We start from the raw sequence: 72,089 nt of genomic DNA, 5'->3' as shown, positions 1-72,089 counted from the left end.
AGCTTTGGTTGTGAATCAGATCAAAGGTGAATTAGAGACGAATCAACCCGGTTTGATACCATATAGAGATTATGTGAGGAGGATTTCAACTTTCTTTACAAAGGTTGAGTTTCATCATATCCCTCGAGATGAAAACCGGATGGCAGATGCTCTTGCAACGTTGGCTTCAATGATTGTAGTGAAGTATTGGAATGAGGTTCCCAATTTGACTGTGATGCATCTTGATAGGCCAGCTCATGTGTTTGCTGTTGAAGAAGTCAAAGACGAAAAGCCATGGTATTTTGATATCAAATGTTTCCTCCAAATTCACCTTTACCCGTTTGGGGCATCTTTGAAAGATAAGAAGACTTTGAGAATATTAGCCGGCAACTTCTACCTGAATGGTGATGTATTATATAAGAGAAACTTCAATATGGTTATGCTCAGATGTGTGGATAGACACGAAGCAAACCTATTGATTACTGAAGTCCATGAAGGTTCCTTTGGTACTCATTCCAATGGACATGCTATGGCAAAGAAGATGTTACGAGCAGGTTACTATTGGCTGACAATGGAATTTGATTATTGCAAGTTTGTGAAGAAATGCCACAAGTGTCAAATTTATGCGGATAAAATTCATGTTCCTCTGACATTGTTGAATGTCATTTCCTCTCCATGGCACTTCTCCATGTGGGGAATTGATATGATTGGCATGATTGAGCCCAAAGCTTCGAACGAACATTGTTTCATTTTGGTGGCTATTTACTACTTCACAAAATGGGTTGAAGCGACATCATTTGCAAATGTAACCAAGCAAATTGTTGTGAGGTTTATCAAGAATCAGATCATATTCCATTATGGTGTGCCAAGTAAGATCATTATTGATAGTGGACCGAACTTGAATAACAATATGGTGGAAGCCCTTTGCAAAGACTTCAAGATTGCACACCATAATTCTTCTCCCTACAGGCCTAAGATGAATGGGGTTATTGAAGTTGCAGATAAGAACATCAAAAAGATCATTCAGAAGATGGTTGTAACGAAGAAGGATTGGCATGAGATGCTCTCATTTGCTTTGCACGGGTATCGTACATCCATCTGCACTTCAACAGGGGCAACCCCTTTCTCTCTTGTATACGGTATGGAGGTTATGCTCCCCATAGAGGTTGAGATCACATCACTGTGTGTTTTGATGGAAGCCAAGTTGACCGAGGCTTAATGGTGTCAGACTAGGTATGATCACTTGAATTTAATTGAAGAGAAGAGGTTGACTGCCATGTGTCATGGTCAGTTATACCAGTAGAGAATGAAGAAAGATTTTGATAAGAAGGTTAGACCTCACGTGTTTAGAGAAGGTGACCTTGTGCTCAAGAAGATTCTATGTTTCAAACCAGATTCTAGGGGCCAATGGACTCCTAATTATGAAGGCCCATATGTTGTTAAGAGGGCCTTTTCAGGAGGTGCTTTGATTCTTACAACTATGGATGGTGAAAAGTTCACTCGAACTGTGAACGCAAATGCAGTCAAGAAATACTCCGCCTAAAAAAGAAAAGAACAACTCGCTAAGTTGAAAGCCATAAAGGGCGGCTTAGGCAAAAATGAGCGTCTTGGTGGATTGAAAACCTGAAAGGGCGATCCAGGTAAAAGTTAGAGACATAAGAACAAAAAGAATCATCCCGATAAATTGAGTACCCCACCTTGGGGAAATTTATACAATAATTAGGGATTATGGCAAGTAACTGCATCCTGCTGATCTTCAGTTCTGAAGACTTTCTTGAGCACATTGTCGAATTCTGATCCCTAGTAGCGGCCAAGAGCACATCGGATATCAAGAGTTGGTAGAAGGATTAGTGATCATTGTATTCAATGAAGCCATTTTCCATGTAAATTACCATTTTTCAACTTTTGTAAATATCTATGGAGTCTTGTCATTTACAGACTACCATTCTATTAAATAAAGTTGAGCTTTTATCCAATTGTTTCTACTCTTATTTAATTTATCCAATTAGATTTAAATTTTATTATGATCATTTTTGAAATTAAAATTTTAATCAAAATCATATTTTCTTAAACATATAAAAGCATTAATTTTAAGCAATCGATTTCAAAAAAGAAAAGAATATCAACACTGGTTTGAAAGCAGTAAACCATAAATGCGGAGCATTATTGGTTCTCCCCAAGCAGTAGGCGTGATTCCTCTTTCATCCCCGACAACATGTTTAACACCCGGTGTTCGTTGATTTCCCCGACCGTTTAGTTCGTCGTTATTCCCAGTTGAGTTTGTGTTTGTTCCTCAGCTGAGTATATGCATTTCATGACAGCAGTTTGCATGTTTTTGAAAGAACTTTGGTTCCCCACCAGTCGCCATCAGATTCATTTCCAGTCAGAGTTTCCTCCTGGTTTCTAAACGTTATTTGCATTTATTCCCTTGTAGGGTTGTCTCCCATTTGATATGGTGTTGACCTAAAATTCCCCGCAGAGGTGATAACAGTTTCCTCAGCGGATCTCCTCAGTTAGGGTTAAGCCTTTGAGATGTTTGATCTTTTCTCCAACAACTGTTTCCCTCTTTAGTGGATTGGCTGAGAATTGTATTGATGATTCAAACCAGCGACATTTTGTATCCTTTGCGATTGTTTTGTCAGCATAATCATCATATATACATATACATATACATATACATATACATATACATATACATATACATATACATATACATATACATATACATATACATATACATATACACTCATATAACTTCATCATTACATCATTACACTTGTTGATTCATGTCGCATCCGCGAAAAACAACCGGCGGGCTAAAACAAAACAACACAGAGCCGTCACCGTGCGTTATTTATCCCAAAAGAGGGAAAGGAAACGCTCGAAGTAAACCTGGGAAAAGCATGGTCTCGCGACCAAAGAGAATAGGATCGGGAGTCGGTTATGCGTAGGGAAGGTATTAGCACCCCTACGCATCCGTCGTACTCGACGGGATCCACGCTCTAAAAATAGGTTAAGGTTGCTAAAACAAACATCACACACACACACACACACTGAAGACAACACAGGTGGGGGAAAAGAGGAGAGGGCTCGCTAGGACATCGCATCCTATGCCTACGTATCTCGTCTGGAACGAGAATCGGAGCTGTCGTAGTTCGGCTCACGCACGCCAAACAAGACACACACAAACACAGGCAAACCTGGAACCCGAACGCCAATCGCTGGACTTACATCGGCTTCCGAACCAAACAAACACACTCAGGATACGGACAGCCAATCGCTGGTCTTACATCCATATCCTGGCACACAAGAGGGAACAAACAACAACAAGTTACTAAGGAGTCAGGCACTCGAGCCTAGCAACTGCCGAGCAAACACACGCAAAAAGAAAAAAGTGCCCGGAGAGACCACGCACGGTCTCCTGCCTACGTACCTCATCTGGTATGAGGATCAGGGCGACGTAGTTCCCCTGAACGGGAAAGAAATTCTAACCAGATACAAAGGGAGACACACTACTAGGGAGCTGGACTCGAGCCTAGATGTTATCATGCATCATTGCCCTATGTTATGGTTTCTATCCTAACTTGCACAGGCAGCAAGCTAATCCTAAACAGGCAAACCAAAGCATGCAAGCATAATCAAAACAAAGCAAACATTCGCAATTAGCACACACTATATCCAGACAAGGTGGGCTCAATCAAGGGTTAAGTTGCAAAAGCAACACAACTGTGTCAGGTGATGTTAGCTCTTAACCCTGACATTGAGAGTCAGGGTGAAGCCAGATGAAGTGGAAGTGAGGGGTGTGCCTCACAGCTCTTATCCCTGGCCAGGGAGAGCTTCAGACAAAGAAGTGTGGGTCCAGAAAGTGGGAACCCTTCTACACTTATGACACTGACTCAACTGATCTTGGGTTAATGTCCACAAGGCATCAACATGTGATGTGAGCCAAGGGACGACTCAACAGATTAGCAGGAGGTGGACTACACACCTCTTGTGTCTACCAATTGCCTTAACAAAGGTCTTTTCCTGCTTGGGGACAAAAATAAACAAGCACAATCATTGCCTCTTAAGGAGGACTTCAGACAGGTGCCTGGCCAAGTAACAGGTCAGGTCTTCCAGACTACATGGAGAAAAGAAATTCTACCTCAATTGGTTAACACAACCAAGCAACAGCACAAGCAAGTTCTCAAGGAACTATTAGCAACTAATGTACCTGAAATCAATCAAATATAATCAGTATACCAATCACAAAGTCAAAACAGACAAGATAAGAATCAACAGACAATGTATAATCAGACAATGCACTATGCAAAGCACAATCAACTCAAGTGAGCCAAGCATCCTACAAAATAAACCAAGTTAGTTCATAACAAGCATATAAACCAAACTCAATCAACTTGAATTAATCTCCTTAAAGCATTTGCTTCTTCAACCTGAAAATCACATTCAAACATGAGAAACAAGACCACTAGGACAAGCCTAGGGTCCAAAGGAGATGAAAAATTTAAAACAGCAAGTGAAACTCAACAAGAATCAAGATAAATCACTCCAGAATAAAGTCCAATTGGTCTCACATCGAAACTATGCACCAAATTCATTTCATACACAAATCATGTCAAAGTGTGCAAGTGTGAATCACAATGGAGCAAACAGAATGATCACAATCATATCAATACCAAAATGGCTCAATAAATTCCACAAAAAAACATGCCTAAACAGAACACATTCAATGAGCAGCATACCAAAAATCATGGTAATTGGATAAGTGGAAGTATGGAAATTAAAATGATCAAATCATGGTATGCAAAAGCAAGCCCAACCAAGGCCACAAAACATGCATCAACTTCAAATGATCATAAAACAGTGAAGACACATGATAACTGAACCACACCAAAGCCAAAATGAAGTTAAACATGTCTATATCACTCATGCCAAATTTCAAGTCCATCCAATACATATCCAGAATTTCACAAAACATGGAAGTTGAACACTCAAGAAAAGTTCACAAATGACTAAACAGCAAAGAAAATGTCAATCAAATAGGAAATGGATCAAAAAAATCCACAAAACATCATGCTTAAACTAGACATTCAGAAGCATCAACATACAAAAATCCAGGGCAATTGGCAGAGCACAAGCATAGAAATAAAATTCAAGAAGTTGAACAAACATTAGCGTGACACACATTGTCACACTCAACTTGATCAAATCATATCTCTCAAACCAGGAACTCAAAAATAGCAAATCATATACCAAACTGACCAGGAATAAGTCTAGATCATGCATACAAAATTTCAGGCATTTCCAATTACGCATCAAGATTTCATGCATGAAAAGGTGAGCAAGGTGCAAGGCATGGTATACACAAACAAACCCTAGGCATTTTAAAAATCTAACCGTGCACAAATTTATTAAAAATCATCAAAAAAACAAGCACATCACAAGGAGCATTCCGCAAAAAATCTCACATTATTTGGACAAAAATTGAATGAGATATGAATTTTTGAATGTCATGAAAAAATAAAAAAAATGTGAAATGGAGGATGTGAAACATGGATAACATATGAAAATAAATGGTAAGGCAATATGAGAAAATGACTCCACACGGAATCGAATCCGGTCCCCATTCAAACAGGTAGCGCGCGCTCAAACACGTTAATGCATGTAGAGTAGCGAAAATAAAGATCAAAATGCCATTTCTGGAAATTTTTAACATGTTCTTCGCGCGTTCATCACCAAATTCCAACATGAACAAATTTTAACCAAATCACACAAACTTTATATCAACAGAATCCTTGTTCAATGTACATCATGGATCCATAAATAATTAAACCTAATTCCTCATGATTAAAAAGAATCAAAGCAAAACATGTTCATGTATGAAACTTGAAATTCACATATCTTCCTCAAATCTCAATGAAAATTCATGATTCAAGTTGCAACATGCTCTACAATAGGAGATCTATCAAAGCCATATCATAATTTTAAGAATTAGCTCGGTCGAGTTCTAACCTCTTGGATGAGGCAGGTCTTGATTCGTGCGTTTCAAGCCTCCAATTATGAAAACAGATGAACTATGAGGATATAGGAGATGAATGAAGGCAAGAATCCAGCTCAGCAACGCTTGAATCCAATGAAATTCTCAACTGCCATGTGAATGCATCAACTTCAACAGCCACGATTTAGCAAGATTCTTCCACAATTCTTCTTCAACAGTTCTTCAATAGCACCTACAGATGATGATTAACATAAGAGAAAGCACGAAGAACAGTGAAATTTGATGAATCAAAGTGAAAAAAGTGTGAGAGAAATTGAGAGAATTTTGGAGATTTTTGATTTGGATCTGAGATTGTGATTGTGGATCCCAATTTTCTGTTATGATTAAGCTCTTATAGTACCTGCTAATCCAACTGTTAAACATGATTAGGCAAATTGGAAATGGATTAGTGAAATGCTCATGTTATGTCATTTGGCCAAAATGCCCTTTTTCAAGTAGAACCAATGGAACAGTGGAATCTTGCTTGAAGCAAGTCACAAATCATGTTTAGAAACAATTCCAATTGGTTTGGCATGATAATTGTGCATACTTTTCAAATTCACTATTTTTCCCACCAAAATTTAAAATGGTTCACTTGAAAAATGACCTTTTGATGTGATGATTTTTGACGAAATGTAATGATGCATTATGATAAAGCATGTCAAATGGAGTTTGCTCAAAAAAGAACCACATGAATTGGCCTTGTGAATCAAAAGTTATGCCACTTTGAAATTCAACTTTTTTGGACAATGATCAATCCATATCTTGCCAACCACAAATGAGAAATTCATGTTCTTGGACTTTTTGGAAAGGTGAGAGCAAGATCTTAAACTTTCATGTTGGACAAAATTTCATTTGAAGCATTTTTGGACACGTAATTTTGAGGTGAAAAACTTTCCATTTTTGGCAATTTTCAATTACAAGCCACTTTCTATTTTTGGAAAGTTTCCATCTGACTTTATTTTCTTCATTCTTGATGTTTGAAATGTCAAATGAAACTTTTTTGGACATGAATGAAGTGTATCTAACCCTCTCCCACCTCCAAATCCATGAATTCAGGCACAGTTGACCACAGTTGACTTTTCTGACTGATAGATGAATTTCAGCTTGACTGATGAACTTGAGCTTCAAACTCCTGATGAAATGGCTCAATGATGAAACCCTAGCTTCCATAAGCTCAATATAATCATATGATGATCCCCATATCCATTGAGAACCCCATCTCCTTGCTAAGTCCTGATTGGCCCAATACAACTGATTAGGGTTTACCAGAGGTCAAAACCCTAATCTCAAGGTATCTGATCAATCTCTTGGTGATGACAAGACCATGATGATGATGATGTACCATTTCAACCAAAATAAAGCTTAACCCTCCTTGAGGAACCATGAAACCCTGATTTGAATCACCAACCCTCAGATGATTAGTGATCAGTTCAATGAAACCCTAGCTTGCCCCTTAACCTCTTTATCTTCTGATCAAGACCTAAGAGGATGACTTGCTCAATATAGCCATATGATATGCAACATGCTAATGACTAATGACTTAAGAAATGCAATGCAATATGTTAAGCTAGTCCCAAGAGAGAAGGGCAAATTTTGAGGTGTTACAGCTGCCCCTATTCAATCCACTGTGAACCTGTCGATATGAATAGCCTCGGCTTTCAGATGATCAGGATGAAGAGTGATTGAATACCAAGAACAGACGAACAATTTGCACTCTGATGGGAAAATAACTAATAATGCCTGTCAGAATCGGCAAAGAACAATCTTGAAGAAAAATCCGCCTGGTACGGAGAAAGTCGGCCTGATCACCGAAACAGAAATGTCGACCTGTATACCAAAATAAATGGTAATGCAGGGATAACCATGGCACGAACACCACATATCCGCTGGGGATTATCTATTTTTTTTTACCGTTTCTTGAACCCCGAAAATTTTCTCTTTTTTCGTTTTCTTGAACCCCGAAATTTTCCTTTCGCGCAAATGATCCCGGATCATTGCATTTGAACCCCGACATCTTGTTTGCCAAAATAATGAACACCATTCTCCATTTGAACCCCAGTCGCCTGACGATAGCTCGCGATCGCCATTGTGAACCCCGTTCTCCAGAAAATGCCGCAACATTTCCCTTTCTCCATTTGGACCCCGCTCTCCAGAAAATGCCTCAACATTTCCCTTTCTCCATTTGAACCCCGTTCTCCAGAAAACACCTCGTGTCTCCTTTTCTCCATTTGAACCCCGTTCTCCTCTTTCTTGTGATAATTCCGCTGGCAACATCGGAAATAACACCAAACACCACTCTGATGGCGACATATCAGAGGGTATACCTTCATAAAAGGAAGGTAACATGTGCATCTCTTCCTCAGAAGATACCCATAACGACCTCCATTGGCCTCAGCCAAAGTCTAAGGTGACACATGAACAGAAGATAATCCTGAGGACCTCATCCCGGATTTAATCTTCAACTCCAATCTCCATTTGGACCCCGATCTCCAGAAAATGTCTCAACATTTCCTTTTCTCCATTTGAACCCCGATCTCCAGAAAATGCCTCAACACTTCCTTTTCTCCGATTGAAATGCATGTTTGCGCTGATCGCGTAACGTTCCCATCTCTGTCCGACGGAAAAGTTTCCTCCAGTATCGCACTACTGGGGAAGTACTGCTGATAAAAAACAGTGCCAAACTCCTCGGAGCAACACCTTCACCCTCAGGCAACCACTTCTCAAACGGTAACCACGGTCTGAGACTAGCTCATGCTTGCAATATGATGCATGATTGATTTTTCTGCGTAATGCTCCATAGTTATGGAAATGCTACGCGATTCATTATACAATATGTTATGCCTATCTACATGATGAATGTATAAAAAGTATCCCCCTCAAGGGACTCTTCTGGGGAGCTCGAGACACTCTGCTGAGGAACTCGCCACCACTCCAATTTCCGCCCTGCTGGGGAATAGCACTGCTGCTGGGAAAAAGGCAACCCTTGCTGGGGATAACCTCCTTTGCACCCGATCCGCTTGGGGATACCGCTGGGGAAGAAATCACCAACGCACTCTGTGGGGATACAACAGTCTTTGACTTGCTGGGGATACAACACTCCAGACTCTGCTCGAGGAACCACCGCACACAGATACTTCCGCTGGGGAAATTGCAACCTTCAGGCCTGGTGACTGGGGAAGTATTGATCTGAAACCTGCTGGGGATAACCATCCTGACCCTGCTAGGGAATCCACAGACCTTGAATCTGCTGGGGAATTAGTCATTCCGACTCTGCCTGGGGAGATGAGGAAAGTCTGGTACCGAACACCCGTCGACTCGTCGAACCACGACATTCACCGTCCAACTTCAATGTCAGCTTTCCAATTTTGAGAACTCCCAGACTCATCTGGACTTTTCTGCTCCATCATCTTGTATTCCAAACCGCTCCGCACTCGACAGAGAACGAACTCCTGGGATTTATACAGACTTTTCAATCTTCCGACTTTGAAGAGTCTTCTTGATTAATTCCAAGGATCATCGTACGTCTCTCGCCGTCTTTTCACCGTTCTTCCATTCATTCGCTCGTCCCTGATCGGACTCCATGGGGATTTGTTTTGTCAAAAGCTTCCACATCACAACCTGCAAGTGAGTGAAAAATACCTAACAGCACCTGCAAAAGAGATCGTTAGATAAAACCGTGCCCCAGGCGTGTCAAGATTTCAACACTTGGGTCGCTCAACCTTCCGAATAAGATTTCAAATTTTCAATCTTATAAGCATGCATTGGAAGGGACCTGTATGTCTTAAAATGCAAGATTCTTTATCACAATAATCGGATGTTTTTGCAATCAAAGCGGTAATGAAAAACAAAAACAAAATTATTTGACTGAATATGCATTTTATTGATTGAAAAAGTGTGGCTCAAATGAGCAATACAAAGGATGCAATTCCTGAAAAGAGGTAATTGCGCACAAAAGGAAAAATCTATCCTAATGGCAATGTGAAACCCGTGATCTCATCGAGTTCCAACTCGGTTACACCCCATATGTCCTCAGACTTTCCGTGCTTTCTGCCTTCTGAACAAGACGCTTCCGACTGACCCCTACCGGGTATTATCCATGTGCTCTAACCAAAGCAAACGATCATGCTAGACGCAGTTGTTCGTTTCAATCCCTCTTTTGCCTGAACCGCCCCTTCGGGTTTTCAGTCCACCGGGATACCCTTTTTTGCCCAAGCCGCCTTTTCAGGTTTTCGACTTGCCGGGTGTACAATTTTTCCTTTTTATATCCCTAATTTTTGCCCGAACCTTTTCTTTCTGCTTTTTTTGGTTCGCCGGGATGCCCCTTTTTGCTTGGACTATTTTGTTCTTTTCGTCCAGCGGGTCTTTTTATACGAAGTATTTTTTAACTGCGTCCGCATTCACAGGGGATGGAAAATCTTCGCCATCCATGGTCGTTAACAACAAGGCTCCTCCAGAGAAAACCTTCTTAACCACGAATGGACCTTCATAATTGGGTGTCCATTTGCCCCTACGGTCGTTTTGAGGAGGAAGGATCCTTTTCAGCATCACTCACGTGATACACACGAAGTCGCACCTTTCAATTATCAGCACGCTTCATTCGCTGCTGGTATAACTGCCCATGACAAATGGCTGCCAGCCTCTTTTCCTCAATCAGGCTTAACTCTTCATACCGAGTCCTTACCCATTCAGCCTCTTGCAACTTTACGTCCATCAGGACTCTCAATGAGGGAATCTGAACCTCAACCGGTAGCACGGCTTCCATCCCATACACAGCTAGAAAGGCTTTTGCCCCAATAGATGCACGTACCGACGTACAATACCTAGGATACCAGCTTCATACTCAATCACACCGTCGGTGCATTCAAATGCTAGTCAGGCAGCACAAGGAATACGGGATTTTTTTGGCGTAACCAAAGCAGCACCAACTCCGTTTCCATTCATGTTAATGGCCCCATCAGACATCAAAATCCGTTCGGATTCGGGGTCAGGCCCCTCCTCCGGGATCGGTTACTCTCAATCTTTCGATTTGAGCACCTCGAGATGTCCTCATCAGGGAACTCAAACTTCCTCGGTTGATAATCCTCCACGGGTTGTTGGGCGAGGTAATCAGACAATACACTCCCCTTTATTGCTTTTTGAGAGTATCACAAATCATTCAGCATTCTTTTGCTCTTTCACAGCCCGTCCGGTCAATGCTGGCTTCTCATGCACATACTTGATCGGATCCGTCTCGGAAATCCACAAAGTGGTATGAACCAGCATATACTGTCTCAATCGGCGAGCAGCCTATGCCAAAGTACATCAAGTTTTCTCGAACAGTGAATGTATTGTTTCACAGTCGGTAAACTTTTTGCTTAGGTAAATTGCATGCTCTTTTCAACAAGACTCGTCATGCTGACCTAATGCACCTCGTAGACCCCTCGAAGGCCCTCAAGTACAGACTTACCATTGCTCCTTCCACAAGAGGTATCAGAATCAGAGGTTCCTGCAACTTATTCTTTTATTCTTTCAATGCCCCTTGGCAATCATTATTTCACCTGACCGTTTGATCTTTTCTCATACGGGTTCATACGTGGATATTAGAGGAGATGTGAACCATGACATGTAGTTCAATCTACCTAAGAAACCACGAACCTCTCTTTTGTTCTCGGTTCAGGCACTTCTTGTTTTTCTTTTCTTTTCTTTTTTTATTTTTTTTAAAAGCAGGATCAACCTCGATTCCTTTCTTATAATGAACCCCAACATCTTACCGGACCGCACTCTGATAGTGCACTTATTTGAATTCAACCTCAGTTTGAATTGTCTCAACTAGTCCACTCAGCTTGGCCAGATCTACCAGATGCCCCTCTTCTGTTTGGGGACTTTGCTATCATGTCATCAACATAGCATTCAATTTCATGATGAATCATATCATGAAACAAAGTCACCATGGCTCTCTGATACGTGGTATCGGCGTTCTGCTTCTCTAGAGGACAGTCTTCTCTCTATGGTAACTTGTGCACAACGACACCGGTATCCGACCCTGGCATATCCTGACACGACCAGGTGAAGGTATCCACATGCTCTTTCAACAAGGCTACCATTCTGCTTTCGACTCGCCTCTGAAGCGGCCCCAATTTTCATTTCCTTTCTGACCTCGGCGGTGCTTGGACTAACACTCTTAATCCGCTCCTCATGCGGCTGAATCACCTTCTCCTCTTGTTTCAACAACCTGGCTAATCCCAGCAGATCACAATCTTCTTCACCTTCTTCTTCGGCATGATAGATCGGATTGTCAAAGTCATACAGAGGTGTAACCGAATTGTTATCAATGAGATCCGGAGAATTATTTTTTTTGAAGTCGGAACGAGACAAATCAAAAGGAAAAAAAATGAAAACAAACATTGCCATTTTTATTTGTTTTTATTTTTAAACTGCAAAAATAAATGAAAAACAGGGAGCACCGCTTTTAATTTGAAAAACATCCATTTATTTATGATGCAAAATGTTGCAAAATGAAACATGAGGCGGCCCTTACAATGAACCATTACGTGTCGGGCAACACGTATGGCTTTCATGCAAATAGTATTGAGAAACAAGAAATATTACTCTTCCGGATGAGTGACAGTGCTGATCTTTTTAGGCCTTCCAGCTTCCTGGTACGCACGATTTTATCCACGACTTCAGCTTGCGGTCACTGTCAATCTCTTCACTCACCGCATCGGCGTGAACTGAATCTAGCATTCCAGCACTAATAAATGCGAACGGTGGACGACGTCCTCTGTTTCGCTCAGACGAATCTTGGCCTTCCTGATAGCCAATCCAAAACATATCTGCCTTTACCACGATGCCTATGATCCTTCCCCATCCTGGGATCCCTCCATTTCTCACCACTTCTACTGCCTGTTTGTAAGAGGAAATGGACGGCTTTTTCTCTTTCCCAGCAATAATGACATTCTCCACCTGGACAGTTTCAACTGCCAGCCTGGGTGCTTTACATCTTACATCGTCCATTTCTACTTCAATTATTCCTTGAATTGTTTCCCTCATCATTGCACGCCCCTTTGTGGCGACAGCCGCACGACAGTTATCAACACCAGGGAAATCCCCACTCTTCGTCAGACGCTTCTGAACCACAGACATTGGAATCTTCAACTGGTCCCCGTTCGTTTCATCCATTTTCCTCTTGTCTTTGAACATCACATTCACCCCCATGGGGCCATGCATCGGCATGGGGTTAGTATTAACATCTGACATCAGCGCAAAATTGATGGCTTTAGAATCCACCAAATCTTGGACCACATGCTTAAAAGCTTTGCAATCCTCAATGTGATGTCCAGGTGCACCAGCATGGAACTTGCACCTGACATTCTCATCATAACTTGCAAGCCTCTGATCCGGCTTCCCTGGAACCAATGTCCTTGGCTGCACCAACCCGAGATCCATCAACCTTTTAAACAGAGAGGCATAAGTCACGGGCGGCTTATCGAAATGACGATCTGACGTCCTTCTTCTCACTTGGTACCCAGCTCTCTGTGTTCTTTGTGGAGGTGGCTGATGTTGCTGCTGTACTGATTGATTACCAGCAGGAATAGTCAATGTGGCAGCATACGGGTGATAACGATCTTTACCCCCTTTGGCATGCACATCCCTTGATTCAATCTCCTTCTTGTGCTGACTACTGCCAGAGCGCGTCGTTACTCCAGACGACAGAGCATCTCCCTGGATTTCCCCCATTCTCAGCCAGTTTTCAATCCTTTCCAACCTCTCAGCGATTGCTCTCTGCCCCACGGCGAGCCCTTTCACAACATTGGACAACTCCTTTATCATCTCCTTTAATTCGAGAAGGTCGGCGTTGGGAAGATTCATTATTCCTGTGTCAATCAAACAGGTCAGAAACTGACACCTGCAAAACAGAATACAAGTTATTATGCTTCATGCATGAATGCAATGTCTATCCATACGAGGAACATTCTGTCTTTCGATCCTGGTTTCATCGAGACAGATAATATTTCGACAATAACATTCTGACATCAGGATGTCTCTCAACTAGAATCTTAATCGAGAATGTACCTTGAGTATGGATAGACATGAGTTAGATGCAGGTAAATGCAAAATGTGATGATGCTGATGAATGAATGCAATGCACTGTGCCATCCTCCAAGTCATCTAATCATCTGTTGCACTGAGTTACGGCCTCTGACTGATCACAACCATCTGAGGTACTGATTAACCAGAAGTCCGACTCGGGAGTTCCGAAATAAACAGAACTGAAAGATACATCACCATCATCATCACACAATCTCTGAACAGATATCCACAACAATCTCTGAATCGGCCCGGGCAATCCTGAAATAAATGAATCCCCACTGATAAATAGCACGGACAGTACTTCGGCGTCTCAGAAAGAAATGTCCATAAATCCGACTTATAAATATGACTCTGATCAACGGAACCAAAAGTCACCAACAAAGTCACCATCTGAACATGCATCTGTAAGAATCAACCCTCCCCTCACAGGTGAATTCTAATCAGGTTATCCTAAGGCGGATAATAGTCTCGACAATCAGGCAAAGATACTCAACGGGTTTGCCCTTTCGGGTCTGCCGCTGCAGCTCTCTTAAGATTGTCTAAACCAAAGATCCGGGAAATGATCGGTCACCGAAGTCAATAGTTCAAATGAAGTGACTCAACCAGAGTGGAGTACCCCACAAAGGAAGAGCACTATCAAATGAACCTCGTCCGGCTTGTGGTACATCACATTGCCAAGCACATGTTGACCTAACATGAAGGAGGCAACATGAGACCACACTACTCCTAGGTGTATACTGGGGCCTGGGTTTTAGCCCCACTCAGAACACCCACCCCAAAACAACGGAACCACCTGTACAGAGGACATCAACATGGTAGTATGATGCATGCAAGTATTTATGCAAATATATACACAATCAGAATAATAAATGCAATAAATAAAGCGGCACAAGCAACCTAAACTATTCTAGAACACTAGGAGAGACTCGCTTAGGGAAGATGGACCAGCAATAGGTCAACTTCTGTAGTCCCCAGCAGAGTCGCCAACTGTCGCATCCGCGAAAAAAAACCGGCGGGCTAAAACAAAACAACACAGAGCCGCCACCGTGCGTTATTTATCCCAAAAGAGGGAAAGGAAACGCTCGAAGTAAACCTGGGAAAAGCATGGTCTCGCGACCAAAGAGAATGGGATCGGGAGTCGGTTATGCGTAGGGAAGGTATTAGCACCCCTACGCATCCGTCGTACTCGACGGGATCCACGCTCTAAAAATAGGTTAAGGTTGCTAAAACAAATATCACACACACACACACTGAAGACAACACAGGTGGGGGAAAAGAGGAGAGGGCTCGCTAGGACATCGCATCCTATGCCTACGTATCTCGTCTGGAACGAGAATCAGAGCTGTCGTAGTTCGGCTCACGCACGCCAAACAAGACACACACAAACACAGGCAAACCTGGAACCCGAACGCCAATCGCTGGACTTACATCGCTTCCGAACCAAACAAACACACTCAGGATACGGACAGCCAATCGCTGGTCTTACATCCATATCCTGGCACACAAGAGGGAACAAACAACAACAAGTTACTAAGGAGTCAGGCACTCGAGCCTAGCAACTGCCGAGCAAACACACGCAAAAAGAAAAAAGTGCCCGGAGAGACCACGCACGGTCTCCTGCCTACGTACCTCATCTGGTATGAGGATCAGGGCGACGTAGTTCCCCTGAACGGGAAAGAAATTCTAACCAGATACAAAGGGAGACACACTACTAGGGAGCTGGACTCGAGCCTAGATGTTATCATGCATCATTGCCCTATGTTATGGTTTCTATCCTAACTTGCACAGGCAGCAAGCTAATCCTAAACAGGCAAACCAAAGCATGCAAGCATAATCAAAACAAAGCAAACATTCACAATTAGCACACACTATATCCAGACAAGGTGGGCTCAATCAAGGGTTAAGTTGCAAAAGCAACACAACTGTGTCAGGTGATGTTAGCTCTTAACCCTGACATTGAGAGTCAGGGTGAAGCCAGATGAAGTGGAAGTGAGGGGTGTGCCTCACAGCTCTTATCCCTGGCCAGGGAGAGCTTCAGACAAAGAAGTGTGGGTCCAGAAAGTGGGAACCCTTCTACACTTATGACACTGACTCAACTGATCTTGGGTTAATGTCCACAAGGCATCAACATGTGATGTGAGCCAAGGGACGACTCAACAGATTAGCAGGAGGTGGACTACACACCTCTTGTGTCTGCCAATTGCCTTAACAAAGGTCTTTTCCTGCTTGGGGACAAAAATAAACAAGCACAATCATTGCCTCTTAAGGAGGACTTCAGACAGGTGCCTGGCCAAGTAACAGGCCAGGTCTTCCAGACTACATGGAGAAAAGAAATTCTACCTCAATTGGTTAACACAACCAAGCAACAGCACAAGCAAGTTCTCAAGGAACTATTAGCAACTAATGTACCTGAAATCAATCAAATATAATCAGTATACCAATCACAAAGTCAAAACAGACAAGATAAGAATCAACAGACAATGTATAATCAGACAATGCACTATGCAAAGCACAATCAACTCAAGTGAGCCAAGCATCCTACAAAATAAACCAAGTTAGTTCATAACAAGCATATAAACCAAACTCAATCAACTTGAATTAATCTCCTTAAAGCATTTGCTTCTTCAACCTGAAAATCACATTCAAACATGAGAAACAAGACCACTAGGACAAGCCTAGGGTCCAAAGGAGATGAAAAACTTAAAACAGCAAGTGAAACTCAACAAGAATCAAGATAAATCACTCCAGAATAAAGTCCAATTGGTCTCACATCAAAACTATGCACCAAATTCATTTCATACACAAATCATGTCAAAGTGTGCAAGTGTGAATCACAATGGAGCAAACAGAATGATCACAATCATATCAATACCAAAATGGATCAATAAATTCCACAAAAAAACATGCCTAAACAGAACACATTCAATGAGCAGCATACCAAAAATCATGGTAATTGGATAAGTGGAAGTATGGAAATTAAAATGATCAAATCATGGTATGCAAAAGCAAGCCCAACCAAGGCCACAAAACATGCATCAACTTCAAATGATCATAAAACAGTGAAGACACATGATAACTGAACCACACCAAAGCCAAAATGAAGTTAAACATGTCTATATCACTCATGCCAAATTTCAAGTCCATCCAATACATATCCAGAATTTCACAAAACATGGAAGTTGAACACTCAAGAAAAGTTCACAAATGACTAAACAGCAAAGAAAATGTCAATCAAATAGGAAATGGATCAAAAAAATCCACAAAAAATCATGCTTAAACTAGACATTCAGAAGCATCAACATGCAAAAATCCAGGGCAATTGGCATAGCACAAGCATAGATACAAAATTCAAGAAGTTGAACAAAAATTAGCGTGACACACATTGTCACACTCAACTTGATCACATCATATCTCTCAAACCAGGAACTAAAAAATAACAAATCATATACCAAACTGACCAGGAATAAGTCTAGATCATGCATACAAAATTTCAGGCATTTCCAATTAAGCATCAAGATTTCATGCATGAAAAGGTGAGCAAGGTGCAAGGCATGGTATACACAAACAAACCCTAGGCATTTTAAAAATCTAACCGTGCACAAATTTATTAAAAATCATCAAAAAAACAAGCACATCACAAGGAGCATTCCACAAAAAATCTCACATTATTTGGACAAAAATTGAATGAGATATGAATTTTTGAATGTCATGAAAAAATAAAAAAAAATGTGAAATGGAGGATGTGAAACATGGATAACATATGAAAATAAATGGTAAGGCAATATGAGAAAATGACTCCACACGGAATCGAATCCGGTCCCCATTCAAACAGGTAGCGCGCGCTCAAACACGTTAATGCATGTACAGTAGCGAAAATAAAGATCAAAATGCCATTTCTGGAAATTTTTAACATGTTCTTCGCGCATTCATCACCAAACTCCAGCATGAACAAATTTTAACCAAATCACACAAACTTTATATCAACAGAATCCTTGTTCAATGTACATCATGGATCCATAAATAATTAAGCCTAATTCCTCATGATTAAAAAGAATCGAAGCAAAACATGTTCATGTATGAAACTTCAAATTCACATATCTTCCTCAAATCTCAATGAAAATTCATGATTCAAGTTGCAGCATGCTCTACAATAGGAGATCTATCAAAGCCATATCATAATTTTAAGAATTAGCTCGGTCGAGTTCTAACCTCTTGGATGAGGCAGGTCTTGATTCGTGCGTTTCAAGCCTCCAATTATGAAAACAGATGAACTATGAGGATATAGGAGATGAATGAAGGCAAGAATCCAGCTCAACAATGCTTGAATCCAATGAAATTCTCAACTGCCATGTGAATGCATCAACTTCAACAGCCACGATTTAGCAAGATTCTTCCACAATTCTTCTTCAACAGTTCTTCAATAGCACCTACAGATGATGATTAACACAAGAGAAAGCACGAAGAACAGTGAAATTTGATGAATCAAAGTGAAAAAAGTGTGAGAGAAATTGAGAGAATTTTGGAGATTTTTGATTTGGATCTGAGATTGTGATTGTGGATTCCAATTTTCTGTTATGATTAAGCTCTTATAGTACCTGCTAATCCAACTGTTAAACATGATTAGGCAAATTGGAAATGGATTAGCGAAATGCTCATGTTATGTCATTTGGCCAAAATGCCCTTTTTCAAGTAGAACCAATGGAACATTGGAATTTTGCTTGAAGCAAGTCACAAATCATGTTTAGAAACAATTCCAATTGGTTTGGCATGATAATTGTGCATACTTTTCAAATTCACTATTTTTCCCACCAAAATTTAAAATGGTTCACTTGAAAAATGACCTTTTGATGTGATGATTTTTGACGAAATGTAATGATGCATTATGATAAAGCATGTCAAATGGAGTTTGCTCAAAAAAGAACCACATGAATTGGCCTTGTGAATCAAAAGTTATGCCACTTTGAAATTCAACTTTTTTGGACAATGATCAATCCATATCTTGCCAACCACAAATGAGAAATTCATGTTCTTGGACTTTTTGGAAAGGTGAGAGCAAGATCTTCAACTTTCATGTTGGACAAAATTTCATTTGAAGCATTTTTGGACATGTAATTTTGAGGTGAAAAACTTTCCATTTTTGGCAATTTTCAATTACAAGCCACTTTCTATTTTTGGAAAGTTTCCATCTGACTTTATTTTCTTCATTCTTGATGTTTGAAATGTCAAATGAAACTTTTTTGGACATGAATGAAGTGTATCTAACCCTCTCCCACCTCCAAATCCATGAATTCAGGCACAGTTGACCACAATTGACTTTTCTGACTAATAGATGAATTTCAGCTTGACTGATGAACTTGAGCTTCAAACTCCTGATGAAATGGCTCAATGATGAAACCCTAGCTTCCATAAGCTCAATATAATCATATGATGATCCCCATATCCATTGAGAACCCCATCTCCTTGCTAAGTCCTGATTGGCCCAATACAACTGATTAGGGTTGACCAGAGGTCAAAACCCTAATCTCAAGGTATCTGATCAATCTCTTGGTGATGACAAGACCATGATGATGATGATGTACCATTTCAACCAAGATAAAGCTCAACCCTCCTTGAGGAACCATGAAACCCTGATTTGAATCACCAACCCTCAGATGATTAGTGATCAGTTCAATGAAACCCTAGCTTGCCCCTTAACCTCTTTATCTTCTGATCAAGACCTAAGAGGATGACTTGCTCAATGTAGCCATATGATATGCAACATGCTAATGACTTAAGAAATGCAATGCAATATGTTAAGCTAGTCCCAAGAGAGGAGGGCAAATTTTGAGGTGTTACAATTCATTCTTGTGATTTTTATCCTCTGTCATGGTGGTACTTTATTCCCATACAAATTTGGTGTGTATGTCCTCTTTCAATTGTAGAGTGTTATCCCCTTTAAGCAGAAAGACTTTAACCTTTCTCCTTTCCCTACTGAGTTATTTCCTCGTGGATGATTATCATTTCAGCTTCCTCCCTAGTTGATTATTTGGATGGAACCACTCCCCTTGAGTTATATCCTCATTGGGTTGAGTCTTAATTGATTGTTTCTTTCTAGATCTTACCTAGATAGATGCTTTTGGTCCCCTAAGAGTCTATTACCCAATAACTGGTAATATTCTTCTTAGTTTGCAGTTTGTTACTTCTTGCCCAATACCCGGTAAAAGTAACTCCTTTTCTCCCCAGCAAATTCGTTTTCACGTTTCCCAGGAAGTATATCCTTGATATGTTCATCCTAACCGATGACGGATATTTTCTTCCCCTGCTTTGAGTTTATCCTTGATATGTTCATCCTAACCGATGACGAATATTCTCATCCGTGGAAAGGTAGTTGTAATCCCTATTTGTTTCCCAAAGAGTTAATCCTTGATATGTTCATCCTAACTGATGATAGGTTTCCTTCTCTTTGCGGTTTTCTGCCCAGTAACCGATAGTTGTAAATCCTGTTTTTTCTCCCCTTTGCAGAGTCTATCCTTGATATGTTCATCCTAACCGGTGATGGATATTCTCTTTGTGGTATTCTATCCAGCATTCAATAGATGTAATTCCTACTTTTTATTCAGGCAGTTTATCCTTGATATATTCATCTTAACCGATGACGGATATCCTCCTTAACATCCCCAGGCAAGTCTATCCTTGATATGTTCATCTTAATTGATGACATATTTTCTTTCCTTTGAGTCTATCCTTGATATGTTCACTTTAACCAGTGACAAATATTCTCTCCTTTTGGTCTTCTGCCCAGTAACCGATAGTTGCAAATCCTATTTTCGGCTTTTCCCCAGCAAGTCTATTCTTACCCAATAATAGGTAATGAATGCGTCTCTTGGAAGACCTCAACGAGTCATCCTTGATATGTTTACCCTAACCGGTAACGGATGTCCTCCCTGTCAGATTTCGTTATCCCCGTACCCAGTAACCGGTAGTGGATAATATATTTCTTCTCCTCCTGTGTTGAAGTTTTTTCTTCCCCAGTTAAGTTTGAGTGCGTATTTCCTTAGTGAAATTGTTGTTCCTGCATGGTTCGAGTATTTCAGCTTTGTTCTGATCTACCCGTTTCCCCTGCAGATGTTCCTTTCTCCCCGACTGAGTCTTTCCATTTTTCATGGAATCCCTCGTGTTCCCCTAACAATTTTTAAGTTGTAGCTTGGCCTACGCATAACCATTTACTCCTCTGAGAGTCTCTATCTCCTCAGTGAGTCTTCCTTACGGAATGCATTACGCTCTTGCAGATCTTCGGTCTTTCTGAATTCGTTTCCTTTGTGGCAAATTTTCCCCCACAAAGACTATTTTTTACATTCATATCATATGCATCATGAGGTCTCTTAGGGACCAAAATTTGTTTCTATATATTTTTATTTAAGCCCATTTTACGGAGTCGACACGAAGATTTTAACCTTCACCTTCTCAGTTAGAATGTCCTTAAATAGGGGCAGCTGTAAGACCCCAATTTTGACCCTAAGATCCCTCATGCCATCTCATCATATGCATTAGCATTGGGATCATACTTTGGCATCCTCCTTACCCCTCACTCATTGGGTTTGCATTGGGAGAGATCACCAAGCACCATTTGATTGTATCATATCTAGGGTTTAAGACCTCATGGCTAAGACCTTTGATCCATCAAGCTCATATCTAGGGTTTAAGACCTCATGGCTAAGAGCTCAATCAATAATTGGTCTACAATGGCTTTAGACATCATATATGAGTCCCTATGATCTTTACATGTTATTTTGGTCAAGAAAGCATCAAGAGTTTGGAATTGGTTTGCCTTGGAAACCCTAATTCATCTGGGTATCTTCTGTAACTTCTTCACCAAGCTTCTTCAACATTTGATCAAATACTTCAAGGGATACTTCAAACTTCATCATCTTATGCATATATGATCTCCCATGAATCCCAAAAGTCAAGATAATTGCAAGCTAGCAAGTTGGTTGATGGTGGTTGACTAGAGGATTTCATCTAATCGAAACGGGGGTCCCCTAGACCCTATCTCCTACAATTTTTATCATATGAAAATGATTCCAAGAGAAAAGTTACCCTAAATGATATTCCAAACGACTTTCATGTTTAGGTCTAGAGCTAGTTTTTCTTGGAAAGTCATTTTTTATGTTGAAAGATTATAGGTCATTTTGCCTAAACCCTAATTTAGTGGTCAACTTCCCAAGGTCATAACTTGCTCAATTTTCATGATATGAAATATTTCCAAGTTTCACAATCAAACTCAAGGTGTATACTTCAACTTTTATGTTTGGAGGAAGAGCTAATTCAACTTTTATGAGTATGTGATATGAGGATACATTATAGGTCATTTTGGACCAATACCATTGAACAAGTGATTTTCCTCAACTTCAAAAATGCATAAATCATTCACATTAAATTCAAATGAGGTCAAATTTGTTACCATTTTTAATGACTTTGAAATATCTACAACTTTTATGAAGACATATTTCTCATTTGAAGCTCACATAAAAAGTTAGCCAAGGTGGAATAAGTGAACATATGACTTGACACTTAGAAATTTTTTTAATATGTTAAAATTTCAAAACTTCCACCTCAAAATTCACCATGATACAAGCTTCAAATGGAAAAATGGTCAACATAAGAGTTGTTCCTCTTGATCTAACCTTTCCAGAAAGTCCAATTTCATTCATTTTGGACAAGATTTGAATAGTCTATGCATGGCTTGAACACGACATCATCATTTGGCAAAATCAAAACTTCAAACAGCTGTGTACAATTGCCTTGCATTCCAAGTTGATTTCAGACTCATTCACACTTGATTATGAATCTAAAGGGGTGACTTCATGGGCCTGTACACGCCCATGCAAGCATGGATCATCCATTGCCAAATTTGGAAATTCAATTTGAAGGTGCAAATAACATGTGATTCAGCTATAAATAGGAGCCTCTAGGTTCAGAATTGAGGATCCCTTCGCGCCAGCTTTGTTCCAAGACCCCAAACTCCACCATTTGAAAGGATAATCCTGAGAATTTTCTTTAAAAATTGAGTTTGAATCTCACTGTTTTGAGATTCAAAACTCCAGGGATCCAAAGCCTTTGGTTGATTCTAATCTACTTCTGTAAGCTTCCTGAGTGAGATCAAGCACGAATCAAAGCAAAAGCAAGTGAGTTTTGACCTGCATTGAAGGTATTTTTCAGAAATTTTCATCTCTTAAATTCTCACTAAATTCTCCATAATTCTCTTGGTTCCTTGGTTGTCCGAAGTCTTACCAATGTAGGCAAGAAGATTGAGTTACTTTGAGGTCAAATCAAAGCAACTCAGATCATGTACCTCAAATTTCAACTCCATGTATCTCTCAATATACTTGGAGTTATGATGAATTGAGGCCAAATTCGTGATCAGTGCCATTTTTACTTTAAAATCATGTCCTTCTTCTTTATTTTGGTGATGGTTATGATTGGACCAGTCCGGCGAGGCTCGCCTGAGAAGGTGACCGAAGATTTGCTCTGGTGGTGAGTTGGCAAGGTCCAGAGCCACATGATCTAATCAAATTGTTTTAATAACGAGCGTTGGTTTTGATTACTTGTTTTGTGGTGCACTGACTCAAGTCCACCATGGAACGCGCGCTTGTGGCCACTTGATATGCTACCTCAATTAATGAGGGAGATCAAGTGGTCCATATTTTTTCTGATTATTTGAATTTCATTTTAATTGTGTTATTTTCATTAATTCATATTAATTTTAATATTGATCCCAAAAATATGAGAATTTCACCAATTTTTTAAAAATAAAATCCTCTTTCATTTTCTAAATTAAAATTATTTTTTGATCATTATTAATATTTTTCATGATTTAATTGATTTTTGTGAATTTTTTTAATTTTTTAAAAATAGTTTTAAGTTTCCAAAAATTATGAAATTTTTTCTCCAAGGTCCTTTGACCTTGTTTGACCTATGATAAATCTCATGGCCATTTATTTGGTGTTTTGATGAGGTTTTAGGAAATTGACCAACCATAATTTAATTTAATGCATATTTTAATTGTTTTTAATTGATTAAATGTCAAATAAATTGTGTATAGCCATTTTAATTGACTTGTTGAGTTTGACTTGTGTTGTTGGGCTTATGTCAATGTTGATTTGACTTTGTTAGGTAAAGATCATTGGATTTAGGGGATTGATGAAATGTATATTTCATCTCTCAAAATGAATGAATGATCTTAATTTGGTAAAAGTCCTCCTTTGACCAATTTGTGTTGATTCCATTCCCCCTCCATCTTCATCTCATTCCCATTCTTTATTCATTCATGTCATGGACATATGATATCTCTATATCCTAAGGCTAGTTAATTGCAAAATCAACATGAGTATGGATGAGATTAGGTCCACCACTTTGCATATTCTTTTTGTGTCTGGTATGTTTCATGAGCATAGTCCATTATACTATGTCCCTAACATGCATTAACACCAAAATTATATTGCCCGACATCAAATAGTTGTGACTTCTACATAAGTCCAATTACGATTGCTTAACATAACGCTAAATTTGTGACACAAAAAGGCATAATATTCTAGTAAGTGAGATTGTAAGTCTCCCCTCTTTCATGGTATTGTGTGGAAACTTGGCCTTTTTTCCTTCCTTTGGAAGATGTCTTGACTCAAGGATCCATGCTTGTAATAAGTGAGTTGAGTGTTCTCCAAAGAATGACTTAAACAAAACAAAGCAAAAGCAATACTAACTTCTAATCAACTAACAACTAACGTTTAATTTCAAGTCATTTATTTTTATGCACTTTAAATTTTAAGCTTTTATTCATTTGCCATTATTCATATCGTTCAATTTGTTTACTTTAATGCCATTTTCACTTTGCCCACTTGGGCCATATTTTATGATATTGTGTTTGTATATACTTGTTTGTTTGTGTGGTCTTTTGACCTTAATGTACATAATAAGAACAAAAACCCTAAAAAACATTTTTTGTGGACTGTTGGTTTGATCTGAGACTATTGGACTTAGAATCTAGGCAACACTCCCTATGCAAAGGACTTGGCCAATGCCAACTTTTATGAAACCAAGTGCTTGTGAAGTGAACATTCATCTGATACAATGTTGAAGATCCATTTGAGTTCATCTACAACATGATCATATTGAAGCTGTTATTTTAAACATGTGTCTTATGTCATCTTTGAAGCCATCTGATACATGGAAATTTTGAAGAAGATTATGGAGTTACTAAGCTTGGATGTGGCTATCTTTATTTGATGCCTTTCTCTTCATCTTTCTATTTTTGTATTGACATTGCTTGATTCTAAAGTCCAAGGGAAATTTGGGTTTCTATATGACATTCTTATCTATTGGATTGCAGCCCATTATCAGATCTTTTAAACTCTCAACTTTTAAATTTGTGCTTAGGATTAGTCTCTTCATCTCTTTCCCACTTCTTTAATTTCAAAATCTCTCCCTCCTTTTAAAATCTTCTTTGCTTGTGTTTTCAAACTTATACCATATTGCAAACTAGAAACTTTGGCCCTATGTCATTGCATTTTCAAACTTATTTTCTTAATCAAACTTGTAACTAAACTTAACTATACTTGACTTAAAATTTCAAAAGCCAAAAAGAACTAACATCCATTCAAAAAAATTTAGACCTTTTGTGCCTTTGTTAAACTTAAAATTTTGTTAAAAGCAATGCACTCACTTTGAAATTGATACCACGAACTACGAGGTTTTGATCCTTCATTTTATGTTGGTACGTAGGCACAAGTCTGAAGGTCTTGTCAAATAAAAATATAATTAATGAATTCTTTTCTCATCTCCCTATTCTATTTATTGCAAACATCATTTATACAAACGCACATATGCACATAAGAAAGGGCTCCCTAGGAGTGCCTAGGACACTTTGGGTGCTAATACCTTCCCTCTGTGTAACTAACCCCCTTACCTGTAATCTCTGGCATTTTATTAGTTTTGATTTGAAAACTTCTTATCTTTTGAATTTTGTTCGTACTTTTCCCTTTTCCCTTGGAAACAATAAAAGCGCGGTGACGACTCTGATTTTATTGACGTCTAGCTTATCCATAGCTTGATGGTCATGAATTTACCGCTACAGACTTGACTTCACATATTCAGATTTGGTTCTTCTCTAAGAACAACAACGACGATGATGAATCATGTTTGTCAAAAAATTGTACTTATAGATTGAAACCAAAATAATGTAATATAAGAAATTTTGTATTTTAATAAATAAAACAAATAGTTGTAAATAATATAATTTAATATTTTGTGTAAACAAAGTAATAATTATTTAAAAAAATATATTTTCCCCTTGATTTTTGACAGAAACCAAGAGATGTGTAACCCTAGTTTTGAAAATATAAAAATGTTGTTGCTGGTGAAATCAATGACCACTTCAACTATTCCCCCGGTTAATCAGAAATCGGGGGATAAAGTGACAAGTTTCTATGCCTCCCTTCATTACCTCGTTTGTGTAGCCGAGGTAAAATCCCCTTCTTGTCCGATGTAAAATGTATTTTTTTAGTAATGACACCATGTTAGTTTTTTTTTTCTTTTTTAGTTTTACGCATAGAATGAAGTGCTTATTGTAGGATAATTGCATTATCAATTGTCCCTTTGTCAGGAAAAAAACTATTATGTAAGACTCTTACTATCTGATTTAGATAAGGATGCAATCTGTTAACCTTAATTTTTGCAATAAGCTTGTAAATAGTGTTGTACAAACTAATGAGTCTGAATTCTTTAAAATTTTGGTGGCAATCTACCTTAGGAATTAGTTTGATAAGAGTCTTAGAAAATAGAGGAGTGAAAATTACATGTCATAAAAACATCTGATATAAATTGGACAACATCATCTTCAACTATATGTCAAAACTGGTTAAAGAAAATGTTCTGGACTGGGCCATGACCCTTGGCACGGCACGGCCCAATGCTCGCCAAGCCCACGTCCAAACGGCCATGCCCACACGACCACGAGGACACGTCAGGTGGACAACCGTCCGCCCGACGAACGTCTCCCCGGCCTCTTAAACACGTGTCGGGCAACGAGCGGGCCCTCCTCATACGACCTCCATCCACTCCCCGTCAACCACGTCGCGGACACCTGAGTTGTGTCGGGCAGAGCCATAACGGCATCTCACTCACCACGTCACCCAACTCCCCTATATTGTCTCCTTAGGGATAGGGGCAGTTGGACCAGGGGGCAGACCTTGGTCTAGGTCTTAACGCTTCTTACGCGTCCCCTGGCAGCTCCTCCTTGGGCCTAGCTAATCCAGCCCATTAGGAGCCTTGGCCCAGCGCTGGGGGCTCACTATAAATACCCCTTTCATGGCAAAGGGGCAGGTATTCTAACTCACACCCTGATAACCTCATTCTGTACCTTTTCTGACTTAAGCGTTGGAGCACCTTGCAGGTACACCCCCCTCTCATTCCATTCTCCGGCCCATTCACCAAGACCTTGGAAGGCCCTCCTGATCAGGTGAGATCAGTGGCGCCGTCTGTGGGAACTAGCTATCCCCATCTTCATCAAACGAGGATCAAAAGCTCATTTATTTCTGTCCTTCCAACATGGCCGGAGAACAACATAGCGATCACAGCCGTCCCCTCGTCAACTACAATATGGACGACGGCCCGCCATCCCATGAAGCGGACGTTCGGGACGGTCATCCATCCACCCCGTCTCCAGAGCCCCAAAACAACGGAGATGCCTCTCACGCCCACAATTTAGGGGCAGAGACATTTCATCCCATTCCCGTTCCCGTTGAAGGAGACGCCGTAATGATTGCCATGGTGAATGCCCTCAATCAGGCCGGTTCTATGCTCCGCCAGCAGCACGAACGAATCATGGCCCTCGAAGCCGAACGACAAGAGGCCCGGCCCCAGCCGGTGAGTAGGATACAACAACGTTCGGAGCCAACGAAGAAGCGAGGACGTCGCTCTCCCGAACCCCACGCCAGCAGGGCACGCGCCCGTCGTGACGGTGGTCGAGCGAGAACATCACCAAGGCGCGGGCACAGCCCCGACAACAACGAACTGTCTCCCTTAAGGAGCGACGAGGAAGATTTGCATTGCCCCCTATCTCGGGCAATAATGGAAGCCCCGCTCCCCAAAGGCATGGAGAAACCGCCAAACCTAGCTGTGTACGACGGGACTACAGATCCCGACGATCACGTCGACAACGTCAACGCGATGCTCGACTACCGCAATGATATAACCGGGCACCTCAAATGCCGACTGTTCTCAACGACCCTCAGGAAAGGGGCCATGGCCTGGTACAAAAGCTTGGCCCCTGAGTCCATTACGTCATGGAGAGTCATGAGGTCCATGTTCACCCGGCACTTTACAGCTTCCCGTCGTCACCTCAAGACTGAGGCGACCCTTGAAGCCATAGTGCAGAAGAAGAATGAAACACTGCGCTCATACATCGAGCGATTCAACCAGGAAGCTGTCGAGGTAGATACCACCGAGCACATGAAGAAGTATCTCCTCGAGAGAGGTCTCTTACCCGGCAGTGAACTTAGCAGAGCCGTAGGGATCGAGCCTCCCCGCACCTTAAACGAGCTCCTGCATAAAGCCCAGGCCTACATCAGATACGAGGAAAAGCAGGTGGCACACAATGCCCGCAGCGGACGTAACGCTGGGGAGACCGAGCACTCAAAACGCGAGGACACGAGCATTTCCCGTCGCAACGGAGACAAACGAAGAGAAGAAAGACCTCGCGAGCTCCGGGAAGGAAGAGGCCCCGCGGGCAGATATAGCGAGTACACCTTACTGACAGCTCCTCGAGAGCGTATCCTCGCAGAATGTATCAACTCTGAATTTAAGCAGGGCAGGGTCAGGTTCCCAAAACCGTCTGCACCAAAGCCCCACACCGACAAATCAAAGTACTGCCGGTTCCACAGAAGTCACGGGCACGTGACCGAAGACTGCGTCCACCTGAAAGATGCGATTGAAATTTTAATCCAAGAAGGGCACCTGAAGCAGTACACGAGGAAGAACGAAGCTCCCAGACACGACGAGCCAGAGAAGAAGAGACCCCGGGAAAACACACCCCCTGACAACTCTCCCTATCAAGTGGCCCTCTGCGTGTCACGACCGGAAGATTTCTTCCTCCCCGAACCATTGCCCGAGGGCAAGATCACTGCACTCAGCCCCTGGGAAGACTTCCCTACCACACTGGTGATATCAGGAGGAGGAACTAACGGGGAATCCGCGGCCCTCTCCGTCAAACGTAAGTTCGACGAACTCCTACTGACTGCCCCCGAGCAGAAAGCGACATTGACAAAATACCGGGGAAAATCCAACCCAATATCCTTCTTCCTGGAGGAACTCCCGGGCGGATCCCCGAACTCGGCCATCCCACTATTGATAAGAGCAAAGATGGCCCGATTCGACGTACGACGCATCCTGGTCGACGAAGGCAGCTCAGTGGATATCATGTACGTCCACCTCTTCAAGACTCTGAAGCTAGACAAGACCAACTTAGCCCCCTACGTCGGATCAGATCTCCAAGGATTCAACGGAGCAACAACCAGACCGTGGGGATATGTTGAGCTCCTCGTCACCTTCGGCGAACAAGAAACGGCCAGGGAAGTCAAAATCCAATTCCTGGTCGTAGACTGTCCGTCTCTCTACAATTGCATCTTTGGACGCCCGACACTGGCCGAACTCACTGCGGTCCCATCCACCGTCCACCTGAAGATGAAATACTACACCAAATTGGGACGTGTGGTCACCATCCATGGTGACATCGAAGCAGCCCGACGATGCTACGACGCCGCAGTAAAAGGACAGGCCGTAGTCAGCACGAAGAGCAACTGCAACAACAAAAAACTCAAGACCGAGGATCCTGCCCGAGGAGTCAACGCCATCGACCTCGACTGTCGCATCGGGCTGGACGAGACCGAAGAGGGGAGGTTCCCCAAGGAACGCTCTCTCGAACACCCGGTCCGACCAATCCCCGACGGGGAGTTCGAACTCATTCCTCTTGGGGACGATCCGGAAAGGACGGTGAAGATAGGGAAGGGACTACCCGAGGAAACAAGAGAAGAGCTAGTAGCATGCCTCAAAGAGAACTCCGACCTCTTCGCGTGGAATGCCGCAGAAATGCCCGGGCTGGACCCCGAGATCGCGTGTCATAAGCTAGCTGTAGACCGGGCAGCCAAGCCCATAGCACAGCGTAGACGCAAGCAATCGCCCGAAAAGGCAGAGGCTGCCGAGCGAGCTGTAAAAGACCTCTTAGAGGCAAATTTTATTTCTGAAGCCCAGTACACAACCTGGCTCTCTAATGTAGTCCTCGTTAAGAAAAATAATGGAAAATGGCGTATGTGTGTTGATTATACTGATCTTAATAGGGCTTGCCCGAAAGATGCTTTCCCCCTCCCTAATATAGACTCGCTCGTGGACAACTCTGCAGGTTTTAAACTCTTGTCCTTCATGGACGCATATAGTGGATACAACCAGATCCCTATGTCGCCCGCAGACAAGAAACACACAGCGTTCATGACCCCAACGGGCAATTACTATTACAACGTGATGCCGTTCGGGCTCAAGAACGCTGGCGCTACATACCAACGCATGATGAACAAAGTCTTCAAGGACGAAATAGGGGACATGCTCGAAGTATACATGGACGACATGATCGTCAAATCACACGAGGAGATAACCCATGCTCGACACCTTACGAAGGTATTCGAGCAGGCGAGACAGTGTAAAATGAGGTTCAACCCCGAGAAATGCACGTTCGGAGTCCGGGCAGGCAAGTTCCTCGGTTTCTATCTCACCGAAAGAGGGATCGAGGCCAACCCCGACAAATGCCGGGCATTCTCGGAGTTTCCGACCCCGAAAACCAAAAAATCGATCCAGTCACTCAATGGAGTGCTCGCCTCACTCTCCCGTTTCATCGCCAAGTCCGCCCAGCACGCATTGCCATTCTTCAGACTCCTTCGCAAAGAGGCTACCTTCGACTGGACCGATGAATGCGAGCAAGCGCTACTCCATCTAAAGAAGGTTCTGTCCCAACCCCCGGTCTTATCACGGCCATCAGAAAAGGAAACCCTATACTTATACCTATCCGTGGCAACCGAGGCCGTCAGCGCCGTTCTAATAAGAGAAACCGACGAAGGACAAAAGCCCATCTATTTTACGAGTAAAGCACTCCAAGGTCCCGAGCTCCGATATCAGCAAATCGAAAAGGTCGCCCTGGCCCTCATCAACACAGCGAGGAGACTACGATATTACTTCCTCGCACACACGATAAAGGTGAGGACCGACCAGCCAATCAAACAGCTGCTCGGGCGCCCGGATATGGCCGGGAGGATGCTCAAGTGGTCACTAGAACTCTCCGAATTCGACATACAATACGAAAGTAGGAAAGCCTTGAAAGCTCAGGCGCTGGCCGACTTCGTCGCGGAGATGACCCACTGCCCGACTCCAGCAGAAAGCGCCCACAAATGGACGATCTTCGTCGATGGCGCCTCTAGCACATCAGGCAGCGGGGCCGGGATCATCCTCGAAAATGAAGAAGGGATCCTGATAGAGGTATCGTTAGCGCTAGCGTTCCCAACATCAAACAACCAAGCCGAATACGAAGCCTTCCTCGCAGGCCTGAGGTTAGCCGAGGACCTGGGAGCAAAAGAGGTAAAAATATCCACCGACTCCCAGCTCGTGGCCTCACAAGTGCGAGGAGAATACCAAACCAAGAACGACAACCTCCTCGGGTACTTGTCCCTCGTCAAAGAAAAACTTGATAGACTTGAAAAATGGGAAGTTCAACACATACCCCGCGAGCACAACACACGGGCAGACGTTCTCTCGAAACTAGCCAGCACGAGGAAAAAGGGTGGGAATAAATCAGTAATCCAAGAAATTCTCCCGCGGCCCAGCATCGACAAACTACCGCCTCCACTCGAGGTCAACGCTATTGGAGATGCCCACTGTTGGATGACACCCATCTACAATTACCTCACACGAGACGAACTCCCGGCTGACCCGAAAGAGGCGACCACTGTCAAACGACGCGCATGCTCGTACGTACTCCTCGAAGGCAAACTCTACCGAAGAGGATTCTCCATCCCACTACTCAAATGCGTCGAGGAAGAGAAAGTCCCCGACATACTTGGAGAGATACACCGGGGAATTAACGCTCAACACCTCGGCGGACGATCGCTCGCACGAAAAGCCCTTCGAGCAGGCTACTACTGGCCGACCATGCAAAACGATTCGAAAGAGCACGTCAAAAGATGTGACAAATGCCAACGACATGCCGACATGCACCTCGCACCCCCGAACGACCTCAAATCATTGTCTTCCCCATGGCCCTTCGCGTGGTGGGGCATGGACATCCTCGGACCCTTCGTCACCGGATCATATCAGAATAAATACCTCATCGTCGGGGTGGATTACTTCACCAAATGGATCGAGGCGGAGGCACTGGCTAAAATAACCGCGCAGAACATTCTCCGGTTCTTCAAACGCAACATCCTCGCTCGGTTCGGTATACCCCAGGCACTTGTCACAGACAACGGGACACAATTCACGGACGGAGGATTCCAGGACTTCATCGCCAGCCTGGGCACCACACAGCATTTCACGTATGTCGAGCATCCGCAGACGAACGGGCAGGCAGAGGCGGCCAACAGGGTAATCTTACGTGGCCTCAAACGCAGACTCGGCGAGGCAAAGAGGGCATGGGTCGAGGAGCTACATAGCGTCCTATGGGCCTACCGCACGACACCACATTCTACCACCGGGGAAACCCCGTTCCGACTAACTTACGGCACCGAGGCAGTCATCCCGGTGGAGATACGGACGCCAACGAGGAGGACAGAGGAGCCCCTAGACGAGGAAATGAACGATGAAACCCTTAGAGCCGAGCTCGACCTAGTCGAGGAGATACGTTCCGAAGCAGCTCTCCGGGAAACAACCCTCAAACAAAAGATAGCACTACGCCATGACGCGAAAGTCATAAAAAGAGAGTTCCAGGTCGGCACCCTGGTCCTCAGAAGAAACCAGAAAAACCCGAGAGAGGGCAAACTGGCGGCCAACTGGGAAGGCCCTTACCGCGTCCGCGACAAAACGAGCAACGGGGCCTATTACCTACAAAACCTACAAGGAGAACAACTCGCTCGACCATGGAACGCAGAAAAACTTAGACAATATTACAGCTAAATACACCACGGGGAGACGTGGCAGGTACGACCACGCTCTTCGTCCCCAAAACCCCAGGGAGGAACCACGAGACCCGGGAACGATCCGGGGTCACATAACAAACACAACCCTCCCCGACGGTTGGGATCTTGACCAAGGCTCAACGTCGAAGTACCAAGACTGGCAGGGCACCCAGCTCGCGATGGGAGGACCCAAGCCTCGGGACCAGGGTTCGAACAACGGACCCGGGCTTCGATACCCACGGGCACAAAGCCCGACACTTCGTCGGTTCCCTAAACCGAGGAGATTAACAAAGTCGAGCAGAGTACGAATTCATACAAACAAGTATCAGACACAAACGAGCACAATGAATGATAACGAAAATATTCATACATTAAAAACAATAAGAGTGGCCGAAGCCAAGTACGCCCGAAGGCCATATTACAACGCCCGAAGGCCAAAATACATAAGGCACGCAGGCCATGATGACTAGAATCAAAGAAAAACAGATAAACTAAGACTCCGCTCGGAGCACCTCTTCATCCTCTTCTTCTTCTTCTTCTTCTCCCCCCAGCTCCTCCTCCACTTCAAACGGGCAGACAATCTCACCATCCTGGACGCAGTAGTTATAGGCCGACCCTGCTGTCACCAACTCAGGGTTCAGAAGCCCGAGCTGCTCGACAGCATTGTCGAAACCCTCTTTGAAGCAGGCCACGAGATCTTGGTTGAGAGTCCGAATATGCCCTAGCAACTCACCGCGCGAACCAAGGGCGCGTTCCTCCTCGGTCTCATCTGCCAGAGGACGGACCTTTCCCTCGAGAGACGCAACCTGAGCCCGTAGGCCAGCGTTGTCCTCGGTCAGCTTCTGATGGTCGGCCACCTGCTCTTCCAAGCTCGCCGTCGCAGCCTTCAACTGGTCCCTCTCCTTCTCCACCTCCTCCAGCTTCCGGCTCAGCCCTTCCTGCAGCTGATGCTCTTCTTTGTAGTCCGACAGATCTTTAGATAATTTTTCCTTCTCCGCCCGGACCCGCAAAAGGGCACCCTCCAGCGAGGCAGTGGAGACCGAAGTGTCGGTCAAAACCATGGCCGTCTCCATCACCCGGATGACAGCAGCAATATCCCTGGCCAGATCTTTTCTCCGAGCAGCAGCATCCTGGTCCAGAATAGCCTTGGCCTCAGGCGCGGGCACAACAATCGACTCCTCGGCCTTGAAGAACGACCGTTCCACATAGCAGGGAGGTAGAAGATAGCTCCCCGGTCCGTTCGGACTTCCTGGAGACGACCTGGTAAGGGCCCCAGCCGGACGCTTCCGTTTATGGAGGGGAGAAGCCGCTGGCGACGGACTGCTATCAGGAATGTTGATCGGGTTAGACCGAGGAGGAGAGGAAGGAATCACGCTCGCCGCCTGCGAGGGACCGACCCCGGCATCGCCAGCAGTCTCCGAGACACGGGCCGCAGTTTTCTTCTTCTTCTTGGGCACCCGGTCAGGAGCGCCGACCTGATTCGCTAGCTTCAGCACCCGATCACGAGCATTGGGCATGGCACCTGCAAATAAATTACACACAAACATTAGCGACCGAAGTCATAAGTCATAAACAGAAATAAAATGCTAAACAAAGTCTGCCTACTCAATAACGCCAGAGCTTCCTCCTCGGTATCACACTCGAGCAGAGCCTTCGTATTGATATAACGCGTCTCGGTGATTAGCTCCCCGACCTCATCCAGGTAGGGCACGCCCTGCCGATTCGCCCAGAACCCCAAGCTGAAGCTCTGCACGTAATCGACCAGCTTCTTGTACGCGAGCCTATCCTCCTCGCCGAGCATCGCGTACTTGACCCGGTAATGCGCCGTGGAGAGATCGAAATGATCACGCTGCCACCTCAGCGGTATCTTCGACATCAGCGTCTCCTCCCCGTTGGGTTCCCGTTGATAGTAGTATAAAGAGTGAAGGGCAGCCCGGGTAATCGGCATCACCACGTACCACCGGCTTTTGAAATGGCGAACAGAATCCTCGTACGTCTTGAACAGACGCACGGGCTGCTTGAAGGAAACCCAACTGTGGCGACCACGGGAACCGGACCTCTGGAGATGGAAGACGTGGAAGAAGAGAGCCCGGGTGCAACCAATGCCGAGGAACTGGCAAACTAACTCGAATGCCCGCATAAATGCGAGGGCGTTAGGATGTAGTTGGGACGGCGCCAGCCGGAGCCACTTGAAGACCGACATCTGGAAGGAGTTGAAGGGCAGTCTGATCCCCGCCTCACGAAAAGCAAATTCATACATGGTGAACTGCTTCCCCGGGAAATGATGACAAATGCGGTCTTCTTCCTTGGGGGCGCAGCAGTACCAGTTTGGTGGATCCTCCCGGCTTATGGTCTCGACCATAGCGTAAGCGGTGATGGCCTCGTCACAGAAGTCTGATTCCTCCTCCAAGGGCTCGTCCGCAACCCATGAGAAGTCGACCTGCCCGGAAGAGGAGGCGTGTTCGGTACCATCTCGGACACTCCCATCCCCGACAGGGAGACGAGCGATTGTCGCGTCTTCGGTGGAGGACCCAGAATCTTCCTTCCTCGGTCGTAAGCGCCCGGTAGCACCTGAAACGCAGACAGAAAGAGTGAATTCGACGTCATATCAAATCCACCCTTCCACCGCAGGTCAAGTGAAAGGGCGTAGCGGCGACGGACACTAACCGTGCTCAACTCGGTGGCGCGCGCACTCTATGGAGACCGGGCATAAACTTCATACAGCCTATGCAAGTATTGCCCAACATATGAAGTTTATGCCCGGTACAGTAGGATCCCAACCCTATTTTCTACCATCTAATATACACCTACAGTCCACTACACTGTTCCCAAGTTAAACCTAACCACATTTCTACAACATTATCATGCGTTTGACAGAAAACAACAAGGAAAAAGAATGGGTCACAGTGGAAAATCATACCTGACATAGTTAAGTTGAAAGGGTACGGTGGTGTCCGAGCAGAAGACGGTGGTTCAGATAGGAGGATGGGCGGAGACGGCGGTCCAGACGGTTGAGCAAGCAAACGAGAGAGAAGGTGGAGATCTCCGGTGAACGTATGAGCGAAAAAAGTGGAAGTGAAGTTACTCAACCCCTCTTTTATAGGGCTTGGCACGTGGACCAACACGCTAGGTCATCATTGCCTAGCCTGCCTACGCCGTCTTTGCACACGAAACGAAGCGACCCCACTAATTCTGAGACACGTCTATCAAAGATAAGAAGCTGAAACGACCCGAGCACCTATCCGTCTCCTCGACTCACCAAGACGCCTCCTCCCCGCTCCTTACCCACGTTTACTACAAGGAAGGTGCAGATCAACCGATCACCTCCATCCCCGACATTCCCGAAGAAAGGGTCGGTCATGAATAGGTCTGTTACGACCTCACCTGTCTAACGATCAAGCTTCCCCATCGTCTCGGGGAACCCTTAGTTGAAACATAAGTCATCTCTCTGGCTCAGAGACTCGACTTGGGGGGCTCCTGTTCTGGACTGGGCCATGACCCTTGGCACGGCACGGCCCAATGCTCGCCAAGCCCACGTCCAAACGGCCATGCCCACACGACCACGAGGACACGTCAGGTGGACAACCGTCCGCCCGACGAACGTCTCCCCGGCCTCTTAAACACGTGTCGGGCAACGAGCGGGCCCTCCTCATACGACCTCCATCCACTCCCCGTCAACCACGTCGCGGACACCTGAGTTGTGTCGGGCAGAGCCATAACGGCATCTCACTCACCACGTCACCCAACTCCCCTATATTGTCTCCTTAGGGATAGGGGCAGTTGGACCAGGGGGCAGACCTTGGTCTAGGTCTTAACGCTTCTTACGCGTCCCCTGGCAGCTCCTCCTTGGGCCTAGCTAATCCAGCCCATTAGGAGCCTTGGCCCAGCGCTGGGGGCTCACTATAAATACCCCTTTCATGGCAAAGGGGCAGGTATTCTAACTCACACCCTGATAACCTCATTCTGTACCTTTTCTGACTTAAGCGTTGGAGCACCTTGCAGGTACACCCCCCTCTCATTCCATTCTCCGGCCCATTCACCAAGACCTTGGAAGGCCCTCCTGATCAGGTGAGATCAGAAAATATCTTGGAATCCATTAGGGACATACATCCTTGAAAGCGTGCATTTAATTGAATGCATGCGTGATCTCTTTCCTCGTCACCTGTTAAGTTAAAGAACGTTGGACTTCTTCGATAAAAATTAGAGCCATAATTGAGTCACATATACTACCAAAGAGTATAGAACATGTAGTAGGGAGTATAAGAGATGTTTTTTTTGGCTCAATATAATATTTTTATTGACATTTACATACCAAGATGATTAAATATTTTGTTACAAATATTCAATTTAAATGATCCCATAATATATTTAAAATATAATTTTATTTTTATTTTTTATATTTAATGTCTTTGAAATTTAAATAGTTTAATAAATATTAATATATTTAAAATCTTTAAAAAATATTATTTTTGGAATCAATTACTTAGTATAAGCAAACTTTGTTTTACTTTCACAATTTTAAAAAATATAACTACGTCTATTTAAATTTTTTGATTTTGTAAAAAAACAACAATACATTTATCAATATACGCCTATTATAATCATCTGCTAACCGTTTTAAAACATTATTATTGTTGAAATACAATAGACTAAAAAACATTTGAATAAACTGTGTATCTTGAAAAGAATTACGGAGACTTTATTATATATAGAGAGATTACAACTAATTACATGATATAGGTGATGTGAGACTATTCTATATACAAATATTCTTGACAATATGTATTTACAAATATCAACATTCCCCCCAAACTTGAGCATATAAGTCAAATGCGCCAAGCTTATTACATATATAATTAGTTCTGGGATTTCGTATGGATTTTGTAAACACGTATGCCAATTGATCATTAGAGTTGACAAAGCTTGTGACGATGTCACCTGACTCGATCTTCTCTCTGATAAAGTGACAATCTATTTCAATATGTTTGATCCTCTCATGGAAGACTGAATTTGAAACAATGTGCAATGCAACTTGATTATCACAAATAAGTATCATTGGTCTTGCTTCTTCAATTTGAAGTTCCTTGAGTAACTGTTTTAACCAAATAAGTTCACGTGTTGCCATTGCCATGGCCCTATACTCTGCCTCGGTGCTTGATCTTGCAACTACGTTTTGTTTCTTACTTTTCCAGGATATAAGGTTTCCTCCAACAAGTACACAATACCCAAAGGTGGATCGTCTATCAATTGGTGACCCTGCCCAATCAACCTCAGAGTATCCAACTATCTGAATATGTCCTTTATCTTCATACATTAGACCTTTTCCTTAAACATATTTGATGTATCTCTGAATCCGGATAACAACATCCATGTGTTCCTGACAAGGGGAATTTAAGAAATGAGTTACCACACTAACTGCAAAAGAAATGTCTAGACGAGTGACTGTGAGATAATTCAACTTTCCAACCAATCTCTTATACCTTCCTGAGTCAGATAGAGGCTCCCCCTAGTAGTTTGACACTTGGATCCATAGGAGTATCAACTAGTTTAGCATTCAACAAATATGTTTCTTACAAAATATCCATAGCATATTTATGCTGAGAAATCACCAAACCATCTTTATATTGAGCTACCTCAATACCCAAGTGTTAGCTGGGAATTTTGACAGATAGTTGAAGGACTTTGGAAATGTTATGTTTTGGAGAATAAGTAAAAGATGGTTGTGCCGAAGCTGTTTAATTCTTTTCATGGGCGAACAATTATTTGCTATCGAAGCCTGAGACTTAGAAGATTTTTGGATTTCCACAAAACTCTCTTCGACATAGGCGTTCACAGAGTCAAAGCTTCAAGCGGGAAGTATTTGAAATTTAAACAAAGCCGTTTCGTCAGGCCAACACGTGGAAACGTCTGAGATATGCAACGCTTGAGAATGGCGAACGTGGCAGTCATATGTGTAAAGACCGTTAGGGTCAAATTGCTATAAATATGAGTCTTAGTTTTAGATTCAAGTGTGTTCAAACAGATATACAGAAATTCACAAAATACACTTGAAGTACCAGAGCGAGAGAAAAGAGTTTTACGCTGAAAATGTATGTATGAAGAACACCATAAGTTTCGTTCATGTTATATTTTTCATACCAATTATTTAAATTAAAGTTATTCACTGCCTTTTATTCTGTCGAATTATCCTTACTTTTCAGTAATTTATCATCACTTTTACTTTGCATTTACATTTTGCCAAGTCCTCATTTCCAGTACTTTCTCAAAACTTAAAGCATTTACTTCGAGTCATTTATCTTTACCTTTCCCAAGTATTTTCGTTATCTTTAAGAAACCTTTTACTATAAAGTTGTCGTCATTTACTTTGTTCATAAAGTTGTCGTCACATCCGGTGCCAATCGTCTGTTTTGAACTTCGATCCTACAGGGTAACAATATTGTTAGTGAAGGTGACACTACAATCAAGAGAACGAGTTAAATGACTGTTTGAAAGTAAATTAAATGGACAATTAGGTACATAACTGACATAAGTAACAAAGAGTGAAGGTAGAATTTGAACAGTACCAATCCCTTCGGATCGGGTTTGAGAACCATTGACAGAAGTTATAATAGGTAAGAAAACAAATGTAGAGAGGGAAGAGAACAGTTTTTTATTACCGGTAACATGATCAGACACACCAGAATCAAGGACCCAAGGTCCAAGAGAAGATGATTGAGAGAGACAAGCAGATGAATTACCAATGTGTGCTATCGAAGCAGTAAAATCTAAGTTGTGATAATTCTTATACCACATGAGGAAATCATCGTAGTTTGGCATAAAGTTATTAGGAGTAGCCATGGGTATCTGAGGAGAGAAAGTATCATGCGAATAGGGTGAAAAAGGATCTGAAACAGTTGCACTATGGAGAGTGAGGCGGTGGAAAAATTGTCTGGATCGGCCGCCAGTGAAAAGTGGGGAACAACTGGATCGGAGAAGGTGCTTCTGCCGATAGGGTTAGTTTGCTGGAAGGTTGCTAGGAACAATAGTGACGACGACGACAGTGACTGGATAATTTTGAAAACTTATGTCAGAATGAGTCACGACAGTGTATGGAAGGCAAACCGGAGTTAGGACACAATTTGTCAAAAATTTCTCACCAAAAGACAATGGATCAACTAGATAAAGCACGGTGAATGGTTGTCTCTCAATAGGCTTTGGATACCAATGTTGAAATACAATAGACTAATAGACATTTGAATAAATAGTATGTTTTGAAAAGTACTACGAAGATTTATTATATATAGAGATTACAACTAATTACATGATATAGGCGATGTGAGATTATTCTATATACAAATATTGTTAACACTATATATTTACAAATATTGAAATACAATAGACTAATAGACATTTGAATAAATCGTGTGTTTTGAAAAGTACTACGAAGATTTATTATATATAGAGATTACAACTAATTACATGATATAGGCGATGTGAGATTATTCTATATACAAATATTATTAACACTATATATTTACAAATATCAACAAATATAAATATATTTTTAAAAAAAATCATATTTTTTTGGATCAATTTAAAACAATAATACTAATCGTGCCTAACATAATTAATTTGCACTTATATTTAAGTTCAGAAAATCTTTTTTTTTTGGTTTATAATAATTAACTATAGTAGTAACTATTAAAGTTAGTCAATGTAGCTCAAATTAATTATTACTTAATATGATATTAATGTAATACTTTTTTTAAAGATATTTTATATATATTGTATTTCTATCTATTTAATAAATCTACAAATTCCAATTAATAAAACGGTTTTAATAAATAAATTATTTTACTTTAAAATTAAAAACAACATATTTAAAAAAAAATAATAAATAGAAAAACCACAGAATCCAAATTTCTTTTATAAGATTGAGAAAGTCGTTTATTAAATCTAAGCAATCCACGGATCAGGATTACCTACACCCATTCAAGTAAATCTGAACCGTTAGTTTAATATCCAATGACTAACACCCTATCAATGAAAAATCATTTAATTATTTTAGTGGATTCCAAATCCACAAACCATCCAACACAACACCCCTCTTCTCGTGAGTTCCATAATTCACCATTCTTTCTTTTTTGCTCCATTTCTCTCTTTTTCCACTCCTCTGCTTCTCTCACCCTAACTTTCCCAACCCTAGCCCCTAGTTACTCCAACCCATTTCTTCAATTCTCCGTAACGGTTTCTCGATCCGATTATCCGTTATCCGTTATCCGTTATCAGAAATCAATTCGGGTTTTCCGCTGCTACAACACCAGAAGAACAACGAGGAGATGCTCGCGACTCTCATTTGAAGACTCCGTCGCCGCCGTTCAACGAGGTTCAATCTGAATTGGAATCAGAACCACCGCTTACTGGCTCGCCGTGTTTGATTGTGTTGGATTTGATTACCGAAGGAACAAACAAATCTTGTTACTATTCCTCTTCGGTTCGATTCCACAACAAACCCTAGTTACTGTTGCTATGGCTTCTCGAAGTTTCTGATTTCATAGGGCTTTGCTTCACCGGATTCGGATTCGTCTTTTTCTCTCGCTCAACAAGGAGATTGGTTGGCTCGATCGTAATTGTACAAGGAATTTGATTTCTCTAGATTCCGAGTTTCTTAACGAAGACGAAGCTTCAGAAAACTGTTGAAGAATTCTAGAAGTGAATCTCATCGTTGTGGCGATTGGTTCGATTTGTTCGATCTTTACCTTAGTATAATTTGCAAGTGTAGGAAAAAAAAGAAAAGAGAAAAAAAATAAGCTTGAGTTTATTGTACTGTTTGATTTGTTTTTGAGTTTCAATAACAGGGCTTTCTATTATTAATATTTTTAAATTTTCAGAGGCCCTTTGATTCTCTTTGTGTTTTGTTATTGCTTTGGTAAATTAATCTTCTTTTATAGATTGAAAGAGAAATATACCATGGCGGTGTATTATAAATTTAAAAGTGCAAGAGATTATGATTCAATTCCCATGGATGGTCCTTTCATATCTGTTGGTACTTTGAAAGAAAAAATATTTGAATCCAAGCATTTAGGGAGAGGTACAGATTTTGATCTTCTGGTCACCAACGCTCAAACCAATGAAGGTTGGTTCTGATTTTAATTGAACTATTATTTTGAACTAGTGATTTGGGGCGATAATGTGAATGAGTTTCAGGGTTTCAATTTGGTGCTTAATTTTAAAATATAAAAATCTAAGCTTTTGCAAATTCTTTAACTTTGAACAAGGGCTTCCTGGATAAACTTACCTTATTTATCCTGTTCCTTTCAAAGTACAAATTTAAACCAATCCTATCTGTCATTAACCGAGACAGGTTTGATTTGAGTATCACTCTCCACAACCCCGGAGAAACGGAAAAAATGATGAGAAAAAAAACTAACAACTTAGAGGCCTAAGTAAGGCGAAGCTAGGCTGCAGTATAGTTGTGTACTAATTACAAACGCCAAACTTTTCTGCTGAATTTATATATGGTAGTTCATATATTAGGGCTTAATGAAATAGCACATTTACAGTATTTTTATAGTTGCTGTCTCTTGAAATTTCAGAATATCTTGATGAAGAAATGCTGGTCCCTAAAAATACCTCAGTGTTAATTCGTCGTGTACCAGGACGGCCACGTTTACCAATTGTTACCGAACTACAGTACTATCTCAAACCTTTAATCTTATTATTACTGTTATTGGAGTTTTTGCCATTGATCATGATTTGTGCATACAAGTTTTGTTAAAATGGGAAGTCATCGGTGTCATTTTCTGTTCATGGTCTCCATGTATAGTGGCGTAGACAGAAACTACATTGTTCATTTGTGTTTGTAAGATAAATTATGTGTTCTTAAGTCGCAGCTGTATTTTGCTTTTGGCAGAACAAATGTGGAAAATAAGGTGGTGGAGACTGATCCTGCGAACAGTAGCTTAGCAGCCGATGATATGGCTGCCATGAAATATGTAAGTCCCTTTTTCTTTTCATTTTGTTTTTTATTAACAATTCAGCGGCATCCTTTAGCTAATTGAGCACTTCGTACCACTTACAGCCTGAAGAGTCAGATTGGGATGAATTTGGTAATGATTTGTATTCAATACCCGATCAACTTCCAGTTCAATCGGTCAAGTTGATTCCAGAGGCTCCTCCATCAAGCAAAGTTGATGAAGAAAGTAAGCTTAAGGCGTTGATTGATACTCCAGCGTTGGATTGGCAACAGTGAGTAAATTATTCTCCTTTCTTTGGTGTGTTGTTCCATGCATGGAATCTACATAAAATGGAATTATAAGTATAATCAATAAATATACAGAACCAAATAAATACTAACTGTTTCCTTCCTGCAAAAATGAGTACTCTCTTTTAATCTCTTCAAGAGGAAATGAAGATTATTCATTTTTGTAAGACCTGTATTGGGATAGTTGTTCCATGTTTTTCCTATCCACCTTATGCTCTGTTTGAATATTTATCGATGGGTGAAATGATGAAAGGAGTCAAGGAAACAGACGGGACAACATTACATGGAGGAAAACGTTAATTTACTTGTCTGTTAAGTGAACCAAATGAATTCGTAAAGAATGAACAAAGCTATATATCCCATACATCTCTAGAGGTGAGGGACTAGAGGTATTAGATGGAATGAGCTCGTCAATTAAGTTCCATTCAATTCCTACTTATCTAAAACATTGTAGTCAATGGCACTAATTTAATTACAGTCTGATTCATTCCATTCGGTATAATCCTAAGGAATCCTTATCCTTCAGAAGATTTCATCCACATGCCTAAGTTGTCTTTCTTTTGGTGAAAGCACTCACATTCTTGGATTTCTGATGTTTTATGTTGATTCTATCTTTTTTTCATGCAGTCAAAGTTCAGACTTTGGCCCTGGTAGAGGTTTTGGAAGGGGCATGGGTGGACGAATGGGCGGTGGGCGCGGTTTTGGTGATTCTCTTTCATTCATCAGTCTATACAGTTTTGTAGTGATTTTCTTCTTTGAATAAAAATGTTATTATGTTAATAAAGTAATGGCTAATGGTTATTTACTTGCCGGGGTTTGCAAGGGATGGAGCGGAAAACACCTCCACAAGGATATGTATGTCACAGATGCAAGATGCCTGGTATGTCATAATTTTTAAAATTTTATAATTCCCCACCTGCTTACGAAATGCCTGATACCAATGTCAGTTCGGCTAGCTTACTTTTTCTTCTCAATTTTGTGTAGGACATTTCATTCAACACTGCCCAACAAATGGTGATCCAAATTATGACATCAAGAGAGTAAAACAACCTACTGGTATTCCTAGATCTATGCTGATGGTAAATCCACAAGGTTCCTATGCTTTACCAAATGGTTCAGTAGCTGTTTTGAAGCCAAATGAGTAAGTTTAATTTAATTCTTCTCGTCCATTCTGTTATATGTTGACATGAAGTTGAGTTTTATGTTCTTTCAAACAGGGCTGCTTTTGAGAAAGAAATAGAAGGGATGCCATCTACACGTTCTGTTGGGGATCTGCCACCTGAGCTCCACTGTCCCTTGTGCAGCAATGTTATGAAAGATGCTGTGTTGACAAGCAAGTGTTGTTTTAAAAGTTTCTGTGACAAATGTATGTGTTTATGCTTCTGTAGTATTTATGGTTTTCAGAATTAGAATCTCATACTAAATATTTTTTAGATGTTGCAATGCTCTTTCTGGCCCTGAACTATTCTACAGATTGGAATCTTACACCTGAATTTATATGACATCATTCTGAAAATTCTTTCCAGGTATTAGGGACTACATTATCTCCAAATCTATGTGTGTATGTGGTGCAACAAATATTCTTGCAGATGATCTTTTACCGAATAAGACACTAAGGGATACCATCAATCGCATACTGGAGTCAGGCAATAGCAGTACTGAAAATGCTGGGAGTACTTTTCAAGTTCAAGGTTATTAAGACTAAAATGACTTCCTTTTACTTGGACCGTCACTGGCCATCAATTATCGCATATGCATTTTTTTTAATTAGAGTTTGATTTTTCAGATATGGAGTCTGCCCGCTGTCCACAGCCAAAGAATCCCTCTCCAACATCATCTGCTGCCTCCAAGGGAGAACTGAAGATTTCACTTGTTAATGATGGAACAACAAATATACAGGACACAGCTGGTGAAATAAAAGCCATTTCTGCTCCACAGCAGACATCAGAGCATCTAAAGATCCCTAGAGTCAATGATGTATCTGAAGCTACTCATGAATCAATGAGTGTGAAGGAACCAGTTTCACAAGGGAGTGCCCAGGTGGTTGAGGAAGAAGTGCAGCAAAAGTTGGTTTCTTCTGAGGCTGGTAATGTAGATTGCTGCTTATGTCATCTTATTTTTGTGTGGTGGTGATGGTTATATATGCGTGTGTGCTTCTTGATTATGATTTGGCGGGAAATGGATGATAGTGAAGTGCTATTTCTTGAATAGCTTAAGTTTATTTTGTTTGTTGATTTTCTGTTAGGGTTTTCTCATTTGATTTTTTGACTTTGCAGCAAAGAAAAAGAAAAAGAAGAAAGTCCGGATGCCTACAAATGGTAAATCTACTGTTTTCTCTGTGACATTTATCTCAGTACCTGTAAAAAATTATGAATTTGGATTTGTTTAATGTTGCATTTAATGGACCAGGAAAATGCTAATATTTTCACCCGGGTAGTAATTGCAAATAATTTTGCTTATCATGCAGATTTTCAGTGGAAACCCCCACATGATCTTGGGGCTGAGAACTATATGATGCCAATGGGCCCACCTCCTGGTTATAACCCATACTGGAATGGTATCCAACCTGGTATGGATGGATTTATGGCCCCATATGCTGCTGCTGGTCCAATGCATATGATGGGTTACGGTCTAGGCCCCTATGACATGCCATTTCCAAATGGTATGGCACATGACCCATTTGCAAATGGTATGGCTCATGACCCATTTGCAAATGGTATGGCTCATGACCCATTTGCAAATGGTATGGTTCATGATCCATTTGCAAATGGTATGGCTCATGACCCATTTGGCATGCATGGTTACATGATGCCTCCTATTCCTCCTCCGCCTCATAGGTATGCAATTTTATGTTTGTCAAATTTAAACATCAGCACTTACCTCTTAGCATCTTTGAGGGTTGCAGTGTGAATACCTATAGTAAACTTGTTTGCCTACTCAAGAATGTCATATAGTAAGTTAATAATTATGACTGTGTTCAGGGATCTTGCCGAGTTCAGTATGGGGATGAATGGTCCACCTCCGGCTATGAGTAGAGAGGAATTTGAAGCTCGGAACGCCAATTTGAGGAGGAAGCGTGAAAATGAGAGGCGGGGGGAAAGGTACAAATAGTACTTGGTGGTTGTCATGCTCTGATATGCTTGTTTGAGAAGTTTGTTAGAGTTTTAACTTAGGTTAAATATTTTGTACCTTTGCAAAATGGCCACATATTCATTTGAATTTGGTATCCTCCTTACCTGGATTTTGTTTCCTGTCAGTGGGATATTGGAATTTTATCTGGAAATTTATTATTCTTGACAATTTATTATCTTCCTATCGCCCTTCTAGATGCAGATTCTGGTTTAGTAATTGCAAAACACTGCTCTACATAAGCTAATTTCTTAGCTTTACCTAGTGAATTTTGTTGTCTAATTTAATAACTGTCAAAGTTAATATGTTGTGAATAGATGACCAAGTTTATCAATGCTTATTTTTCGTCCTTTCCCTCATTGTCTTTAATGAGTTTATTTCTTTCATGGAACAGAGACTTCTCCAAAGATCGAGAGTTTGGTAGGGAAGCAAGCAGTGTTGGGGATGTTTCTTCAATAAAATCAAAAACTGTATGTACTTTTTATTGTTTTAATTTTCATCCCTCTTTGTGTGGATTTTTATGCGCATTTTACTTTTTATGGGTTTTTTACCAAAAGTTTGCCCAGAAACTTCAAGCATGCAGAAGAACATTGATTGCACTAGATAATCCTACAAATTATTTCGTTCTTTTAATTATATAAGTCTTTGGCAATTGTTTCTTCTGGCTTCTTTTTTGATAAAAAGATTTGTTTATCAAGCGATATTCTGGTTGATCATGAAATGGTTGAGGGATCTATGCCCATTTTGTCTTGCCATTAATTTATGGTCAACAGCAACAACCAGTTTAAAGTGTGTTAACAGAAAATGATGATAGTGCATTGCTGCATATGATAATGGTTCAGTACTGTTACTAAATCTTCAATGCTGAAGTGTCGGAACGATTATGCTTTGAATCATTGGAGGTTCAAATCATTTAAGCAGGCTGTTTGATGCATTGTCTTTGGACTCTAATTGGGTGAGACAAATTTTTGGTGATTCTTTCAAGATCATGGTTGATTTCCTTCCGCATTTGGTTTGCTGATGATAATTAGTGTTTTCTGAGGAGGGTGGAATAACTTGGTTCATCAAGTTCGAGATTCCTAAACTCTGGATAGTTTGATTTTAGATTTAGTTGTTTGCAGCATGTATGTAATGTGTGTTTCCTTTTATTTAAGGTCTCCTTAAGTTTATTTTTTAATACAAGGGTTTAGGGTTACAATGCCTGAATGGTGCCAGGGGGAGGTTTGACTGAAATTCTCATTCATTCAAATGGCAGTATCCTGTGGCTTTTATTTTCTAGCAACTTCTAGCTCTATTAGCTGGAAGCCCGGGGTACCTAATGCCCCCTTAATTTTCCTTCTAGATCTATGCATTATTCTTTTTCTTCACATCATAAATCCTACTACATGCCACGAGTACCAATGCTTAATGGTTCATTTATTATGTCAATAGTTCTTGACCAAAAAAAGAAAAGAAAAATAGTTTTACATTTAAAAAAAAAGTAAAACCTAATTATTTTAATATGAAAAGTAGTTATTCTTTCGCCCAACATACTTCGTTTACTATGGTGAATTCTTGCGTAAAAGAAACAATCTAACTGATCCACTGAAAAATAATCTAACTGGTTGAAATAAATCATAATTATGTTGGGATGAATGAACATAATCATTATTTTAATTTCGAAAAGAATATTAATCTTAAGAAAATACCATTATCGAAGTTGAAAATGTAGCAATTTATTTTACACTGAGAGTTGCAAAATTAGGAATACATGATGCATATTTTCGTTGACTTGATATGTCAATTTATATAAAATTATTTTAACTTCTTTAAAATACTCATTCATTTAGATATCGGGTTGGGACCCAAAAAGAGTCATCTTTCCTGCATAAAACGAAATTCATCTTGCTTGTTTGAAGTTTCAATTTTACGTTCTCTCAATATATCATTGTATTTTGGTCTTGTGATTACAAGAGAGCTGGGTCCTATTTTTAGTGTTATTACAGATGTGTTAATCTTATTATAGTATTTTATTTTTGACCGAATGTTATACTATTATTCTTATTTGGTTGTCAAAATTCTTTTGTTATTATTATTGGGGTGTTAATGAAAATTATGCACTTGTATGGGCCTAACGGCTGGGCTTTTGTATTTTGGTGCAGAAACCTATTCCACCGTCTTCGGGTAGTGATTATCATCAACACCGACACCGTTCTGAACGACTATCGCCAGAACGAACACACCGTGAAGTGGAACCGCCACGTCCAATTAAAAGAAAATCAGATCACCACTCAGAACGCGAGCGTGATGATAGGGATCGCGACTACGAGCATGACCATCACCAGCACCGCCGTCATCACCGAACAGAATCCTCATCCAGGAAATCATTGGAACCAGTTGCCAAATCCTCATCCAGGAAATCATCGGAACCAGTTGCCAAATCTACATCTCGAAAGTCACCAGAGCCAGTGGGAAAATCCTCATCGAATGCTTCACAAGCTATGGCGGCAGCAGCCGCAGCGGCGGATCGCAAGCATAAGGCCAGCGTCTTCACACGGATAAGTTTCCCTTCGGAAGAAGAAGCCGCTGCGAAGAAGAGAAAAATCAGCGCTACTTCAGTGACAGAATCTTCCACCGCGACTGCCAGTGCATCTGCGGCACCTCCCAATAGCTATTACGAAGGGAAGAAGAGTAACACCGACATGGACGATTACGAATCTAGCGACGATGAACGGCATTTCAAACGAAGGCCGTCAAGGTACGAGCCTTCTCCTCCGCCGCAGGCTACGGATTGGAAGGAGGAAGGAAGACACTCTAGAGGAACGAGAGATCGGAAGCATCGTTAGTTGAAAGATTTAGAAGAGTTGCGTGTCATCGACGTTTACACTGTTGTAGTGCTCTTTACGCTACGGAATCATCGCCATTAAAATCTTTACCTTTACCTTTCTCTTCCGATGCTTAAAATAAACTTTGTTAGCATGTTTTTTACCCTGTATAACTTGGTTGTGACTGTTAAGTATCAATAATTTCGTCCTTGTACAATTATGTACTAGTATGTTTTATTCAAATCTAATTAAATGAATCTATTTGTTGTTTCGATTCAGCATCTCTCTTTCGATTTTCTTTCCGGTATTTTTTGTGTTGTTCTCGATTATTTTGCGTTCATTAATCTGCTTTAATTTTCTTTTTACCTTTCTTATATATATATAAAAGGATGAAGCCAGAAAGTTTAAAATGTGGGGGCAATATTCTGCCGTTCATTTACAAGATCCTTTAAAATCATTTTTTTTAATAATGATCTATTTGTGAACTTCCTTTAAAAGACAGAACAAAGATGTTAATGAATTTAATACAAATAATAATTTATACCTACAACTTTGAGAGGAGCATAGTCTTATGATCCAAGGTTTTATCACTAGATCCACCCTTAATTATTTATTTCTTTAATAATTTATTTTTTAAAATTAATTAAAACAATTAAATAATTGAATCTTTTAATATTATATTCATAATAAAATATATATATAAAATTTGGATATTTGTATAATATGTAAAATATATATATTATAATTGTGTTATTTTAGATGTAAAACATGTATTTTTGTAAAATAAATCCTATAACATAAATTAATTAAATATAAATAAATAACTATCTATTAGAGTATTAATATAAAATATTAAAAATAACATATTTATAAAGAGATTAATTACTATACACTGTCAGTGTAAAAAATTTTACACCGTCGATTCATCACCATCATCCGTTTGTATTATTTTATAGCTTTTTAAAATAAAAGTCAAATTTCTTTTAATATCCGACGTCTATGATTAACTGACAGTGTAAAATCCTTTTACACTGTCAGTGTATTTCAATTAAATTCATTTATAAATACAATTTCATTGTCTTAAAAGACATTTATGTTTTAAAATAATGAAACAATGAAGTGTTTCGATAAAAAGCTTATAAAGACCATACAATTATATGGAAGTCTATAAATGATACTATAATATTTGAAAATGAATGAACACTAGTGATCTCTCTCTCTCTCTCATATTTTGTTTTGCTCATTTATTTTTATTTTTATTTTTAACTTTCTCTCTTCCTTTTATTCTCTTGATATAAATTTTATTTTTTCACATTTTTTCAGATTCATTTTAATTTTCTCTCTTCATTTTTTTAAAAATATAAATAACAAAATTTGAATCTCTTAATAAAGAAAAATTTAGAAAATATAAAAAATTTATAGCATGAAATTTATCTAAAATAATAACATATTTATTTTATAATTATTATATATAAAAAATATTCATAATTTATATATTTATTATTTGTTTTATAATTAAGTAACTCATTTAAAATTGACATGTGTATCTAATTACACATTATAAATACACATTAAAGAAGTGTTTTGATCTCCGTCAAATCTGGGTTGGCTCAAATGTAACCGTGATGGTGCTTTCACTTCTTCTTCGGCCGATTATGGTGGCATTTTCAGGGATAACTTAAGTAATTTTTTGATGGCTTTTGCTAAGAATTTGAGTTAAAATTTTACCATTATTGCAGAGTTTGCTTGCTGTTGTGTTAAGAGCTTTGGATATCGCTAAGTAATAAAGGTTGACTTAAGCTTTGGATTAAAATCGATTCTTCAATGATGATCAAAGCTTTTGCCAACCCCTCTTTAGTCTCTTGGAGGCTTAGAAATCAGTGAAACTCGTGTTAGAATACTTCTAATAACACTAATATTGTTATCACACATATTTACAGAGAAATAAACTCTTGTGCTGGTTTTTTTTGTCAATATTGATCTCACTACTAATTCCATCACTTTTCTGATTCTATCCCTAATGTGATAATGAATAATTTTGTAAAAAATATGTTAGGTATACCTTTCTTTAGGTTCTCTTATCATTGATGAGGCTAACTTTATTCCCCTTTTTGTAGCTTCCTTTTCTTTTATATATATTATCAATGTTATTAAAAAAGAATTGGATAACACTCAATAACATTACACACAAGTAAATTTTTATTTCACGAGTCATTATTAGGACAATATCTATTTTATTTTAATCAACAATTATCTTTATTTAAGAGATAAATTTTTAAATGTGATTTTTTTTCTTTATCTCACATGTCTCTTTTTTATATGATTATTTAATACAATTGAGTTTATATGATCATTGTTCATTTTATAATTAAGTAACATATTATAAATTGACATGTGTATCTAAAAATATTTTATATTATATCAATTTGAATATCATTCAATGATGCACACAACTAACTTTCAATTTTACGGATTACTATCAAGACAATATCAATTTTTGAACCAACAATTGTTTTTAATTGAGAGATGAATTCTTTATTTTCAAATGATTTTTTTTTCATTTCAAATTTAAACGTGTATATAAATATATTTTCTACCATATTAAATAAATTTACCAGTACAAATACATGTGTATCTTGCTAGTTTCTACTAAATGTTAAAAGAAAACGTTAATATAAATTGTCATGATAATATGACAAAAGTTAAAATATTAACTCAATAAATGTCTTAGATTAGTATTCTAAGCTTCATTCGCAAAAGTTAGGACTTTTTAAATTTCTAAGATTTTTCTTCATATTTTTTAACATTTATCTTCTTTAACATTCACTTTCTTCTAAATTTCTGTTCAATATCAAAGTTTTTTGGTATTTTTTCAAAATTAAACAATCAAGGCTGCGAGACATTTGACTATGTCCTTAGAAGAAACAAGAAGAAAAAGTGTTTTTGTCAAGAGAAGTGTGTTTTTTGTATAATTACTAACATGAATAATGTTAATGTTGAGATTTTTTTTTTGAATTGTAGAAATTACATAAATCAAATGGAAAAGAGTTGTAATTTCTTCAAGTGGTTATGTGATGAAATCGTTAATGGAAGAGATTTGAAGATTAAAAGTCAAAATAAGAAAAATTTCAAATTAAAGGACGAGGTTGTCCACATAAGAGCATTGTTGAAAATATCAATGGTGTTTGACATTTTTAGTTTAGTGTTGAATGCATTGATTTTAACACTATATTTTAAATAGGGTTAGTTGATCGGATGTGTTAGTTTAATATCATAGGGACATTATTATATAAAAGTTGTGTTTATTTTATTGTCTAGGGCAATCAATGTAATAATTATATTGGTTTAATGGAATTGATGGATCAAATTCTGATATAATATAGTTATAAAATTATGGTATAATACAATCATATGAACTTTGTTATAAACTCTGTTGAGTTAAATGACATTAAATAAATCGTTGGGATGAAAATATGTTAGTTAAGAGATTCAAAATGTAAAGTTTGATATTTAAGTGACTTAATTAAAACCTTAAATTAAATAAATGGACCACATAAGATACATTAACCTAAACAAATTGTGATTAAAATGCCCTTGTAATATTGAAGTTAAAATGCCCTTGTAATATGATATAAAATTGAGCCATTTCATATAATGAGAATATTGAAGTTAAATGAATTGAATACATAATCAGAATATAAATCTTGTTACATAAGGTGGCATTGAACCATATTGTCATTGATACAAAAATATGACATTAAATATGAATGTTATAACGGTTGGTTTACATAAATGTTGTTGGTTTACATAAATGCTCATAAAAAAATTTATATTGACACTACAACAAAAAGGTGGACATAAAAATAAAATGCAGTTATAGTGTTGCTCATGTGGTGCTCTCCGACTTGGTGCTGCCTGAGTTGATACTCTCTGATTTGGTGTTGGCTGATTTGAAGCTCCCTGATGTAAATTTAGAGTGCAATATAAGAGGGGGTAAATTAGATTTTGAGACTCTTTTTCGATTATTTTAGAGATGTTCTAATATTTTTATTTTTTCAGAAATATGTTTGTGAACTTATGAAGTAAATTGCAGTATTTAAATACAAAAAATTAAAAATACGACGATATATATTAGTTCCCCTTTCCAATCAAGGATACATCTAATCCCCTCACATTATTGTTAGATCTTTGTACAAACCTCATACAATCTTCTAATAACAACAAAGAAGCATATCACTTCCTTGATTTTCAAATAACTGTCACCACACATTTGATGACCAAGTTACAATAAAATGATACTTTTGAGTACATGATAATATAAATTCTTCTTCTTCAATATACAATTCAACAATATATATAAACCTTAAGTTCTCAGAACATATTATAAAATCTTTTGAATGATTTTGAAGTTATGCATAAAATTTCAACATTTTTCAAAATGAATGAACAGTTAGAAAATTAATTTGAATTTTATTAAAAATTGTATGTAAGAGGTTATTTGAAATTATGATGTATTTTGCCTCAAATACATCCTAAGAAACCTCTATGAATTGCTGCAAAAGTTTGCGACATTTTCATGAAGGTTTGCAATAGTTTAGAATGACAAGGATTCATGAAAAGACATAATTTTACATTCTGTACATGACTTCTTGAATCAGTTAAAGAATAACTGATTTAACAACTGCAAAACAATTTTTAAATTTTAATCAATTTTTCAAATTTCAAACAACAACAGGCTTTGTTAAATTGGTTAACCAGATCTGACTTAAAAGTGCAACGGGCATGACTTAAAAAAGTGCATACAACTTTTTAAGAATAAGTTTTTTATGCCTTTGTTTCAAAGATTTTTATGCATGATAATGTTAGAACTTTAGAGATGAAGATGACTATTATTTTTTGAGCATCTAAAGTTTATATATAATGAATTGTAATTAAGTACCTTAGCATCAAAATCAATTTCCTTTACTTCCAAAAAATCCGTAAGCTTATGCATTCTTGATTCTTAATTTCAAACTTTTGTTTTTATATTTCTTCATTGCTAAGCTTTTTGTATTCATTAACACCAATCTATGAAGAATGATGAAAATTTTCTTCACACCCGACTTAGTTCTGGATGTCTTAGTCCTACCTGAGTAGGTAAAGTTGTTTCTTGTCTAACCGACATTGGCAGTTTGGAAGTAGCCTTGTTGTATCGATTCATGTGGCATTGACTACACTTGATTCCAATTTCCCCCCGCTTCAGTTGTGTCTCATCTTTCACAATTTCTCCAACCTCCCTGATCCTTTTCTTCCTGGGCCTTCCAAGTTGTCTTTTGGATGGTGGTAGCTGTAAATCAGCAAACTCTATTTTAGATAAAGTTTCCCCATTCATTAGATAAATAACTGATGCATAACAAGCTTAATTGCAATCCTTTTATAACAGTCAGACACAAAATCAATTTCCAAGTGTTGATCCTTCAGGCATGAAATTGCTTGATAACATGCCAGTTCTATCAGCATCCATCTCCTACAAGAGCATTGTAACGATTTGCTTGGCCCTTGTAACACCTCAAAATTTGCCCTCCTCTCTTGGGACTAGCATTAACATATGTGCATATCATTTTAGGTCATTAGGAATTGCATATTGCATATCATGTGGTTACATTGTGCAAGCCATTCTCCCAAGTCTTGATCAGAAGCTGAGGAAGTCAAAATGCAAGCCTAGGGTTTTATTGGACTGATCATGGGCCATTTGAGGATTGGGCTGCAAATTAGGGTTTCATGATTCTCAGAGGATATTGGTCTTCATCTTGATTGAAATGATACATCATCATCATCCTGGTTTGTTTTCATCAAGTGTTGAGGCAGATTCCTTGAGATTAGGGTTTTGACCACTGGTCAACCCTAATCAGTTGCATTGAGCCAATCAGGGCATGATTAGGAGATGGGGTCTATGATGGTTATGGGGTTCATTATGTGGTTATATTGTGCTTATTGAGGCTAGGGTTTCACCCTTGAGCCATTTCAGTTGGAGATTGGGGCTTAATTTGATCTATGCATTGCCAAATTCATTTGTCAGTTGAAAAAGTCAACTGTGGTCAACTGTACATGATCTGATGGATTTGGAGGTGGAAATGAGTTGGATACACTTCATTCATGTTGAAACAAGTGTTATTTGACATCTCAAAGCTTAAAAATGAAGGAAATCAAGTCAGGACAAAAACTACCAAAAATAGAAAGTGACTTGTAATGGAAGTTTCCAAAAATGGAAAGGTTTTGACCTCAAGACCACGTGTCCAAAAATGCTTCAAATGAAAACTTGTTCAACATGAAAGTTGTAGATCTTGTTCTCACCTTTCCAAAATGTCCAAGAACTTGAAAATCCCATGTATGGTTGTCAAGTTATGGTCCAGTGAATTTCAAAAATGACCCATAATCAAGAGGCCATAACTTCCACATGGATTGTCCAAATTGGTTGTTCTTTATATGAACAAACTCCATTTGACATGTACTTTCATGGTGCATAATTGGTTTTCTTCAAAAATGGTCAATGCAAAAAGTCAAATGTCAACTGGACAGTTAAATGAACCAGGGGCAAAATTGTCCAACTTGTGAAATAATTGGAATTTTTGAGTGGGGATTTTTGCAACACCTCATAAATGGTATTTGAAAGTTGTTGGAATCATCATAACATGGCTAGGCCTTGTGGTTTGGAAATTGGCTTGTAAAATGAACTTGCAAAAATGGACAAAATGCCATCACATGTGGAATTTCCAAAATACTCATCCAATGAGCATAAGCCAAGTTGCAACAGCTCACACATGTCATTTTGAGAGTGTGTGAGCTGTCCATGAGGTGGCAATGAGCTGGCATATGAAGTTACAATTTTGCCCTTGCTTGAAATTAACACATTTCACTAACACATTCCAATTGATTAATTAGCATGGTTAATCATGGTTTAAACTAACATATATATTCCTAATCACATCTAAATCATAACAGAAAATCACACATCCCAAAATCAGATCAAAAAACTCTTCATTCTCTCAAATTCCTTCAAGAACACAAAACCTAAAAATTCATCAAACTTCTCCAAATCTTGATCAATCTTCGAATTTCTTTTTGCATCAATCTCCTTTCATCATCATCATCAACTGTTTGTGGAGTTTGGATTGGAAAAGGCTTTGAATCGTGACTGTCCAACATTGCATCATCTATGGCAAATCAAGATTGCAAGCACTAGGAGCTGCTATAATTGAACCTGGTTTCATCATTCAATTGCTTGGACTTTCTACTGCATCTGTTTAAGGTCAAAACACGCGAAGAACCAGAATTTCACCACTGCCATTCCAGGTGTGCAATTTTTCGAATGTCACGATTTGGATAGTTATTGTATGCGTTTGGTAGAGCTTTTCGCGTAGAATGTAGTGATGCTTTTGGTTTTAGAAATGATGAACCGTAGGCTATGAAATCTGGAATTTAAGTTTTGTAACCAAACCCTAACATGATCGATTCAGGAGATAGAGGAACAGTTAGGTTAAAATAGGTTGATATTTAGATTCTATGTTAAGAGACGGTTCCAACGACTATTCATTTGCTCATTTTGGTGGAAGTTTTGTGTTCATCGAATTCATGCGTGTTCTTGTTAAATCTGGGCGAAAACGATGAAGGTTAGGCTGTTTGATCCAAAATTTCGTTTGAAAATTCAAATAACGTGTTTGCCGCCCCCGCGCTAGCGTAATTACAACTCTGCCACTGGATATTTTTAATTAATTAATTTAATTGTTAAAAATTCATAATCACTTTAGAAAATTCATAAAAAATTGAGAAAAAATCAGAAAAATATGGGGATTTTTGTGTTGACTTCCTTTTTGACTGTAGAATTTTATTGACCTATTGATTGAGGTTGTGCTTGGTAGAAATTGTGTTTGACTTAGGGTTGTTTCACATATGTGCATTTTTGATACATTCTACCATTTTGATTGTGAAATACTCATGCCTTCAAATAAATGCTTGAAATTTTTTGTGATGATTGTAGACTGGCTAATGGTGATTGACATGTACATTTTGTGAATTTTTGATTCCTGGTGATTGAGTTATGAATTTTGGAACTTAGGTGTGACAATTGGTGTCACACCTCATTATGTCAATTTGCTGGATTTATTTGAATGACCTAGGCTTGTTAGAATGATGTGAAATTTTGCATGGATGTTCATTAACATGTTAAGATGCTATGTGAATTTTTGTGGAATTTTATGTGGCATTTTCAATTTGATTGCTATTTTTCATCTCTGTTGGTCAAATGTGCAAGCTCATGTGACATATGTTGGTAGATCTTTTGTGAAATGCTCATATGGTATTGAATGATCATGAAATTTGGTAGGAATGTTATAGACACATTGTATGACATCCCTGTTTTGGTCTCATCCATTTCTTTATTGTCTTCATGGATTTATGAATTTTTGAAGTGGCTGCATGTGTTGATGTTGTGATTTGGAGCATATAATTGTGTCTGTTTTTGTTGATTTTCATTGACATGGTTCCATTTGTCCAATTAAGCTAAAATTTGACATGCTAGACCTTGAACATGTGCTGTTTAGGTATAATTTATTTGGGGATTTTTGGAACTGTTTTGATATGGAATTGAATGCAATAGTTCTGTTTGGATGTTTGGTGCTTCATTTGAACTAGTTTGAATTGTTTTGTGCATGGAATGAATATAATGAATGATATGGACATGGGATTAATTGTGTTGGCTTTTGTTTGACATTAATTTGAGTTTGGTTAGAGATACCTTGCTGTTTAGGAATTTTTGTCACCTTTGGACCCTAGGCTTGGCCTAGTGGTCTAGTTGCTAACATTTGATTGATTTTTCAGGATAAAAAGGTGCAATGTATATGGAGAATGATCCAAGTCAATTTAATTGATGTTGTTTGATGTTTGTACACTAACACAACTTTGTTTTGTAGGTTGTGAAGTTTGGGCTTGAGCTCATAGCTTGCCTTTGTTGTGCATTAGTTTGTATAGTCTGACTGATTAATACTTGCTGTTTATTTTGGTATGTCTGAGTACTAACTGTGTTTGACTGTTTCCAGGTACTTTTAGTTGCTCAGTTCCTTGTGAACTTTTGCTTTGCTTTGCTTAAGCAACTTGCATCGAGGTATAACTTCCTAACTTCATGTAGTCTGGAGACCCGGTCTGTTATTTGACCGGGCAAATAAATGTCTGAAGTCCTCCTTAAGAGGCGATGATTGTGATTGTTTAATATTGTGCCTAAGCAGGTAAAGTCCTTAATCAAGGCAATTGGTGGAAGGTAGGGATATGCAATCTATCCCCCACTATTCAGTTGAGTCTTCTCCTTGCTCCCATTACATGGTTGTAGCATTGAGATCACAAGCCCAAGATCTTGTGCAGTGCACATCGAGTCAGAGTCTTTGAGCGTAGAAGGGTCCCTCCATTCTGGACCCACGCTCCTTTGTCTGAAGCTCTCCCTGGTCAGGGATAAGAGCTGTGAGGTCTGATCCTCACTTCACCTTTCATCTGCTTCACCTTAGCCTCGTAATGGCAAGGTTAAGAGCAAACACAGCCCGTACAGATGACTTGCTGAGGCAGTCAAACCTATTGTGTGAGCCACTTGTTTGGTTATAGTGCGTGCTATGTGGATATCTGTTTGAGATGCTTGTTCTCATTTGATGTATGCTTGAATTATTTTGTATGCTTGTATGCTTGCTTCTTTCCTGGATAGGAGTAGTTTGCTTATGCAAGTAGGATAGAAAACTGAACTTAGGGTAACGATGCATGACAACACTAGGCTCGAGTCCAGCTCCCTAGTAGTGTGTCTTCCCCTGGTTTCTGGCTAGTAATTCAGTCCCTTTCAGGGGAACTACATCGCCCTGATCCTCGTTCCAGACGAGGTATGTAGGCAGGTGATCGTGCGAGACCACTCCGGGCAACTTTTTTTCTTTTGTGTGTGTTTGTTTGTTATCTGATTGTGTGTTTGGGTTCGGATGCTGACGTAAGTCCATTGATTGGCAGTCGGGCTCCATGTTTGCCCTTTTGAGTGCGTTTTGGTTCGGATGCTGACGTAATTCCATCAAGTGGTTGTCGGGCTCCGTGTTTGCCACCCTTGCTTGTTTGTATGTTTTGTGTTGTTTGGCGTGCGTAAGCCGAACTACAGTGGCTCTGATTCTTGTTCCAGACAAGATATGTAGGCATAGGATGCGACGTCCTATCGAGCTCCCTTCTCTTAACCCCACCTGCGTTCCCGTGTGTGTGTGTGTGATGTTTTAGCAACCTATTCTTTATTTTAGAACGTGGATCCCGTCGAGTACGACGGACGTGAGGGGTGCTAATACCTTCCCCTTGCGTAACCGACTCCCTTACCCTTTCTCTTTGGTCACGAGACCATTTCCTTTCCAGGTTTCTCTGAGCGTTTCCTTTCCCTATCTTGGGATAAATAACGCACAGTGGCGGCTCTGTGTTGTGTTTTTATTCGAGCCTCGCCGGTTGTTTTTTCGCAGGATGCGACAGCTGGCGACTCTGCTGGGGACGTATAAGATGTTGACCTGTGCTGGTCCATCTTCCCCGAGCGAGTCCTTCCTAGCGTTTTAGGATTGGTTTGGGTTGCTTATTGTGTTTTATTTATTGCATTTATTATTCTAACCAGTGTGTATCTATATTTGCATTAATGTCCGCATGCATCATATTATCATGTTGCCGTCCTCTGTGCAGGTGGTTCCTCTGTTTGGGGTGGGTGTTCTGAGTGGGGCTAAAACCCAGGCCCGAGTATACACCTAGGATTAGTGTGGTCTCGCGTTCCTCATTTGCTTTATCAGCATATTGTTGCAACGTGACATACCACAAGCCAGACGAGGTTCATTTGATAGTGCTTTCCTCTGTGGGGTACTCCACTTTGGTTGAGTTACTTCATCTGAACTATTGACTCTGGTGACCGATCATTTCCCGGATCTTTGGTTTAGACGATCTCAGGAGAGCTGCAATGGCACACCCGAAAGGGCAAACCCATTGAGTATCTCTGCCCGATTGTCGAGACTATTGTCCGCCTTAGGATGACCTGTTTAGAATTTACCTGTGAGGGGGGGGGGGTGATTCTTTCAGATGCATGTTCAGATGGTGACTAATTGTTCCGTGGATCAGAGTCCTATTTATAAGTCGGATTTATGGCCGTTTATTTCTGAGACGCCGGAGTGCTGTCCGTGATTTATCAGTGGGGATCCGTTTATTTCAGGATTCCCCGGGCCGATTTTATCAGTGGGGATCCGTTTATTTCAGGATTCCCCGGGCCGATTCAGATGTTGTGGGTATCTGCTCAGAGTTTTGTCTGGTGATGATGATGATGTATCTGTCTTCCGTTTATTTCGGAACCCTTGGATCGGATGGGTGATTGTACATTCCTCGGATGGTTATGATCAGTTCAGAGACCAGGTTTCAGTACAGATGATCAGATGGCTTGGAGGATGGCAACGCATTGCATTCATTCATCAGCATCATTACATTTTGCATTTACCTGCATCTAACACATGTTTATCCATATGCAGGGACATTTTTGATCGAGATCCTGGTTGAGAGACTTTCTGCTAGAGATGAGAACCGGTTTGAAGGATGATGTTGTCTACAGTTTCTTCAACCCAGAGATTGATGAGTTGAGAGATATGATTGCATTGATTACACCTGACCATGTGGGGATGTTCAGGGAGTCATACGGTAGTATCCTGAAGATGGTTTTCAGACTCACTGACAGTGACAGAAGCGCCATTCATACTCTTCTCCAGTTCTATGACCCGGGGCTGAGATGTTTTGTATTTCCGGACTATTTGTTGGGACCTCTGATGGAGGATTATGCTAGCATCCTGGGTGTTCAGATCCGCGATCAGATTCCTTTTTGTGCTATTAGGAGAGAGCCTGACGTCCTTGGGATTTCCCGTGCTCTTTATTTGAGTCCGGAAATAGTCAAGGAGGGTTTGAAGGAGAAAGGAAAGTTACCAGGTTTTCACTTGAGTTTCTTGGAAGCTAAGGCCAAGGAACACGCTGCTGTGGGTGATTGGAAGACGGTTTGTGCTTTGATTGCTGCAGGCATTTATGGGGTTATCCTGTTTCCTAATCAGAAGAGCTTTGTGGACCATAATGCCATCAGATTGTTCATGCAGAGAAACCCTATTCCTACTCTGATCGGAGATGTTTATTACTCGGTTCATAACAGGAATGAGAAGCGGCGTGGTGGTTTGATCCGGTGTTGTGCTCAGTTACTCTTCAGGTGGTTTATGGGGTATTTGCCTTCCAGAGGTGCTTTTGCTCATCTTGATCCTTCGGTCAAGTGGTCCTTCAGGTTGATGGGGTTGCGGGCTGAGGACATAGCATGGACTCATAATGGTTTGGCTGGACGGAATTTTATATATAGCTGCGGGGATTTTCCCAATGTGCCTCTCATAGGAGTTCAGGGTTGCATTAATTACAACCCAACGCTTCTTAGGAGACAGATGGGATTTGCTATGGAGGTTCCTCCCCTTGAGTGTGAGACTCAGGAGTCCTTTTACTTCCCGATTGAGGGCAGTCAGGCCAAGTTGATGCAGGTGTCTGGGTCATGGCGCAATATTCAGAGGAAAGGAAAGGTTCCATTTGGCAAAGTTAACTGTCGGTATTTTCCTCTATTCGAGGATTGGTTGCGGAAGAGGATAGAGCTCACGCTTCTACCATTTCCTGGAGGTGATCTGGGGTGTCCTAGGATTGAGGGTCCAAGTTCTTCTGCCAGTATGGAAGAATTCCTCGAGATGAGGAGAGCCAGAGATCAGTTACTTGCAGAGAAAGCTGAATTGGAGAGGAGTGTTGCTCAGTTTCAGACAGCTAACCAGGAGATCAAAGTGAAGATGGAAGATCAAGACAAGCGACATGCCCTGGCAGCCAAACGCTTTGAGATGGATACAGCCTACTATGGGAAGATCAGCCAAGCTTTAGCATCATCCAACCGGGAGCACGACATCACGAAGGATAAGTTGTTAAGAGCGTCGAAGGTTATTGAGGATGAGAAGAGAAGGCAAATCTTGGTGAAGGATCAGAGAGACGACAGAGTCCGAGTCCTCATTGCTGAGTGTGAGACCAAGCTGAAGGTCAAGGAAGCAGAGAATCTGAAGATCACCGCTGAGAGAGATCATTATATGGCAGAGAGAGATCACTACTTCAGACAGATGAAGATTCACCAGAAAGAAGTGGGGAGATTGCAGCAGGAGAACACCGAGCTCAGGTTCGCCGCAGAGTTCGCGGGGATGGAAGATGAGATAGGGCCATCTGTGGGACCCTCATCCAGATAGATCTTTCATTTGTTGTGGATTACCGTCAGGCTTGTTGACGGAATCTACTTGATTGTATTTCTTTCTTATTCTGGAGGATTGTATTTGACTTTAATTGACTTGATGTATGACTATGGCACTGATTGTGCGCTTTTGGTTATGTGATGGTTATTTTCATTCAGTGATTGGTTTTCAAGCTTTATTTGCTTTGCTGTATGCACTCACACAAGCACACACATGGTTGGGGGTATCATGCTAAATCACATATCTCCGATCTGCACGATGAAATCAGATGCTAAATATCAGAATATTGATGCCGGATTATTATTTGTCCCAGTGATGCCAGGATCGAGAGACAAAGTGTCCTTCATATGGATAGACACTGCATCCATGCATTGATCATAATAACTGTGCTTTATTTTGCAGGTGTTTGTTACTAACGTGCTTGATTGTTTCAGGAATCATTGCTCGTGCTCGCAGAACTGTACCTTTGCACTCGACACGCCCTCACAGATATTATACCAGACGCAATACTCCCAGACTCATGGAGCTTCCTAGCGCAGATATGCTTGAGCTAAAAGATAAAATGAACGAGCTGATCAACATAATGCAAGGTTTCGCAGTTGGTCAGAAAGCGTTAGCAGACAAGGTTGAAAAGCTCGAGCGGGCTTCTGCAGCAAACAGTGGGGTTAACCTGGATGGAGTCTCCAACCAGGGGCAGGGGTCTCGAGACGGCGGAAAGAGGACGACTGTGGGTCTCGTGAATAATGCTGGTGGTCTTGGTGGTGCGGGTGGCCAATCGGGTCAGAATCAGAAGGATAACTTTGTGCCTCCGTTCTATGGGTTCGACGAAGACCAGGAGGAAGATAGAGAGGCTGATCAGTTCTCGATGCAGAACGAGCCGTTTGTTCCTTATAACGCTCCACTTCAGAACAAGGAGATTCAGCTGCTGGCTGAAAAGATAAAGGTCTTGGAGAGTTATGCCACTCCTGGAGTGGTGAATATGTCTAATATGGGGCTGGTGGAGGGGATTGTGATCCCGCAGAAGTTCAAGGCGCCCAGTTTTGACAGATATAACGGGAGTTCTTGCCCAGAGACGCACTTACAAGCTTTTGTCCGCAAGATCTCTGCATACACAACGGACCAGAAATTGTGGATGTACTTCTTCCAGGACAGCCTGTCCGGAGGCTCCCTGGAATGGTATACTAAGTTGAAATCTTCTGATATAAAGAGTTGGCAGGATCTTGGAGATGCTTTCTTCAAGCAGTACCAGTTCAACGCTGACATGGCTCCGAGCCGTACCCAGCTGCAGGGTATGTCTCAGAAAAATAATGAAGGATTTAAGGAGTATGCTCAGCGGTGGAGAGAACTGGCTGCGAGAGTGCAACCTCCTCTTGTTGATAGAGAAATGTCTGACTTGTTCATGGGGACCCTGCAGGGGCCGTTTGCGGAAAGGATGGTGGGTTGTCCTGTCACCAATTTCTCTGACATTGTGGTGGCAGGGGAAAGAATTGAAAGTTGGTTGAAGCTGGGTAAGATTCAGGGTAATGCATCTTCTTCTTCTTCGGGGTCGAAGAAACCATTCGGTAATGGTGGGCAGAGGAAGAAGGAAGGAGACACCAGCGCCGTCTATTCACAACGAGGACCCAGTAGGGACCGTTACTTCCAGCACACTGCTGCGGTAACAATTCCTGCTGAGTCTCAACCTGCACAGCAACAGCAACAGCAACAGCAACAGAGACAACCCTTTCAACAGAGACAGCAGAGGGCTGGTTATCAGGTCAGGGCCAAAGCACAGGACAGACAATTTGATAGGCCTCCGGTGACCTATGCTTTCTTGTTTAAGAAGCTGCAAGATCTGGGCCTAGTGCAGACCAGAACCTTGGCACCTTTGAGACCTGATCAAAGGCCAGCCAGCTATGACGAGAATGCCAAATGTGAATTCCACTCGGGTGCGCCCGGGCACAATATTGAGAACTGTAAAGCTTTTAAGCACACAGTTCAGGATTTAGTGGATTCAAAGGCAATCAATTTTGCACCATCTCCCAATGTCAATGCCAATCCCATGCCCGCGCATGGTCAGAGGGGGGTGAATGCAATCTCCGAGGAGGATAGAGTTGGGCTATCTGATGTTGATCAGCTGAAGACGCCTTTGGCTGAGGTCAAGAGGCAGTTGATGTTGAATGGGGTTTACCCGGGCTGCGGTCGCGTGTGTGCTGAGTGCACTAATTCTGTCAACGGTTGTGAGCTTCTGAGGAGGTGTGTCCAAGGGCTGATGGACGAAGGGGTTATCTTGGTTGAGAGGGCTAATAAGGAAAAGGAAGAGGTCTCCACCATAACAATTTATTATGATCCGGTGGATTTGTCGAATCTTAGCGAGGAGGCTCCAGTTACCATCACGGTACCTGGGCCAATTCCCTACGACAAAGATGATGCCGTGCCATGGCATTATGGTGGGGAGGTGTATTGCAACGGCGAGAAGGTGGAAGAGCAATCTGCAAGTGAAACCACCGTGCTAAAGGTGGATAATGCCGGTCCCAGCGGTTTCACTCGCAGCGGTAGGCTATTTGCTCCTGATGCGTTGAGGAGAGGGGAGGAAGAAAAAGATAAAAAAGAAAAGGCCGAGGCTTTAGCCAGGGCAAAGGGAAAGGCTGTGGTGGATAATGGTGATACTCCTATGGTGACACCGGCGCCTGCGGGGTCGGAAAATAAATTTGATGATGATGCCGAAGAGTTCTTGAGGATCATTAAGAAGTCGGAGTATAAACTGGTTGATCATTTGCAGCAAACTCCATCCAAGATCTCAATTCTTTCATTGCTGCTGAGCTCAGAGGGGCATAGGGAGGCCTTATTGAAAATTTTGAAGAAGGCGTATGTTCCTCAGGAGATCACTATTAATCAGCTGGAGACGGTCGTATCCAATGTGCATGCTAGCCATGGGCTGGGCTTTACGGATATGGACCTGACGGTGGATGGAAGGAACCACAACAGGGCACTACACATAGCAATGGAATGCAAAGGGGCCGTGCTTTCGCATGTGCTGGTTGATACCGGCTCCTCATTAAATGTGTTGCCAAAGAAGGCCTTGGCGAAGCTTAACTGTGATGGGCTGATTTTGACCCCGACTGATCTGATTGTGCGGGCATTTGATGGGTCTAAAAGGGCTGTATTCGGGGAAGTGGAGCTGCCGGTAAAGATTGGACCTGAGGTGTTCAAGTCGACTTTCTATGTCATGGACATTCAGCCGGCATACAGTTGCCTGTTGGGTCGCCCATGGATTCATGCTGCGGGAGCAGTCACCTCGACTTTGCACCAGAAATTGAAATATGTCTGGGGAGGTCAGGTTGTCACGGTTTGTGGAGAGGAAGACATCTTTGTCAGCCACCTGTCTTCATTCAAGTATGTGGAGATGGATGGAGAAATATGGGAGACGCCTAGCCAGGCATTCGAAACCGTCAAGGTGGAGAATGCTCTGTTTGCTAAGCAGGAGGAAGAGAAACCATCCATCGCTTCCTACAAGCAGGCCGCCGAGGTGGTAAAAAATGGAGAGGCTCCTGGTTGGGGTAAAATGATGGAGGTCCCTGAGAAGAAGGATCGCTTTGGGGTTGGATATCAGCCGGGCCGAGGCTCTGGGCAAGGAAGAGGACGTCGTACGTCGGTAACCTTCACGAGCGCCGGAATGCTGGATCCGGATCATGTCTGTATGCTGGGTGAAGATACTGATAGTGACTGCGACATCGACCAGTGGATAAAGCCGTGCACACCAGGGATGGAAATCCAGAACTGGAAGGCTGAAGAGATCATCCGGGTCACTCTCCTTGAAGAGTAATATTTTTCTTGTTTTCATTCTTATTTGCATGCAAACCATGCGTGTTGCCCGACACGTAATGGTCCATTGTAAGGGCCACCTCATGTTTAAATTTGCAAGATTTTGCATCATGAATAAAAGGATGTTTTTCAATTAAAAGCGGTGTTCCCTGTTTTTCATCTATTTTTGCAGTTTAAAAATAAAAACAAATAAAAATGGCAATGTTTTCATTTGTCTTTTTGTTTTGTCACACCGGTTCTAAAGCAATGCATGAATCAACATTCATGCAGATGCGATTCCTCTCCGGATCTCATTGATAACAATCCTGTTACACCCTCATATGACTTCGACAATCCAATCTATCTTGCTGAAGAAGAAGACGAAGAAGATTGTGAACTGCCAGGGGAATTAGCCAGGTTGTTAAAACAAGAGGAGAAGGTGATTCAGCCGCATGAGGAACAAATTGAGGTGGTAAATCTGGGTACCGACGAGGTTAAGAAAGAAGTGAAAATCGGGGCTGCTTTGGAGGAAAGTGTCAAGAGCAGATTGGTAGTATTGTTGAAAGAGTATGTCGACATCTTTGCCTGGTCTTATCAAGATATGCCAGGGTTGGATACCGATATTGTTGTGCACAAGCTACCGTTGAGAGCGGATTGTCCTCCAGTGAAGCAGAAGTTGCGTAGAACTCGACCTGATATGGCTATGAAAATTAAAGAAGAAGTGCAGAAGCAGTGGGATGCTGGTTTCCTTGCTGTCACTAATTATCCGCCATGGGTTGCGAACATCGTGCCAGTCCCGAAGAAAGATGGGAAAGTGAGAATGTGTGTGGACTACCGAGATCTGAATAGAGCTAGTCCGAAGGATGATTTTCCACTACCTCACATTGACGTGTTGGTAGACAATACAGCTCAATTCTCGGTGTTTTCCTTCATGGATGGCTTTTCTGGCTATAATCAAATCAAAATGTCGCCAGATGATATGGAGAAAACAACGTTCATTACACCATGGGGTACCTTTTGTTACAAGGTGATGCCATTTGGTCTCAAGAACGCCGGTGCTACTTATCAGAGGGCCATGGTGACTTTGTTTCATGATATGATTCATCATGAAATTGAATGCTATGTTGATGACATGATAGCAAAGTCCCAAACAGAAGAGGGGCATTTGGTAGATTTGGCCAAGTTGTTCGACCGGCTGAGACAATTCAGACTGAGGTTGAATCCGAACAAGTGCACGTTCGGAGTGCGGTCCGGTAAATTGCTGGGGTTCATTGTGAGTGAAAAAGGAATCGAGGTTGATCCTGTAAAAGTAAAAGCAATAAAAGAAATGCCTGAACCGAGAACAGAGAAAGAGGTTCGTGGTTTCTTAGGTAGATTGAACTACATTTCACGGTTCATATCTCATCTGACAGCCACATGCGAACCGATTTTCAAATTGTTAAGAAAAGATCAAACGGTCAGGTGGAATGATGATTGCCAAGCGGCATTTGAAAAAATAAAAGAATATTTGCAGGAGCCTCCGATTCTGATGCCTCCTGTGGAGGGACGACCGTTAATTCTGTACCTGACAGTCCTCGAGGGGTCTATGGGGTGTGTATTGGGGCAGCATGACGAGTCTGGTTGAAAAGAGCATGCCATATACTACCTTAGCAAAAAGTTTACCGACTGTGAAACAAGATATTCACTGCTCGAGAAAACTTGCTGTGCTTTGGTCTGGGCTGCTCGCCGACTAAGGCAGTACATGTTGGTTCATACCACTTTGTTGATTTCCAAGATGGATCCGATCAAGTACATTTTTGAGAAGCCAACATTGACCGGACGGGTTGCGAGGTGGCAAATGATTTTGACAGAATATGATATACAGTACACCTCTCAGAAGGCGATCAAAGGGAGTGTATTGTCTGATTACCTCGCCCAGCAACCTATTGACGATTATCAACCGATGAAGTTTGAATTCCCTGATGAGGACATCATGTTCCTTAAATCGAAAGATTGCGAGGAACCAATCCCGGAGGAGGGGCCTGACCCTGAATCCGAATGGATTTTGATGTTTGATGGGGCCGTTAACGTGAATGGAAGCGGTGTTGGTGCTGTTTTGGTTACGCCGAAAGGATCCCACATTCCTTTTGCTGCCCGGCTAACATTTGAGTGCACCAACAACGTAGCTGAATATGAAGCTTGTATCTTGGGGGTTGAGGAGGCGATTGATTTGAGAATCAAGAACCTTGTCATATATGGAGATTCAGCTCTGGTTGTGAATCAGGTTAACGGAAAATGGTATACGCATCAATCTCATTTGGTTCCGTATCGAGATTATACGAGGAGATTGTTGACGTTTTTCACCAAGGTGAAGTTGCATCATGTGCCTAGAGAAGAGAATCCTTTGGCAGATGCTTTGGCTACTTTAGCTGCCTTGATTAAGGTGCAGAGGTGGAATCAGTTCCCCAGTGTGGAGATTGGTCGTCTAGATAGACCGGCTTATGTGTTCGCTGTTGATACAGCGCCTGATGATGAGAAGCCGTGGTATTTCGATATCAAGCGCTATCTTGAGACGCAAGAGTATCCTGAGGGAGCATCCAAGAAGGACCGAAAGACTCTGCGGAGGTTAGCCATGGTGTTCTACCTGAATAAGGATGGGGTTTTGTATAAGCGTAATTTTGATTGGGTCTTGCTCAGATGTGTTGATGATGCAGAGGCAAGCCAATTGATGAAAGAGGTTCATGAGGGGTCGTTCGGTACCCATGCCAGTGGGAATGCGATGGTGAAGAAGCTGCTGAGGGCAGGTTATTGCTGGATGACAATGGAGGCCCAATGTTTCAATTTCGTGCGGAAGTGTCATAAATGCCAAATTTATGCTTATAAGGTGCATGTGCCTCCAAATCCGTTGAGCTTGATGTCGTCTCCGTGGCCGTTTGCTATGTGGGGCATTGATATGATTGGAAAGATAGAGCCTACAGCTTCGAATGGGCACAGATTCATATTAGTGGCTATTGATTACTTCACCAAATGGGTGGAAGCAGCCTCTTATACGAATGTGACAAAGCAGGTTGTAGCCAGATTTCTCAAGAGAGACATCATTTGCCGATATGGGGTTCCCGAGAGAATTATTACTGATAATGGTTCTAATTTGAACAATAAGATGATGGCAGAACTGTGCCGGGAATTCAAGATCGAGCATCACAATTCTTCTCCCTATCGTCCGAAGATGAATGGGGCGGTTGAGGCAGCTAACAAGAATATAAAGAAGATTGTGCAGAAAATGGTGGTAACCTACAAGGATTGGCATGAGATGTTGCCGTTTGCATTGCATGGGTATCGGACGTCGGTACGTACATCTACTGGGGCAACTCCTTTCTCATTGGTATATGGGATGGAAGCGGTATTACCTGTTGAAGTTCAGATTCCCTCTTTGAGAGTCCTGATGGACGTGAAATTGCAAGAGGCTGAATGGGTAAGGACCCGGTATGAAGAGTTGAGCCTGATTGAGGAAAAGAGGCTAGCGGCTGTAGCGGTGTATTCGTCGCTATATGATCTATTGGTTAAATCATAAGCAAGAGATACAATGATTTTCGAGTCGCCACCGCACTTTTATTTATCCAAAGGACTGGCTAAAAAGCGAACAAAAGCCTAAGAAGTTTTACACATAGAAAACTAATAAAAAGATCAGAGATCGGGGTAAGGGGTAAATTACGCAAAGGGAAGGTGTTAGGCACCCAATGCGTCCTAGGTACTCCTAGGGAGCCCTTTTCACACTTGTTGTTTGAAATTATTATTTGTTATGACATAAGTAATGTGCAAACATGATTGGGATGATGAGGAAAGAATGTACAAATTAATTACTTTTGTGTTTGGATGGATAACCATTGCCTACGTACCTTTACAGGATCAAAACCTCGTAGTTCGGCTAAAAACTTCCAAAAGTTAGTGGATTCAATTTTAAAACACAAGCTCAAAGGTCTTACGTTACCCACGGGAGAAAACTCAACCTTAAGAAACAACAAGTCCACCATGTGAGAAAAGCTTCAACTTGCTAGAGAGGGGTTAACCCTATAATAAGCAAGGAAGACTTACAATTCAATCAACTAAGGACAAATAGGTGAGATTAATATCAACCAACTAGGGTAAATCAAACCTATAGCTAATGTATGAAAACTTAACAAACATGGACACAGCCACAAAATCATTTGAATGGGTGAAGTTATTTGGTTTATTTACAAAAAGGTCAAAGTATGATTAAAGTCAATTCAAAATGAAGTATTTACAAAAATGAAGTTTGGAAAATCATGGACTTAAGGTCCAAGTTTCTAATTTGAAAAGGGGTGAGAATGTTTGCACAACATTTATTTCAAGTTTTTTAAAAGTATGTGTGAAAAGGTTTAGGACACAATGGGATGAATGGATAATGGTGGAATGTAAAACTTCTTAGAAGGGTCCACCTCTTGAAATCATATAGAAGATGATTCAAGTGGGTCCTTAGGAATAGGCTACAAATGAGCAATAATCCGAACATGGTAACAGATGAAAGTAAATAAAAGCGGATACTGGATGCCACTCAATGGTCTTATACCTGTCTCCTAAAACAAGTAAGGATATCAGAAGCCACTCTATGGACTTACACTAATCTCCATCAGAATAAAACAAAAAAACAAAACAGGGAAATCAACTGCCAATCTATCTGGACTTATGTTAACCTCTACAGTATGATCCTAGGAATACAAATGCCACATCACAGGGACTTACAATGAATCCTCACATACAACAACAATGCTCAAACAAAGAGCAAAGAAGATATGAGTGACCAATGAGGTCTTACACTCTATCTCTTCCATATCATGGGAACAAAAGCCAATCTACATGGACTTACAATTGTCCTCAATGGGAAAACATCAATGTCACAAGGACAAAAGAAATGATCATGCACTAATGGCAAACAAAGATGATAAATGCACAACGGCAATCAATGATAGTAAACGCACAATGGCAATCAAGTAATCATGTATAAATGAATCGAGTAATCAATCACACAAATTCAAGTAGCACACACTATAACCATCCAATGAGGCTCAATCAAAGGGTTTGACTATGAAAGTCCACTGTAAGAGGTAAGTGTCGCTCTTAACCTTGCCATTGAGGGGATAAGGTGAAGCAGATGAAAGGATATGAGGGGTGTGCCTCATTGCTTCTATCTCAGGTCCGAGAGAGCATGTAAATATAAGAATGTGGGGGAGTTCAGAAAGATGGAACTCTTTCCCCAATTGAAGACTCTATAGATCTTGGGTTTGGATCTCGATGCTACAACCATGTAATGGGAGCAAGGAGAAGACTCACAGAATAGTGGGAGATAGGCTACTTATCTCTTTGATCCACCAATTGCCTCAAATGAGGACTTTTCCTGCTTGGGACAAACATAAACAATCACAAACATTGCCTCTTAAGGAGGACTTCAGACAGTTTGCCCGGCCAAATAACAGGCCGGGTCTCCAGACTACATGAAGAAGAAGGTGCTATACCTCAATGCCAATTGCTTATAAGCAAAGCAATGCAAGTTCT

At 40.9% G+C, this 72,089-nt stretch overlaps 2 protein-coding genes across 3 annotated transcripts; both read left to right on the top strand.

The window, feature by feature from the left end:
- Window positions 1–27,670: 27,670 nt before the first annotated feature.
- On the top strand, window positions 27,671–33,743 carry LOC127136448 (uncharacterized). The gene is made up of 2 exons (XM_051063002.1): window positions 27,671–30,369; window positions 33,659–33,743. The coding sequence occupies exons 1-2, from the start codon at window positions 27,671–27,673 to the stop codon at window positions 33,741–33,743; spliced, it is 2,784 nt and encodes a 927-aa protein (XP_050918959.1).
- Window positions 33,744–41,321: 7,578 nt separating this feature from the next.
- On the top strand, window positions 41,322–49,727 carry LOC127074191 (E3 ubiquitin ligase PQT3-like). Of its 2 annotated transcripts, XM_051015496.1 has the most exons (16): window positions 41,322–41,989; window positions 42,204–42,388; window positions 42,849–42,945; window positions 43,166–43,247; window positions 43,334–43,500; window positions 44,144–44,220; window positions 44,340–44,396; window positions 44,501–44,657; window positions 44,734–44,882; window positions 45,043–45,207; window positions 45,303–45,602; window positions 45,793–45,834; window positions 45,984–46,353; window positions 46,498–46,617; window positions 47,040–47,115; window positions 48,787–49,727. In XM_051015496.1, exons 2-16 carry the CDS (start codon window positions 42,223–42,225, stop codon window positions 49,468–49,470), a joined length of 2,709 nt encoding a protein of 902 aa, XP_050871453.1. In that variant the 5' UTR covers window positions 41,322–41,989; window positions 42,204–42,222; the 3' UTR covers window positions 49,471–49,727. The 2 variants fall into 2 exon arrangements, with proteins under 2 accessions (XP_050871453.1, XP_050871454.1); XM_051015497.1 differs by lacking the exons at window positions 41,322–41,989; window positions 42,204–42,388 and having other exon boundaries at window positions 42,849–42,948; window positions 43,169–43,247.
- Window positions 49,728–72,089: the final 22,362 nt, after the last annotated feature.

The sequence above is a fragment of the Lathyrus oleraceus genome, chromosome 4, assembly GCF_024323335.1.
Source record: "Lathyrus oleraceus cultivar Zhongwan6 chromosome 4, CAAS_Psat_ZW6_1.0, whole genome shotgun sequence".
Lineage (NCBI taxonomy): Eukaryota > Viridiplantae > Streptophyta > Magnoliopsida > Fabales > Fabaceae > Lathyrus > Lathyrus oleraceus.
Note: the sequence above shows the minus strand (reverse complement) of the source record. Positions and strands in the feature narration are given on the sequence as shown.

Excerpts from the sequence above, each read along its gene's own strand:
- LOC127136448 (XM_051063002.1), top strand. The coding sequence starts at position 27,671 with ATGGCCGGAGAACAACATAGCGATCACAGCCGTCCCCTCGTCAACTAC. Across the intron at positions 30,370-33,658 it reads AATTTTATTTCTGAAGCCCA|AGTGGCCGAAGCCAAGTACG; the intron begins GTACACAACCTG and ends AAAAACAATAAG.
- LOC127074191 (XM_051015496.1), top strand. The coding sequence starts at position 42,223 with ATGGCGGTGTATTATAAATTTAAAAGTGCAAGAGATTATGATTCAATT. Across the intron at positions 44,397-44,500 it reads TCACAGATGCAAGATGCCTG|GACATTTCATTCAACACTGC; the intron begins GTATGTCATAAT and ends AATTTTGTGTAG. Across the intron at positions 44,883-45,042 it reads TAAAAGTTTCTGTGACAAAT|GTATTAGGGACTACATTATC; the intron begins GTATGTGTTTAT and ends AATTCTTTCCAG.